The following is a 72,089-nucleotide window of genomic DNA, read 5'->3' as shown; positions in this document are numbered from 1 at the left end:
GCATGAATCGCGGGGCCACCACGACTCAACTCGCCGAGTCTCAAGAACAAATCGGCGAGTTCCAGCTTGACTCAGCCCCCTATTGAGTCTCCCTGACTCACTGGGTCATCCCCCAACCCGACGAGTCTACTCGCTGAATAATTTACGTGAAACCCCAACCCTACTCGCCGAGTCTCAAGAACAACTCGGTGATTTCATGCCATGCACAAACTCTATTGACCTTCTGAGGTCAGATCTGCTTCCCCAACCCATAGATCTGGCCTTCCCAAGCATGAATGTCACATAAAGTTCGAAACTTGATGCTTGTATAACCCCCACAAGGCATCAAAAGGAGATTTGGTCCCAAAAATGACAACCTAGGTCCAATAACTCCATAATAACCCAAAAAGTTCCAAGGGTTAGGGTCTCTGGACCTCTTTGAGTCCAGATCCAAGGCACAAACTCGAAGAGGGACCATTTGCTTCACATAATCACTCTCCAAAGGGGGTTAGAAAACCCTAACTCTAAAGATCAACCCTAAAACTGAAGGAGGTTCGAACTATTACCTCAAAATGAAGCCTCTGGACTCTGGATCTGCTGGAATCTCACCTCCTCCTTGCTCTTGCCACCTTCTTCTTGCTAAACAAGGAATACAAAGGCCCAAAAGTGACTTCCTATCTCTCAAAACGATTTTAGCTCTCTTAGGGTTCTCTCAAGGGAATGGTAGCCGCAATGGGAGGCTATAAGTGCCCTTAAATAGGCTCCAAACCTGGGGAATTAGGGTTTCATTAAACAACGTGGACTCGCCGAGTCCACTCTTGGACTCGCCGAGTCCAGACGCGAACCCGTGCCTATAGCCGCGATCATACTCGGCGAGTTTGGGCTCCAACTCGCCGAGTCTCCTCACAAATCACCAAAAATATAAGAATGAATAATACCTGGGAATTCGGGCTGTTACAAAGAAGGTAATATGAGAGAGGGTGAGAGATGCTAAAATCGGCCCTAGGGTTCTCTTGGAATCAAGTGTAGCCGATTTTCATAGCCTAGGGGTCTTATTTATACTACAGGCTGCTAGGGTTTCAGTCTAAACCCTAATGGACAACTTAATCACCAAGCAGCCTAAGGAACCTTCTAGATTAAGGCCTTGGACGAAAATATGATGGATCCCCATCATAATTTCATTCCTCCCTTAGTCCATTAGGTTTCCCAACCGAAAACTCAACTATCATACATTTGACAGTTTATGCCCCTTTATTCAATTAATCTCTTTTAGTCACCAAATTAATTCCTAATTAATTTATGACTAATACTAATCAAATAAATATGATTTCTCCTTTAATATATTATTCTTATAATATATTAATAAACCATAATATTCTCTCTCTCTCTCCTTAAATTACCTTGTCCAATTGCTTTGGTGAAGGCAACCCAAAAGGACTATGCACAACCGGGTCAAGTACATACCAAATATATTTACGGGCTAAGACACTAATCCAACAAATACAACCTAAAAATTTCGTTTTTAAACATTAATAAAACCATCAACCATCCAAAATCACAAGTAAAATCATAATCATGTATCATAAAGCATCATAGTATCTGTCTCAAATCAAAATCTCATATCAAATCATCAGAGTGAACTCCCAGGCTGTGACTGTGGTGTGTGTCATGCGATCAACCCGAGCCCTTCTCTTTGCTAGTAGAAGTACCTGTAACAAAAACTGAAAACTGTAAGCACAAAGCTTAGTGAGTTCCCCCAAACTACCACATACCACACAATAACACAAATAACACATATTAGGCCTTGCCCATTGCATCGGGCCCCGTCGGGCATTTGTGACAATCATCAAATTCTGGTCAATTCAAAGTCAAATAAAGTCAATCATCAAATTCTCTCCAAGAATGTCAAATCTCTCCCAAATCTCTCTAAGTATGTGAAATCTCTCCCAAATATCTCTTTGTATGTGAAATCTCTCCAAGAATGTCAAATCTCTCCCAAATCTCTCTAAGTATGTGAAATCTCTCCCAAATATCTCTTTGTATGTGAAATCTCTCCCAAATATCTCTTTGTATGTGAAATCTCTCCCAAATCTCTCTCAAAAGTTTCCGTAACTTTTTGAAGTCATTCGGGTTATTCCGACCCTTAACCGGGTCAAAAACGGCCTAAAACGGGGCAAAAACGGACAAAATAGGCTTAAGGACCCGAAACCCCTCTTAAGGACCCGAAACCCCTCTTAAGGACCCGAAACCCCTCTTAGGGCCAAAAGTCCTCTTAGGGATCGAACCCTCCTGAGCCGAACCCGAACCTGCTGAGAACCGAACCCGAAGGGTCCTCTCGGGCCCGAACCTCGCACAAGACCCGAACCCGAAGCCTCGGTCCATTTTGCTCCATGATGCCTTCGGTCTAGTTCGCTTCTGACTGCTTCAGACCGAGCCTACTCTTCATGCTGTACCGCTTCGCTTCGCCTCGCACCCAGCCTCAGAAGGACCGAACCTCCGACCCCTTTCCGAGAAGCCTCGCTGGAAGTTCTTTTCTTCCCGGTTTTCGACTACGACTTCATTTTAGCTTCGTTTTTAATTGTTTTAATGCGGGATTTTCACCCAAAACTTTATTTTAACATATAAGGACCCATAATTATTAAATTATCACGTTTTTAAGGATAAAAACTTATCCAAAAGAGTGGGTGAAGTACAAGAGGTGGAGTGTTGACTTTCCTTTATTTTATGACACAAGCAACCACCATACCTACTCCATGACTAACCCACACTCCTCCCCACCATACCTTGTCACTTCCTTGTCCTTTTTACCTCACTCACAAGCCATCCCCACGTTTTTGAGAGCTGGACACTCAACCTCTCTCCTCATTTCTTTCACTTGCTCTCATTTCACCAAAAATCAAACACAACTTTTCTCTCAAACTTTTTCTCTCTATTTCAAGACTCTAAGGATGATTTTCAAGCTTTATTCCTCTCTTGGTAAGTATAATTCATCCTCCTTGTGATTATTACACCTCATTCTACTCAAATCATTGATTTCTTACACAAACATCATCACATTCTTGTTAGATCTTCGAACCGTCAAGTGATTCTTCAAGTGTTCTTGAGTTGAACACTTCTTCTCTCCATCATCCATCTTCTGAAATCACTCAAGGTGAGTTCATACCCCTACATTTTCATGTTTTCTCAAGTTCTTAGGGGGGTGGGGGGGAATACAAGTTAAAACACCAAGAACATAACTAAACTTTTCTAACCGCCTTCATCAGAAAAGTTCAACTCCATTCACGGACTGTTTTGGACAACTTAAACATTTTAGTTTTCAAAAATGTTTTAGGTTCAAGTAGTTACACTTCTTAGCTTTAAAATGACCACTTGCACATCTCCACACGATTTTTCTACAATTTAAGGTGATTTTTACAAAACAGTCTGTCTTTTCAAACACAAGTCCGGACCAGTCTGTGAATATGAGCATTTTAATACAAGTTAAAGGCTTCCAAAAATCATGATAAAAATTATGAGTAAACTAGACACAATTTAGGAACTCTCGGAATTACTGATCTAGTTTTCGACTTCGTATGATTTATCTATGATTTTTCTAAAACAGTGCAGAAAGGTTAAGAGTTAGTTAACAGCTTCTAACTTTCAAAACACTTTGTAACATGTTGAGCAAAGTGTTAAATCTTTGATGACTTCATATATTACATGTATTTCTTGTAATGATATATTTATATAATAGGAAAATTACTTACTGAATTTATAAGAATCCTCCATCATAACCATTAGTACAAAACAAAGCAAGATAAACATAGCTATATTGTACTATACATTTGACTTACATAGAAAGGGTTCAAATACACCACAAATAAACATACTAAACTATAATAAGTATAGTTAGGTTGCATGTACATTTCAAACATTTTGATAAACTATAATAGGTATAGTTTATGATCATTACATTACAAAAGGTTTTCACACGAATGGGGTACATTCCAGAGTACCGGGTTTTCACATAAATGAGGTACATTCCAAAGTACAAGGTTTTTTATACAAAAGGGGTACAAATACAAAGTACCAGGTTTTTAATTACAAAAAGGGGTACAGATACAAAGTACCGGGTTTTATACAAAAAGGGGTACAGATACAAAGTATCGGGTTTTATACAAAAAAAGGGGTACAGATACAAAGTACCGGGTTTTCATATAAATGGGGTACATTCCAAAGTACCGGGTTTTATACAAAAAGGGGTACAGATACAAAGTACCGGGTTTTTAACTACAAATGGGGTACATTCCAAAGTACCAGGTTCACATAAAATAGTTGTTATGATATTAAAACTATATTTCATCTAGAATTGTTAGACTTTAACTATAATCGTTGAGCGTATATGCTTGAGTCATATAAGAATTTGGTCTTGATTGGCTTAGAATTGGTGGTGCCTGCCTCATCTCCTGTTCCTCGTTAGGTTGTGGACCTAGGGCCGACCCACTATATTCAACGTTTTATCTAACTTAAATCTTATATAACTTATATACGCTGGACGATTATAGGGGAAATCTACGGGTCATTCTAGGGTTCATTAATGCATCATATAGGAATAGTCTGTTCACACTTAACTAAGAAAATATTGGATTTTCTAGAAATCAAACTCTATCGATTTTACAAGGAAAATGGTTTCTACTTCAAACAAAACTCTTATGAACTCACCAACTTAATTGTTGACACTTTTTCAAAACTACTTGTATTCTCAGGAAATCAGTGAAACAGGAAAACTTCAGCGCTTTGAGGATGGGACGTTAAACCGTCAACAATTTATTTTTGTCATCATAATGTAATTGATTTTGGAACATGTAAACATATACTTTGGTGTAACTTTTTCAATTATATTTATGATGGTTGTATTTACTTTGAGCACTATTATACACGTTGTTGTGATACTGTACATGAAGTCCTCCACCCCCGGACGTTTCCGCCATCCTTGGTTTGGGGGTGTGACAGCATTAGACCGAAGTCCGACATAAACTGGGCATCACCCACTGCATCGGCCCCTGCCCGGCATCGGATCGGAGTCCAGAATAACTTGGGCCCCGCCCAAAATCAGACCGTAGTATGGAATAAACTAAACATAACATAACATGAACAAATAGCATAATCACATACTGCATCGGACAGAAGTCCGGATCATATAACACATATCCCAACATGCATGAATCACGAAGACACCAAGCATACATACTACTGCATCGGGCCCTGCTTGGCATCAGACCGAAGTCTAGAACTACTATCATCTAAACGGGCCGGCATTGTGGTCGTAAACCCGTTCCTACTGGAGGGAAACTCATCTCGTAAGACTAACGACTGAAAAGCTGATCGGGAACTGTCTGACTGCTGCTCTGGTAACTCCCCGACTACAATTCCCATAAAGACACTTAATCAAACACTAATAACTAATCTTAGGGTAAAATGACCCTTTTACCCCTGGTCAAAGTCAACTTCCCGTTTACCTGACTCGCCGAGTTGGGCCGCCAACTCGTCGAGTCCCTATCTTCTCTTTTATCCTTTTATTTGACTTTACTCGTCGAGTTTGGCAAAGACTCGATGAGTTCCTCTTCTATAATGATATCTAGTCAACCTTTATCTGACTCACCGAGTTGTATGAACAACTCGTCGAGTCCTCCTTCATCATATGAACACGTCCAAACTATGACTGTAACTTTCGGATTCCCGGGTATGGTCATTTGATTATTTATTTTGAGATATGAGGAGTGACTCGACGAGTTGATGCCTTAACTCGTCGAGTAGGATCGCGAATGATGACTCGGATTAATGAGTGGACTCGACGAGTCAGTGAATGGACTCGACGAGTCCGTGTTGTTGGCAGAAACCCTAAATCCTTGGGCTTGTTCCTTATTAAAGGATCCTTATGTCCTTCATTTGCGGCCACCCTTCCAGAGAAAAGAACTCTAGCATATTTGAGCGTGTGAAGTGAGAGAGAGAAAGAGCCATCTTGAGCCATTTATTGTGATTTTGCTGAGGAGGAGAAGTGATCCAACAAGAAGGACCAAAGGAGGTTGTTGTTCTGAGACTTTCAAGCAAGGAGACTTCACTTTGAGGTAACAATTCGACCCTTTTCTTCTTTTGTGTAGGCTTATTGAATCAAGAGTTTCTTTACCCTTTCTTGAGTTGGAATAAGAACCATGAGAAGTCCCAATGTGAAATAGACCTCAGATCTGGACCTTGAGGGGTCTAGAGAGTCCCAATCATCCAGCTTTATGCAGTCCCTTTAGGTTTTTGGATCTTGGTTGTCATATTAAGAGCTAATTCATCAAATAGAGCCATATGAGTGTTGCATGAGCATAAAGATTGGACCTTTACGTGACTTTTGAGTGTTTAAAGGTCAGATCTATAAGTTAGAGAGACAGATCTGACCTCAGAAGGTCATTTGGGAGTTTCCATGGAGGAAACTCGTCGAGTTCATGAGAGAACTCGACGAGTCGAGTTGGGTTGCCCCGCGATTTGTGATCAGTGGTAACCCATTGAGTGAAAGGTTAACTTGACAAGTCGAGTGAGGCCTTAGAAGGATTCAGAGGATGCACATGAACTCGCCGAGTCCCACAAGTGCACTCGGTGAGTCTGGTCAAAATTGTATCGTTGACTGAGTTGACTGAGTTGACTTTTAGGGTTTGGTTAACAATTGGGCTTTTGGGTCTTGGAGGGTTAAAATGGTCTTTTACCCTTCTGAGGAATTATAAGGGGGATTAATCCAGCCTTTGAGATCCGTTGTTAATTAGATGAAGTTGTTTATGGGATTAGGCGGAGGCTAGATCAGTATTTGAGATACGAGATTATCCGAGTTACCCAAGGTGAGTCTTCTCACCATGCTTTACCTTGAATGGTAATTATGTGTGACCAGAAGGTCTTATGTGCTATGACGAGTATGTGATATATGTTTCCATGTGATATGTATATGTTATGTGTGTTATGAGTAGTATGGTATGGACCGGAAGGTCAGCAGTGGATGAACCAGAAGGTCGATATGGTATGGACCGGAAGGTCGACGAAGTAGGACCGAAATGTCTACTCAGATTGTGGGACAGAAAGGCCCCTGGAACACATTGACCGGAAGGTCTCATAGTGTTGTAGCCTTGAGTGGCTTACGTGTTGTATGTAGTATTTTGGGAAACTCACTAAGCATTTATGCTTACCATGTTATGTGATATGTGTTTCAAGTACTAGCGAGGATCGCGGGAAGGCGCGACCATGATTAGTACACACTGATAGAGGATTTTTGTAGTTGGGATTCTGTGATATGTTCTACCGTAATAACATTTAGTACACTTGTGTTTTGAAATGATTTTTATGAGATGTGTTATGGTTGAAAAATGAAAGAAAAATTGTTTTAAATTTTTACATTGTTACAAGTTGGTATCAGAGCCTTGGTTTGAGGGATTCGGATGCACCTTCGGGAGTATCTAAACTTAAACTGAGGATTTGAGAAAAAAATTCATAAAAGAAACATTTTTCTAATAAGAGTAAAATATTTTGAGAAAAAGCAAAAAGGAGCAGTGTGTATGATCAGCCAACGTCCGAACGGTGATTTCCCAAAATACACTTACATTATGTGTTATGAGATATTATGTGCTACGCATGCTAGAGTAGGATAGGTAAATCATATCTTAGGACTAGGGTGGCCTGATATGTGATGCCTTAGCCTAGGAGCTTATGCTGTGGTGAGTTGCTTTGGGTGCATGTATGTAGCAGTGAGTAGCTTGTGAGAAGTCTGATTGAGAGTAGGCTGAGTTTAGAGGGTATAGAGTACTTACGAATTGGGATCCTAGGAGGAGGACTTGGTGTGGATACGGATACGGTATGTAAGTTAGTATTGGACCCGCACTACTGAAGGCACCAGATCGATAAACATCCCAAGTAAAAAACTCCTTAGGGTGCCAAGGAACAAGTAGGAACGGTTGATCAAGTGTGAGTAATCTTGGTCGAGTCTCTAATTATTTTATGTCATATTTCAGAGGCATCATGGTGGGAACACGCAACAACCCAAGAGGTAGTGGTACCAGTGGAACTAGTGATGAGGAGATCTATAGGATGATTCACGAGGAGGTGGCAGCGGCCATTTGGGCTGAGATACCAGAGATGTTTGGGTCTATCAAGACCACGTTGATTGACACATTCGACGAGCGCTATGATGCTCTAACCGAGGTTGCTGCTACTGCAGTCACCGCAGTTGTTGCCGCTGCTAGGCCGCAGGGGGGTGATTTGTTGCTATATCGGGAGTTCAGCAACACGAAGCCACCAGAGTTTGATGGGACACATGATCCAATAGCCACGATGAGGTGGATCTATGACATTGAGGGTTGTTTCTACACCTGTTCCTGTCTGGAACATTTGAGAGTACGGTTCGCGCTGAACCAGCTTCGCTTGGGAGCGAAGGACTGGTGGAAGTTTGTGATGGCGGATTTTACTCCTGCGGAGCTTAACGCGGTGACCTGGGAGAGGTTCACCACTATGTCCATAGACGAGTATGTTCCCCTGGTGGAGAGGGAACGATTGGCCCAAGAGTTCTTGTCCCTCAAGCAGGGGACGGAGTCTATAATGGTGATCACGCGGATGTTTCATAAGAGGGCGTTGTTTTGCCCTGAGCACGTGTCTACCGAGCAGGCACGCATGAGTCGATACTTGAGCATACTGAGGAGATTGAGCTCATCATACCGAATATTTTCCGAGCTCCATGCAAATGCTCGGAAGAGGGAGATTGAGCTAGAGACTCAGGCCATGGAGGAGGCCGAGTCTCAGAGGAGGGACAGACGGCCGACATAGTCTCAGCCGGCAGCCAAGTGGGCAAAGCCCGCCGATACGAGATCTGGAGGCCAGAAGGGTCGCACTTGCGGGAAGTGTGGTAAGGGACATGATGGAGTTTGTCGAGCAGGTGCTTGCTAAAAATGTGGTAAGGAGGGGCATATAGCCAAGGATTTCCCCAAGGGGTTCATGGTTTGCTTTCATTGCAACCAGACTGGCCATAGGAAGGTCGAGTGCCCGCAGCTGATTTAGGGATCAGCGCAGGGATCTGTGCCTTCTACCACTCGAGCTACAGAGAGTCGGCCCGTGAAGGCCGAGGCGCCGAAGGCTCGCGGCAGAGCTTTCCAGTTGACCGCGTAGCACCTGATGTTGTGGCTGGTATGTGATCTTTTGCTTATTCTTTTGTCTATGTATATGGTGCTTATATGTGATATGTTAGGTACTTTTCTTGTGAATTATGTACCTGCTTTGGTGTTATTTGACTCGGGTGCGAGTCGATATTTCATGTCATTAGCGTTTAGTCAACACATTAGTACCCAACGAGAGGCGTTGAGTTGACCTCTGCGAGTTTCTATAGCTAACGAGCGAGCGGTTTTTGCTACTGATGAGATTCGAGGAGGTGTACTCGAGATCTTCGGTGTTGAGTTCCCGATATACCTGGTCCCGATTGCGATGAGGGACATTTGTGTCATCATGGGCATGGATTAGTTGAGCCGATATGGAGCTGTTACAGACTGAGAGCGTCAGATGGTGACAATACGAGACCCTAGTAGGGGAGTGCTGACGGTATATGGAGAGGGTACCTGATGTGGGTCAATATTTTGCTCGGCTGCCAGAGGGAGACAGAGTGTGTAGTGGGGTTATAGAGGGTTTGTAGCCTATGTGATGGATACGCGAGTTACCACAGAGAGGTCGGGTTCTGTCGGTAGGGTTCTAATAGTGAGAGATTTTCCGAATGTTTTCATCGGGAGGAGTTGTCGGGTGTGCCTCCCGAGAGGCAGGTGGAGTTTCGCATCGATTTGGTTCCGGGTGTAACATCCGGATATCCAGGTATGGGAATTTGGGTATTTTATATTGGGGAATGAGGAGACTCGGCGAGTTGACGCTTCAACTCGTCGAGTAGGATCCCATTTTGGGGACCAGTTTAATGAAGGGACTCGACGAGTCGGGTATTTGGACTCGCCGAGTCGGCGCTGTCAAGGAAAACCCTAATTGTCCGGGTTTGGGACCTATTTAAAGGCCCTTATGGCCTTCAGTGGCGGCCACCTACACCTTTGAGAGTCTCCTATCGAACCAGAGAGCTGAGAGAGTGAAGAAGAGCCATTTTGGAGCATTCTTGAGGTGGTTGTGCAATGGAGTAGTCATTTCAAGCAAAGGGAGGTCAAGGGGGTGTCGATTCAGAGCTTCTGAGCTTGCATCTTCACCATTGAGGCATCAAATCGTTCTCCCTTTTTTGTTTTGGGTAAGATTGGTGATTTTAGGGTTTTCTAGCTTCTTTTATGGCTTGATTTGTGGAGTATAGTGTCCCATTGAGTGTGAAGCCATAGATCTGGACCCAAAGAGGTCCAGAGAGTCCCTTCCATCCTGATTTATGCATTCTATTTGGAGTTTTGAGCTAGGGTTGTTATGTAACAGGAGGGTTTCACCCAAATGAGCTTGTAGAACCTTGCATGAGTGCCCAAGGTTCGACCTTTTCGTGGTTATTGGCTTTGAGGGAGTTAGATCTATGGTTTGGTGAAGTAGATCTGACCTCAGAAGGTCAGATGAGGGTTGTCATGGGAGCAACTCGCCGAGTCCATAGGCAAACTCGACGAGTCGAGTCGGGGTTGCCCCGCGTTTCGTTGCCGAGTAACTCGACGAGTGGAGAGGGAACTCATCGTGTCTAAGAGGTTTAAAAAGGATTTAGAGAACCCGCATGGACTCGCCGAGTCACTCTTGTGTACTCGCCGAGTCTGGTCAGTTTTGACTGTTGACTTGAGTTGTCTTATGTTGACTTTGGGAGTTTTGGTCAACAGAGGTAATAGAGGTCAGGGAGGGGTAAAATGGTCTTTTACCCATTACCTGACTAGAGAGGGAAAGAGTAATCGCTGGTTAATTAGAGTTGGGACTTCGAGTACTAATTAGAGATATTTGCCTTATGTGTTAGGCGGTGGAAGTCCGAGGTTCGCATGTGCAGATAATTGCTTTATGATTTCCAGGTGAGTCTTCTCACTATACTTTACCTTGAGTAGGTAACCAGAGTTATGTGACAGAGTATTTGTATGCTGTGTATGTTACGTGTTGTACTGCATTATTTCTATGTGATTTATGCTGTGCATGTTTATAGAGTTAGAACCGGAAGGTTCCCAGAGTTAGAACTGGAAGGTTCACAGAGTAGGGTCCACGGACCCACATAGTTATAGCCTTGAATGGCTAATATGTGTTATGTGTGGTATTTTGGGGAACTCACTAAGCTTCGTGCTTACAGTGTTTTGTGTTATGTGTTTCAGGTTTCTCTCAGGATCACAGGACGGCACCGGCTCGATTGTACACACCAGAGAAAGAGTCATGTTTTGAGGATCCTGGTTTATTATGCAAGTGAAAATGGAGTTATGGTTTGTAATTCGATTATGAATGAGATTTTAAGCAAAGTATTTTTAACAATTAAACGATTATTTTTAAATGAAAAATTGTTTTGAAATTTTCGGTGTTACAAGTTGGTATCAGAGCCTTGGTTTGAGGGATTCGGATGCGCCTTCGGGTAAATTTGGACTCAAACTGAGGAAGTAAGAAAAGTTTTCAACGAAATAATTTTCTAAAGCGAATAAGAGTTCAAAGAGAAAGCGAGAAAGAGCAGTGTGTACAATCAGCCAGAGCCCGAACGGTGATTTCCCAAAATACCCTTACTTTTGTGTTATGAGATATTTATGATGCACTTTATGAGATATTATTGCATGCTAGAGACAGGCTAGGTATTCCATATCTTAGGACTAGAGTGGCCTGATTTGTGATGCCTTAGCCTAGGAATTTCTGTTATATGCGATGTGCTTTTGAGTATGTGATGAGTGAGAATATTTAGTTGGAATCCTTTAGGGGATTTGAGTAGAGGAGTAATCTAGGGGAGATACCTAGATAAGTACCGTGGTACTTAGAGAAAGAATAGTTAGAACCCGCGAAGGGAAGAGTTGCAGAGTTCGGTGGTACTTTCGAGGATGAGCAGAGCAAGCGGAGTTATCACCCAGAGTGAGTCATATATATTCTTCGATGCTCGAATGTTGCTTGCTTCGTGCTTTGTGGAACTCTCGATGATGGGAGTCAGCTACCAAGCGAATATGACGATATTCAGGAGGTAGATGGCTGGCATCATTAGGAGCTCTTCAGCAGCTTATGGCAGAGAAGTGTGGGAATCTAGGAAGAGCCTAAGGAGTGACCTTAGCCAGATGAGTGCGCTGGCAGAGTAGAGAATTTCGCTGGGGAGCGACCGCGCGACGGAATTGGTGAACGAGAAGGTCGAGCAGCTACTTAGGAGCTCCGGGATAGTCCGTGTGGAAAGTATGGGTAGATGTGGCAGGTAGTATGGGCCCGTACTACTGAAAGTAGAGGACCCATACTTGATACAGGGAGTATTCTGAAGGTTCTAATGAGTGGATGGAGGAGTGATGTTATGGTTCGAGTACCATACATCGAAGCATATTGAGGAGTGATGTTATGGTTCGAGTACCATACATCGAAGCGTATTGAGGAGTGATGTTATGGTTCGAGTACCATACATCGGAGTAGATTGAGGAGTGATGTTATGGTTCGAGTACCATACATCGAAGCATATTGAGGAGTGATGTTATGGTTTGATTACCATACATCGGAGCAGATTGAGGAGTGATGTTATGGTTCGAGTACCATAAATCGGAGCGGATGAAGGAATGATGTTATGGTTCGAGTACCATACATCGGAGCAGATGGAGGAGTGATGCTATGGTTCGGGTACCATACACCGGAGCATATTAAGAAGAGATGTCATGGGATGAGTTCCATGGTTCGTAGTGAATGATGCTTGTGGTTCTCCGGTTATCCGGTCACGATTGATGAGGTAGAGATTTGACGCTATGGGTTTTAGGCATGTGGGGCATGATTGAGTTCGAAGAGGCGTCCCTTGAGAGGGAGGTCGAGAGCCTTTCAGAGTATTTTGGTATGGAGTCAGAGGGAGAGGAGAATTTCGGTCTGAGTTGAGCAATCAATCGATAGAGGAGATGTCACCTTCTATGACCTGGGTGGTGCTATTTATGTTCGTATGCGGAACATGAGAGGCATGATGTTTAAGTTTTGGGTTTGGGGGTAAACCCTGCAGGTTTTCATTGATGATGATTTTCCATCAGAGTATCAGGTAGCATGTGTGCCGCGAGGCAGTGATTTACCATGAGCAGATAGTTAGTTGGGACTGAGATAGTCGAGGACCACGTTACACCTATTTGAGTATAGTAGGGCGTATTGTAGAGGTATCAGTGGGGAGTCCAGTCGAGTTAATCAGTGCAGTGGTTTTTCTATCTATGTTGGGTATTGAATATGGGAGTGGGTCCCTGTTCTTAGGATGATCCATGTGTTGGAATGTCGGTTGATGAGTCGAGGTGGGGGAGTATGATGATTTCGTGGTCCAGTCTATGAGTCAGTGATGTTATTGGACAGTTGAGTTGTTTGGTATTGGATTGGTACGAGACTTGGAACGACTAGAGGCAGTCGTGACGAGAAGTTCTTGAGGATATTATCTGAGGTTCAGAGTTATGAGATCGATTGATTTCCTTAAAGGGGATTATCGGGCGTTGCGTAGCACTTTCCAGGGGCAGGTGCGTTATTGCTGGTGAAAATAGTTCGTGAGGTTGTTGATGTGTCAGATAGTGATGGTTCGAACCCTAAGTGGGGGAGAACCGAGTGGTTTATTGAAAGAACCATAGATTTGTGCAAGAGCGGTTAGGGGTTGGATACAGAAACCTGCGGCTTGAATTCATGAGATCAGGGTCATTGGTGATCAAGGAAAGGTGCAGGGCGAGATAATGCATGTGGTATATGTCTGAGAGAAGGATGGGTGTCCCCACGGCGGGTGGTCAATGGTCAGGAATCTGGTGGTGATCAGAGTCGTTTCAAGTGGAAGACTCGTAATGATGGTATGGGCAGTTGAGAACTTCTGGGTTGAAATATGGGTAGAAGATTGTCGAGTAGCCAACTCCCGGGTTGGGATGTGTATTCTTGCTTGGATTTTGAGCAGTAGTGGAAAGGGTTTCGGGGGATCATCAGTGTGTTCTGAAGGGTTAGTGCCTTCCTTGTATTCCAACTGAGTGTTTGGATGCACTGAAGTTGCGCATTGAGTGAAAGAGGAAATTATTATGGGATTCAGAGGAAATGTATTGTTGTATGTGTATGGTGCTGGGAGTAAGGGAATCAGTGGTAGAGGCAGGACATTGTGATGCTCTGTTAGGGTGTTCCGTGGTTTCCGTGTATAGCGTCCCGATTTCAGAGTTATTTAGAGTCTTGGGTTTAAGATGACTAGTGATGTATCATATATCCATGGTTCCAGTGGGAGCCCTTCGTGTATTGTCATCATGAGGGGTTATTTAAGGAAGTGGATCTCCGCAGAGGTAGGTTCTGTGTTATGGCGGTTGCCGCCAGAGTCTGTAATGCATATCGGGGCAAGTGTGTGTAACTATCTATGATAGTCTTCGGTGCATGAGTTAGTGAGCATAGTGTGGCGTTGTAATGAGAATGAGAGTATAGGGTGAAGCTACAGGGAGCCGTAGTATTCACCAGTCAGAGGGTGTTGTGATGCTACAGGGAGCCGTAGTACTCACAAGTCAGGGAGAGAGAGAGAGAGTCGTGATGCTACAGGGAGCTGTAGTATTCGCCAGTCAGAGGGTGTTGTGATGCTACGGGGAGCCGTAGTACTCACAAGTCAGAGAGAGAGAGAGTCGTGATGCTACAAAGAGCCGTAGTATTTGCCAGTCAGAGGGTGTTGTGATGCTACGGGGAGCCGTAGTACTCACAAGTCAGAGGGAGGGAGTCGTGGTACTACGGGGAGCCGTAGTACTCACTAGTTAGTTGGCGTTGTGATACTACGAGGAGCCGTAGTACTCACTAGTCAGAGGCTGTCGTAATGTTGTGGGAAGCCATAGTACCCACTAGACGGCAAGAGAGTGTGATGATGGAGTGTTCTCCGATAAGTGCATGATGCAGAAGAGTTTTAGGCTTGAGTAGCCCTAGTGTTGAGTTTTTGGAGCCTAGTGGTTAAACCGGGGCGAGACTGGGGTCTCCGTCTCTGTCGGGAGGGTCAGCGAGGCGCGCGGGAGAATATGCGCAGCAGACGCCAGAGGTTAGAGCTGAGTTGATCTTCGATTGGTTTGTATTTTTTTTATGAGGAAAAAAGAGAATTTCGTGACTTGCGTGTCACTGGGCCGTGATAGTGGTCACGGGTAGGAAGTTAGTGAGATGTTTTGGATCATGTTATGTGTGACCTTTGGGGGTTCAGCTGTGGGGCCAAAAGCTGACCCGGTGCTCGGTATCGAAGATAAATATGAGAAATGAGCTAGAGTTTACCATGGTGATGTCTGCGGACACTTCAGAGCGAGCGAACGATTCAGATGCTCGAGGATATGTTTCGGGCATGTGTATTAGATTTCGGGGGGAATTGTGGCCCGTATTTGCCCTTGGCAGAGTTTTCCTACAACAACAGTCATCATTAGTGCATCAGTATGCCACCCTTTGAGCTGTTGTAGGGAAGGGAGTATCGGACCCCATTTGCGGGGGAGAGGTAAAGCAACGTGTGATGGGAAGTACAAAGATCGTGCTTCAGACGTCAGAGAAGATACATCAGGTCAGGAAGAGGTTGTTGACCGCTCAGAGTCGCCAGAAGAGTTATGCGGACAGGCGCCGGTCCGAGCTCGAATTTTTGGTCGGTGACTTTGTACTCCTGAAGGTTTCTCCTTGGAAAGGAGTGATCCGATTCAGAAAGAGGGGCAAGCTGGGGCCCCGATATATCGGTCCTTTTCGGGTGATCGTGAGGGTAGGCAGGGTAGCCTACTGGTTGGAGCTACCTGCAGAGCTAGGTCAGATCCATGACACTTTCCATGTGTCGCAGTTGCAAAAGTGTATAGCTGAGGAGTCGGCAGTAGTGCCATTAGAGGATATTCAGGTGGATGTGGCCCTGAACTACCTTGAGAGACCGGTGGCTATTCGGGATCGAAAGATCAAAGTTCTGAGGAACAAAGAGGTGCCTCTGGTGCAGGTCCAGTGGCAACACCGGAAGGGGTCAGAGCTTACTTGGGAGCCGGAGGGCGAGATGCATGAGCAGCATCCAGAGTTGTTTCCAGAGTGAGACTTCGAGGGCGAAGTCTGATTCTAGCGGGGGAGAATTGTAACATCCGGATATCCAGGTATGGGAATTTGAGTATTTTATATTGGGGAATGAGGAGACTCGGCGAGTTGACGCCTCAACTCGTTGAGTAGGATCGCGTTTTGGGGACCAGTTTAATGAAGGGACTCGACGAGTCGGGTATTTGGACTCACCGAGTCGACGCTGTCAAGGAAAACCCTAATTGTCCGGGTTTGGGACCTATTTAAAGGCCCTTATGGCCTTCAGTGGCGGCCACCTACACCTTTGAGAGTCTCCTATCGAACCAGAGAGCTGAGAGAGTGAAGAAGAGCCATTTTGGAGCATTCTTGAGGTGGTTGTGCAATGGAGTAGTCATTTCCAGCAAAGGGAGGTCAAGGGGGTGTCGATTCAGAGCTTCTGAGCTTGCATCTTCACCATTGAGGTATCAAATCGTTCTCCCTTTTCTGTTTTGGGTAAGATTGGTGATTTTAGGGTTTTCTAGCTTCTTTTATGGCTTGATTTGTGGAGTATAGTGTCCCATTGAGTGTGAAGCCATAGATCTGGACCCAAAGAGGTCCAGAGAGTCCCTTCCATCCTGCTTTATGCATTCTATTTGGAGTTTTGAGCTAGGGTTGTTATGTAATGGAGGGTTTCACCCAAATGAGCTTGTAGAACCTTGCACGAGTGCCCATGGTTCGACCTTTTCATGGTTATTGGCTTTGAGTGAGTTAGATCTATGGTTTGGTGAAGCAGATCTGACCTCAGAAGGTCCGATGAGGGTTGTCATGGGAGCAACTTGCCGAGTCCATAGGCAAACTCGACGAGTCGAGTCGGGGTTGCCCCGCGTTTCGTTGCCGAGTAACTCGACGAGTGGAGAGGGAACTCGTCGTGTCTAAGAGGTTTAAAAAGGATTTAGAGAACCCGCATGGACTCGCCGAGTCACTCTTGTGTACTCGCCGAGTCTGGTCAGTTTTGACTGTTGACTTGAGTTGTCTTATGTTGACTTTGGGAGTTTTGGTCAACAGAGGTAATAGAGGTCAGGGAGGGGTAAAATGGTCTTTTACCAATTACCTGACTAGAGAGGGAAAGAGTAATCGCCGGTTAATTAGAGTTGGGACTTTGAGTACTAATTAGAGATATTTGCCTTATGTGTTAGGCGGTGGCAAGTCCTTGGTTCGCATGTGCAGATACTTGCTTTATGATTTCTAGGTGAGTCTTCTCACTATACTTTACCTTGAGTAGGTAACCAGAGTTATGTGACAGAGTATTTGTATGCTGTGTATGTTACGTGTTGTACTGCATTATTTCTATGTGATTTATGCTGTGCATGTTTACAGAGTTAGAACCGGAAGGTTCACAGAGTAGGGTCCACGGACCCACAGAGTTATAGCCTCGAGTGGCTAATATGTGTTATGTGTGGTATTTTGGGGAACTCACTAAGCTTCGTGCTTACAGTGTTTTGTGTTATGTGTTTCAGGTTTCTCTCAGGATCACGGGACGACACCGGCTCGATTGTACACACCAGAGAAAGAGTCATGTTTTGAGGATCCTGGTTTATTATGCAAGTAAAAATGGAGTTATGTTTTGTAATTAGATTATGAATGAGATTTTAAGAAAAGTGTTTTTAACAATTAAACGGTTATTTTTAAATGAAAAATTGTTTTGAAATTTTCGCTGTTACACCGGGGGCGGCGCCTATTGCCAAGGCACCGTGTCGACTTGCGCCACCAGAGATGCAGGAGTTATCCTCGCAGCTTCAGGAGCTGTTGGGTAAGGGATTCATCCGACCGAGTAGCTCTCCGTAGGGATCGCCAATCCTTTTTTTCAAGAAAAAAAGGATGGTTCACACCGGATGTGCATCGATTACCGGGAGTTGAACAAGTTGACGGTCAAGAACCGTTATCCGCTTCTGAGGATTGATGATCTGTTCGATCAATTGCAAGGAGCATCTTGGTTCTCCCAGATAGACTTGAGGTCTGGATATCACCAGATGAGAGTGAGGGATGAGGATATCCAGAAGATGACATTTAGGAATCGTTATGGGCATTACGAGTTCGTGGTGATCCCTTTTGGGCTCACCAATGCACCAGCAGCATTCATGGATCTCATGAACCGAGTATGCAGACCGATGTTGGATCGATTGGTGATTGTGTTCATCGACAATATTCTAGTGTATTCGAGATCCAGAGAGCAGCATGAGGGACATCTGAGGGAGATCCTTGGAGTGTTGAGATCGGAGAGGCTCTATGCCAAATTTTCCAAGTGTGATTTTTGGTTACAGGAGGTCTAGTTCTTGTGACACCTCGTTAATCATAATGAGATATCGATCGATCCGGCCAAGATTGAGGCGATTATGAGTTGAGAGGTGCCGGGATCCCCCACCGAGATCAGGAGTTTTCTAGGATTGGCCGTCTATTATCGGAGATTTATCAGGGATTTCTCCAAGATTGCCATTCCTCTCACCAGATTAACCCGGAAGGGCATTTCTTTTACTTGGGGTCCCGAGCAGTAGACCTCGTTTGGGAATCTTCGCTAGAGATTATGTAAAGCTCCGGTGTTAGCCCTTCCAGAGGGAATGGAGGATTTTGTGGTATACTGTGACGCGTCTATATCGGGGTTGGGAGCGGTGCTCATGCAGAGAGGGCATGTGATTGTTGGATTAGGTTTCTAAGCCCATAATAATTATTGGTATGTATTCGACCCGAGAGTAGCATGGTCCATTTGGGTTGCATATCATCAGAACAATTTGTTAGGATGGACTTTTGAGAGAAGGTTATTTATGGTTTATTAATATATTATAAGTAATAATATATTAATATGAAATCATATGTTTTAATTAGTATTGATCAAGAATTAATTTGGAATTAAATTAGTGATCAAAAGAGACTAATTAAATCTATGGGGACTGATTATGATAATTAGTTATATTTATATGTGGTGGGCTTATGATCCATGTTGGACCAAGTTTATGTATGGATACATAAAAAGTTGGGCCACATGAACCGTGGATCATAAAACCCATGGGTATGGATTATGGGTTATACCCATGACCCTTGGAATCCTACATATAAATAGGTTACTCCATAGCAAAAATCATGACTTCTTTTCTTAGAGAAATATGGAGGTGTTTTGGTGCATGGAATTCTCTCTCAAGAGCCACCTTTGTCCTAGGTGTGTTGTGATTCCATTTGAGGCATTTCATACTATTGGTGCTAAGCTCTTAAGGCCAAATACATCAAGACTTCAAGCCACATAAAAGGTATGTTTCCCTAACTAGTATATTATATGGTTTATGTCAAATGCATGCTAGTTATAGGTTTAATGCCTTGGAAACCATTTGCATGTATAATTAGTGAAAACATAGATCCAAGGTATTTAGGGTTGTATGTGCACCATAGGATGTTGTATTATATCAAAACCCAACAGTGGTATCAGAGCTAAGGGTTGTTTTATACTATATTTGATGCAAATGTATTTTTTTTCAAGTTGATGGAAAAAAAAGAAAATAAAACATGAAGTTTGTCAAATTTTATGATAATTACTTGATTTTATGAAAAACTAATTAGTTGTAAAATTTGAGTCACTTTACTACAATAGTTGAATTAGGTCAATTTATTAAAAGATAGAATGATATGATTATTTTATTTGTTTTGAAAGTTTGATCTAAGTGGTTTTAAGGAGTTACAAATTTTGTCATAAAATTTTGGAACTCAAAAGTTTTTTTAAAGTTATGATCTTAAGAGTTTTGAAACTTCCGTAAGTTATGGATATGAAATGTCTCATTTATTAACTCTTTAGGTTATGAAGTCCAAGAGTCTTCAAAGGATAATTGTCAAAGTTTCAAGATTTGTATTAGTTTATATGATTATCTAATCTCTTGAAAATTGTTGATGTGAATTATCTTTACTTATGAGTTTAATCTAGATCATAGAAAAATTATTTGATTATTGTGTTAATTGGAATATTTGATCTTAATGGTTTTTATGAACTCCATAACTTGTCCTCAAGTTATGGAAAGTGAAATTTTTTTCTTTTTAAAGTGTCATTAAGTCTCATATGTTATGAAAATAAAAGAGTCTCTATTTTTAATGTCATCATTAAATGATTTAATGTCTTCCATAACTTGTCCTCAAGTTATGGAACTTGATTTTTTTTTTCATTAAACCTTAATTAAACTCATAAGCTATGAAAAAGCCAAGAGTTTTGAAAGGTTTCAAAACTTGTCCTCAAGTTTTGGAATTTGTAAAGTTACCCCCCATGTATACTTTAATTCCAAACTAGACCTTTGAATTTTAAAAGTTAAAATTCAACCCTTATACTTTATAATATTATAAGTTAATAATAGTTATATATATATATATATATATATATATATATATATATATATATATATATATATATATATGTATGTATGTATGTATAAGAGTAAAGTCAGTCTTACCGTTAGTAGGCCTCATTCACGAAGCCGGTCTATAAGGGGGGTATAAGGTTACTGCCTATAAAATGGCAGTTTAATGGGTGTCCACTCTCACCCACCGCTTCCTTGACCGGTGGAGGGTCGTTAGCCGAACGGGTAGGACAAGGACTATAATTCTCCCTTCATTAAAAGTATTAATGATAAATACTAAGTAACTAAACCTTTTATAAATACCCAATCTTAGTTACTTAGGAAAATGTGAATAAGGTGCTAATCCATGAAATTACACTTTGCACTTTGTTTAAGTCGGTTAGTGGAGCGTGTGTGGTTAATCGGCACACTAACTCGTATTTAACAAGGTAGGCAAAGGGTAACTTAATGCTTATCCTAGTATCGATGGAGCGTGTGTGGTTAATCGGCACATCGATTGAGGGGTAAACACTTAAGGGTACCAAGTAATTTGCATGGTTACTTCACACCTTGTTTTGTGATCCTCGGCATCCCAGTCACAAAACCTGAAGGGCACACTCGAGATTGAAACATGCCATTGAAAAGTTCAATGAATCTCAAAAGATCTAGGAGTTTCAAATCCAATTAAAACCTAATAAATTATTTCGTTTTTCATGGTGGAAATTGGTGAATCGTCATTCACCTACCTTCAAATATTCTATAGCTTGGATTACGACATCCCTCTTCCAAGTTATAAAATAGTTTGTTGGGTCCTAGCCTTAATATTTCATATTGGGTGTTATATTAAGGACTTTAAATCAACTATCTTGAATATCTCCCAAAAGATGTCTAGTTCAGACATTTATGATCTTCCCAAATATCTTGGAACTTCACTTCCTCCACTTCCTCCAATTATTCTCCCTAACCCACAAGTTCAAGGTCACTCAAGCCCTATTGGCAAGGCAAGGTCTAGGTGTGATCACATATTGGAGATGAAGTCACATACTGACAAGCCGGGAGAGTTGGGTGTCAAAGTCTTAAGAAAGTTAGTGGTTTAATCACTTTCTAAGTCACATAGTGAGTTCCTTGGGACTCCTATGAAACAGACTATGACAAGACCCTTAATGATCTTATCTATTTGCTTGGTGCTGCTAAATCAGAAATGATTTAGTGTACTAGTAAAGCAAATTTGATTAGGAGATCAACTTCCCAAAACTTTATGGACATGGACAATAGTGACATAGGAAATCAAGTAAAGCATTCTCTTCCCAATGGTAAAGAGAAAGGCTAAGTCTGAGATAGTCCCATGTACTATTACCTAAGGGTCCATATGGTCCTATTTCCAAAAGGAAAGGGCATTGGTTGCGAAGCTGTCAATTTTACCAGAAAGATCATAAGGCTAGTAAAGTCAATAAGTTTGACTTTATTTCAGGTAAGTTCCACTATCTAACTTGGTTAAGTTTCTATTCTGAGATTCTTATTACAAGATGTGACTGGGTCACATGTTGATGTTTAAGAATCAAAGGAAAAGTGAAGGAAACTTAAAGAAAGAGTATGTTGAATTTGATCGCGAAGATGGATTTCTATCGCTTGATTGAAGATTGGATTATTGAGCTACTCTTAGGAGTTATGATAGATTGCTAGGAAACAAGTAATAACATAGTTTCATTTCAAGCTACATTGTAAGGAAAAAGTTTTTTCCGCATTTTAAAATAAATAAAAGATTGTTTTACTTTATTTTTTATCTCCTTACAATGGCATTCATGAAAACTTGATGTTTGTATGTTTATAGGAATATTGGAAATATGAATTTGATTCGTTTATTTGTAGTAGTGTCTAAATTTACCAAATAAGGAAGATTTTCATCACCCAAGTTTCAATTGGACCGAAACATGGAATCATGCAAGTTGTATAGTATGATGAATGAGAACTTTCGAGCATTGGAAAAATTAAGACTAACTACTTGTTCACATGGATGTGTGAGTCAAGAGAAGGACTAAGGGATCAAGTACACTTTCTTGTGCACTTTTCAAAGTCCACCACAAAAGATGGATAAGACTATTCGTCATGATTTACTAAGGTTTAGTAAATATGATTATACTTACAAGCTTAAGTATAATTCTGCAACATTGAAAAATTTTCAATGTATGACAGAACGAATAAGAAGAATCAAATTAGGCAGAAGGATAAAAGTTTCTCAAATCTGAAAAGATGGGAGAGTACTTTAGTATCATGTTTTAAGGTCATCTTAATGATTTTGAGACCTTATCACAATTCATCCTCTAAGTACATTCTGATAGTTAAGAAGAGGAGTTATGAATTGTTGAAGTGGTTAAATCAAAAAGATGATTCATACTTCATTCCAAAACAATTCATAGAGTTATACTCTAAGATTGTAACTTGAGTGACATGTCTTAAAGAAGGTTTAAAACACTTGTCAAATGTAAGAGTAAAAGTTTTCTACTCTTGTACATTTGAAATTGGTAAGTTGTGATGTTTTGGATAAAACAAAGACCAACTAAGGCTAATTGTGTTAAGTGTCTGTCTTGATTAGAATCCACACTATCTCTTGAATATTTGGCAAGAAAGTCGTATAGGTCAAGGAGACAGTGGGAGTCTAAAAGATCCTAAATAAGGTTTCAAGAAGTAATCAAGAATAAAACCTGTATTTCATCGCTAGCACACAAGTAGAGGTTTATAACCTATCGTGCTGACATTTCTGTGCCCATTCCAATTATGTTGGCTATACATTTAAGTTCTACATGTTCTCAATTGTTTGCATAACTACTTGGAAGCAATGGCAGGCCTTTGAGCTGCCAGGTGGCAAGAAGTTAAGATTACACAAGTTCAATCCATATGAGTTTGGATTTGTCATTATCCTTGTCTTGTGACTATGGTTTTGACAATTCACATGGATAAGAACACATACACCATTAAATCTAAGTGTCATAAGGTTTCTCTTCGATTAATGAAAATGATGGTAATGAAACTCTTTCACTAAGTAGATTTTGAGTAGATAGTAATTGTGGAATGACAAAAGGTCTAAACATTATGATTACGACATGCCTCTTCATAATTGTTTAGACACACATGTGAGCTACTAAGAGAGGTGTATGATATTGATAAAGTCTTATCAAGGCAATCTAGTATCAGAAATCTGAACTTTGGTAAGAAAGTCAATAAAGTATTGATTTCTACAAGTTCAGTTGATTTCTGGGTACATGTCAAAGCTAGTGGGAGCATAAGTGTTATGCTAATAATCATCATGTTAGTGGGAGCATGATAATTATGATAAGTATTGCAAGTTAGCAATGTTAATTATAGAAAACAAAAGTTTAAATTCGTGCGGTTGCAGGGGTTGAAAAAGTTGTTTCGCTATAATTAAGGGAGATGAAATTATACTTCATCTCAAATCTAAAAGCTTAGATTGAGGTCTTAATCGTATTTAGTCAAGAATATATATGAATTTCATGTTGGGATGGCTCAACATAAGGAAATTCTATATATGGGTTCATTATTTGCATTCTAAAATTCGATTATGATTACGGCATCCCTTTTCATAATCTGAATTATGAGAACTTGGCAAATTGAAATGGAAATATTATAGCAAAAGACTGGTTTAGTCTTTATGTGAGACATCATGAATCGTGTCCCATATGCTTCAGATATAGGATTGACTGCATGTGCTATATTCATCATTTCTAAAATTTTCCAAATGCCTGGGGCATTAAGAAGGGAAAAGGTCTAGAATTGGATATGACTAAAAGGATTAAACAACTGTCGAGGACAATCTAAGGTTTACCAAATATTGGTTGCTCAAGGACAGTTGGAAGTATAATGATAATTCTGGAAGGGCCATATTGACATAATCTGTAAGGAGGCAACTCTTGTTCAGAAGTGATAGTCAAAATGGAATATGGAAATGTTTCAAAGTTAGAAATTATTAAATTTGTGTAAGATTAGGAAACTTAATGCAAGAAGGATGTTTCCAAGGAGTTGATCTCCTTTGGAATGCTCTGTAATGTTTGTTGTCAAGTCTTTCTGACTTTGTGCATAATCATTACAAGAAGATCAATGCATATAAGTTTAGAATCTAACAGATTTCAGTAAATGGCATGAATTTGGAATTCTTGCATTTGTAGTAAGGATTTGGGACTATGAAGAAAAGGATCATTGGAGTTATGTTCAATTGATCTATTTCACAAAGTAAAGATCATAGACAAACATAGTATGCATACTTGGTGTATGACATGACTAGTGTTTAGAAAACATAGTGTACATGCTTGGAGCATAGGACAACTATTGTTTTAAATTCAAGAATAAAATTGATAGCTGAAACAGTATACAATGAATAATGTGTAATCATATGGTGATAAATAAAAGGTGTTTTATTTATGTTCATAGGTTTTGATACCATATTCGATTCAATTATTCTTGTGTTTCATTTTGCATGTTTTGACTTCCAGAATAAACTAGGTCATTGTTCTGGATGACTAAGTTATTCAAACCATCCACAGTCGGTCATATGTTGGAAGTAGATATGAGTTAAGACTATCATGGGTTGGCTTGTAGAGGTCTAAGATGTTGGACAAAGGGCTACAACACTCATTAGTGGTCATAAGTTCTGAGTATTGGATTCAACCCGCGCTCATTGGAATCACTTCATGGATTTTATCACGAGTGATCATGAGACGATAATATATTATATTCTTCAAACCTAGAGATATGAGTTGTTACTATGAGTTGGTTATACATTGATTGCACGAAAATGCATTGGTACTCGATGTTATAAAACATGCCTTTGTGTATGATTCAACAAGTAGTAGAACAAGCCATATGAGTCGAAGTTTATCCATTCCTTTTACCTTCGGGATAAAAGTGATATATGTGGGCCCCTCGATGATTTGGTGATGACAAACGTAAGTGCTCGGCCGGGCCTGGACTGATTTGATTTGTTCAATTACTCAGTCGTCATAAATCGGAAATTAGGAAACAACAAATGGACAGAGAGAATGATTATAATCCATGTCTCAGTCCATATGATATCTAGAATGGAGGAATATATGATCCCTTATCTAATGGACATGTCATTTGATTTGTTTAGAGTTTGACAACAGCTTTAAGAGCTACGATTGCTAGTCGGGATCTTGGAGTCATACTTGAATAATAGTTTTAGACTTATCCAAGTGGGAGACTGTTGGATTAGGTGTCTAAGCCCATAACTATTATTGGTATGTATTCGACCCGAGAGTAGCATGGTCCATTTGGGTTGCATATCATCAGGACAATTTGTTAGGATGGACTTTTGAGAGAAGGTTATTTATGGTTTATTAATATATTATAAGTAATAATATATTAATATGAAATCATATGTTTTAATTAGTATTGATCAAGAATTAATTTGGAATTAAATTAGTGATCAAAAGAGACTAATTAAATCTATGGGGACTAATTATGATAATTAGTTATATTTATATGTGTTGGGCTTATGATCCATGTTGGACCAAGTTTATGTATGGATACATAAAGAGTTGGGCCACATGAACCGTGGATCATAAAACCCATGGGTATGGATTATGGGTTATACCCATGACCCTTGGAATCCTACATATAAATAGGTTAATCCATAGCAAAAATCATGACTTCTTTTCTTAGAGAAATATGGAGGTGTTTTGGTGCATGGAATTCTCTCTCAAGAGCTACCTTTGTCCTAGGTGTGTTGTGATTCCATTTGAGGCATTTCATACTATTGGTGCTAAGCTCTTAAGGCCAAATACATCAAGACTTCAAGCCATATAAAAGGTATGTTTCCCTAACTAGTATATTATATGGTTTATGTCAAATGCATGCTAGTTATAGGTTTAATGCCTTGGAAACCATTTGCATGTATAATTAGTGAAAACCTAGATCCAAGGTATTTAGGGTTGTATATGCACCATAGGATGTTGTATTATATCAAAACCCAACAGTGATAGCATACACATCGAGGCAGCTGAAGCCTCAGGAGACGAGGTATCCCACCCATGATTTGGAGTTGCGGGTAGTAGTGTTCGCCCTCAAAATATGGCACCATTATTTGTATGGGGTTCGGTGTACCATATACACGGACCAAAAGAGTTTAAAGTATCTGATGGATCAGCCCAACCTGAACATGCGCCAGAGGAGATGGTTGGATGTGGTAAAGGATTATGATTGTGAGATCCTGTACTACTTGGGCAAGGCTAACGTGGTAGCCGATGCTTTGAGCCGCAGGGCAGAGAGTGCCCTGATTCGAGATATATGCATGAGGATGACGGTGATGACTTCGGTATTGGATATCATCCGAGAGGCCTAGGCAAAGGCGGTGAGACCGAAGAACCACAAGAGAGAACGGGTGATTGGGCAGGTATCCGAGTTTGTTACCGATAGCCGAGGGCTTATGACCTTTCATGGTTGGGTTTGGGTGACGTTTATGGGCGAGGCACGTAGCATACTAATGGAGGAGGAGCACAAGTCGAGATTCTCGATCCATCCCGAGGCCACTAAGATGTATTTGGACTTGAAAAGAGATTACTGGTGGCCATGTATGAAGAGGGATGTTGCGTGGGTAGTGGAGAGGTGCTTGACCTGTCGTCGGGTTAAGGCTGAGCACCAACATCCGCATGGCAAGTTGCAGCCACTGGAGGTTCCTTAGTGGAAGTGGGAACAAATTTCTATGGATTTCATCACCAAATTACCGAGGACCGCGAGAGGTGTTGATATAATTCGGGTGATTGTGGACCGGTTGACGAAGAGCGCTCACTTCCTTGCTATCAGTGAAAGCTCTTATGCAGAGAGGCTGGCAGAGATACATGTGAGAGAGGTGGTGTCGCTGCACGGAGTGCCGATTTCGATTGTGTCAGACCGCAATGTACGTTTCACTTCCAGGTTTTGTAAGAAGTTTCATGAGGAGCTGGGTACGAGGTTGCACTTCAGTACCGCTTATCACCCACAGACGGATAGGTAGAGTGAGCGGACGATACAGACACTTGAGGACATGCTTCGAGCATGTGTCATGGACTTCGGTGGAAGTTGGGATTCATACCTACCTTTAACCGAGTTTTCTTACAACAACAACCACCATTTGAGTATTGGTATGCCTCCCTTTGAGTTGTTGTATGGGAGGAGGGGTAGGACCCCTATCTGTTGGGGCGAGGTGGGGCAGCGAGTGATGGGTAGCACTGAGATAGTGCTTAAGACGACTGAACAGATACAACAGTTAGGCAAAGATTGCTGACAGCCCAGAGCCGCCAGAAGAGTTACGCAGATAGGCGACGATCCGAGCTCGAGTTCCAGGTTGGAGATTTCGTACTCCTTAAGGTATCTCCTTGGAAAGGAGTGATCCGATTCAGGAAAAGGGGAAAGCTGGGGCCCCGATACATTGGTCCTTTCAGAGTGATTGCCAGGTGGGCAAGGTAGCATACCGTTTAGAGCTACCCGAGGAGTTGGGTCAGATTCATGATACCTTCCACGTATCCTAGTTGAGGAAGTGTATAGCCGATGAGACTGCAGTAGTGCCACTAGAGGACATTCAGGTGGATGCAAGCCTGAAATACATTGAGAGGTTGATCGCAATCTTGAATCGGAAGATCAAGGTTCTGAGGAACAAAGAGGTGCCCCTGGTCCAGGTCCAATGGCAGCATCGGAGAGGGTCCGAGCTGACCTGGGAGCCGGAAGCGGAGATGCGGGAGCAGCATCCAGATTTGTTTGAGTAAGACTTCGAGGGTGAAGTCTGATTCTAGTGGGGGAGTATTGTAACATCCGGATTCCCAGGTATGGTCATTTGATTATTTATTTTGAGATATGAGGAGTGACTCGACGAGTTGATGCCCTAACTCGTCGAGTAGGATCGCGAATGATGACTCGAATTAATGAGTGGACTCAATGAGTCGGTGAATAGACTCGATGAGTCCGTGCTGTTAGCAGAAACCCTAAATCCTTGGGCCTGTGCCCTATTTAAGGGTCCTTATGGCCTTCATTTGCGGCCACCCATCCAGAGAAAAGAACCCTAGCATATTTGAGCGTGTGAAGTGAGAGAAGGAGACATCTTGAGCCATTTGCTGTGATTTTGCTAAGGAGGAGAAGTGATCCATCAAGAAGGACCAAAGTAGGTTGTTATTCTGAGACTTTCAAGCAAGGAGACTTCACTTTGAGGTAGCAATTCGACCCTTTTCTTCTTTTGTGTAGGCTTATTGAATCAAGTGTTTCTTTACCATTTCTTGAGTTGGAATAAGAACCATGAGAAGTCCCAATGTGAAATAGAGCTTAGATATGGACCTTAAAGGGTCCAGAGAGTCCCAATCATCTAGCTTTATGCAGTCCCTTTGGGGTTTTTGATCTTGGTTGTCATATTAAGAGCTAATTCATCAAATAGATCCATATGAGTGTTGCATGAGCATAAAGACTGGACCTTTACGTGACTTTTGAGTGTTTAAAGGTCATATCCATATTTGGGGGTTGCCATGGAGGAAACTTGCCGAGTCCATGAGAGAACTCGACGAGTCGAGTCGGGTTGCCCCGCGATTAGTGATCAGTGGTAACCCGTCGAGTGAAAGGTTAATTCGACGAGTCGAGTGAGGCCTTAGAAGGATTCATAGGATGCACATGAACTCACCGAGTCCCACGAGTGCACTCGACGAGTCTTGTCAAAGTTGAACCATTGACTTTTGTTGACTTTTAGGGTTTGGTCAACAATTGGGCTTTTGGGTCTTGGAGGGGTAAAATGGTCTTTTACCCTTCTGAGGAATTATAAGGGGGATTAATCGAGCCTTTGAGAGTCGTTGTTAATTAGATGAAAATTGTTTATGCGATTAGGCGGAGGCTAGATCAGTATTCGAGATACGAGATTATCCGAGTTACCCAAGGTGCGTCTTCTCACTATGCTTTACCTTGAACGGTAATTATGTGTGACCAGAAGGTCTTATGTGCTATGAAGAGTATGTAATATATGTTTCCATGTGATATGTATATGTTATGTGTGTTATGAGTAGTATGGTATGGACCGGAAGGTCAGCACTGGATGGACCGGAAGGTCGACGAAGTAGGACCGGAAGGTCTACTCAGATTGTGGGACCGGAAGGCCCCTGAAACACATTGACCGGAAGGTCTCATAGAGCTGTAGCCTTGACTGGCTTATGTATTGTATGTAGTATTTTGGGAAACTCACTAAGCATTTATGCTTACCATGTTATGTGATATGTATTTCAGGTACTAGCGAGGATCGCGGGAAGGCACCGGCATGATTAGTACACATTGATAAAGGATTTTTTGTAGTTGAGATTATGGGATATGTTCTACCGTAATAACATTCAATACACTTGTGTTTTGAAAAGATTTTTATTAGATGTGTTATGGTTGAAAAATGAAAGAAAAATTGTTTTAAATTTTTACGTTGTTATAATGACTCGCCGAGTTGTATGAACAGCTCGTCGAGTCTGTTCTTGTGGCAAGGAGATTGCCTTGGACTCGCCGAGTGTGTTATACCACTCGTCGAGTCCCATGGTTTCCAGATCACGGCTATGTATTAAAACATCGAATCACTACTCTGGACTTGTCTAAATCCTTGTTATCACTCAACTGGGTTCCTTTGAACTACAACAGATTGGGGACTGAAACCTCGGACTCGTCGAGTTCCAAGAACAACTCGTCGAGTCGCCTATTGTCCAAGTCAATAACTCGATTTCTGACGTACAACCCTCAATCAGAATGTAGATATGGGCTTCTAAGATCGTTCTAGCACATAAAGTTATGAACTTTACGTGCATGCATGGAAATATAAGTTTTAAGGACACAAAATGAGGTCTAAAGGGGGTGCATGGGCTAATATGGCCATAAATCTTGCATATTTATGCCATGAACTCGGTTCTAGAGTTTAGATCTGAAGATGAATCGAATTGGGACGTCCAAGTCTTAAGGATCAAGCTTATTGACCCCCAAAACTCCATAAAGGGGCAAAGGAGAAAATCTATAAAACCACAAGTCAAATAGAAAACTTGATTACCAGAAAATGAGGAGAAATTGTTGTTGTTCTTGGATCTACAAACTTCTCTTGAAGTCCTCATTCTTCCTCTTCTTCACACTAGCTTCAAACCACACAAGTTTACTAAAAAATGGCACTCAAACACTCACAAGGCTCAAGGTGGCGAGTTAGGGTTTTCTCGACGTTGAGGGAGTGATAAGGAAGGTTATAGAGGCATTATGCTCTTTAGATAGGGGGACAAACCCTTGAAATTAGGGTTTTCATCAGACAGTGCCTACTCGCCGAGTCGGTCTTCTGACTCGTCGAGTAGACTTACTTAGTTCTTGCCCCGAATCCGATCTTACTCGACGAGTTGGGCCTTCAACACGTCGAGTTCAAGGGTAAAATTATAAAATTAACTTGATTAAATGCGTACCTGAAACCGGGTGTTACACGAAGTCTACAACTTTCATGATGTCTTCCCCGAAGATCTTCCCATAATTTCTCCCGAGCGCCAAGTCGAGTTCCGAAACGACTTGAGCCCTGGAGCTACCCCCGTAGCTAAATCCCCTTACTGTCTAGCGCCAACAGAAATGCAAGAGTTATCCAGCCAGCTCAACGAACTAATCAACAAGGGATTCATCGGACCAAGTTCCTCACCTTGGGGAGCCCCGATATTATTTGTGAAAAAGAAGGATGGGTCCTTTTGGATGTGCATATATTATCACGAATTGAACAAACTTACCATAAAAAACCATTACCCTCTTCCCCGAATTGATGACCTCTTCAATCAACTTCAAGGAGCTAGCTACTTCTCAAAGATAGACCTGAGATCAGGGTACCATCAATTGCGAGTCCAATAGGGGGATATTCCTAAGACAACATTTAGGACTCGGTATGGTCACTATGAGTTTGTAGTGATGCCCTTTGGTCTAACCAAGGCACCGACGATATTCATGGATCTGATGAATCGGGTGTGCCGCCCGTTCCTAGACAAGTTCGTGATAGTATTCATAGATGATATACTTGTCTATTCTCGGAGTGAGGAAGATCATAGACAGCATTTGAGGCAAGTGTTGGAAACTCTAAGGTCGGAGAATCTATATGCAAAATTCTCTAAGTGCGAATTCTGGATCAAAAAATTAACTTTCCCCGGTCACGTGGTTAGTGAAGAAGGCATACACGTCGACCCCTCCAAAATTAAGGCGATCAAGAATTGGTCAGCACCGAAGACGCCCACAAAAATCCATCAATTCTTGGGTATTGCTGGCTACTATCGCAGGTTTATCCAGAACTTCTCCAGGATTGTTAAGCCTCTAACCATCCTAACTCATAAAGGTGTAGCCTTTTGTTTGGGAGAAAAGCAAGACATTGCATTCCACACATTGAAATAGGCCTTATGCAGCGCACCTATCTTGTCTCTGCCGGAAGGGACAGGGGACTTCATTGTCTACTGCAATGCATCCAATTAGGGCCTAGGTTGTGTGCTCATGCAGCGAGGAAAGGTTATTGCCTATGCCTCGAGACAGTTGAAGGCACACAAAGTCAATTTACAACTCACAACCTAGAGTTGGGAGCAGTGGTCTTCGCACTAAAAATTTGGAGACATTATCTCTACGGAACCAAGTGAACTGTCTTCACCGACCATAAGAGCCTACAACACATTTTCAATCAGAAAGAGTTGAACATGAGGCAACGACGATGGGTAGAGCTACTCAATGATTATGAGTGTGAAATACGCTATCATCCGGCAAGGCCAATGTGGTAGCAGATGCCCTCAACCACAAAGAGTATCCAGGTCGCAGAGTGAAGGCACTTACAATGACCATCCATTCCCATCTGTCCACACAAATCAGAGAGGCTCAGCTGGAAGCCTTGAAACCAGAGAACATGTTGGATGAAGCTTTGAGGGGATGGAAAATAATTTAGAGATTAATCGAGATGGAGTATACTATTTCATGAACCAAATCTGGACCCCAAAGTTCGGCGGTTACAGGGAAGTTGTCATGAACGAAGCTCACAAGACTAGATACTCCGTTCACCCAGGTTCAGATAAGATGTATCTGGATCTCAAAAAGCTCTATTGGTGGCCAAACATGAAAGCAGAGATTGCTACCTTCGTAGGTAAGTGCCTGACTTGCGACAAGGTGAAGGTGGAATATCAAAAGCCCTCAGGTTTACTTCAATAGCTAGAAATACCTGAGTGGAAGTAGGAAGGAATTGCGATGGATTTCATCAATAAATTGCCCAAGAATCTGATTGGTTATGACACTATCTGGGTAATCGTCTACATATTGACTAAATCCGCCCACTTCCTGCCAATCAAAGAAACATTCAAGATGGAGAGACTGACCTAAATCTACATCCAAGAGATAGTCTGTCTGCATGGTGTGCTTGTGTCTATTATCTCCGATCGGGATAGCAGATTCACCTTGAGGTTTTGGCAATCACTGCATAAGGCTATTGGACCTAAGCTGGATATGAGCACGGCTTACCATCCACAAACCGATGGGCAGAGTGAGAAAAACATTCAAACCCTAGAAGATATGTTGAGAGCATGCGTTATTGACTTTGGTAAGGCGTGGGATACCCATTTGCCATTGGTCGAGCTCTCTTACAACAACAACTATCATATCAGTATCAAGGTTGCGCCGCTTGAATCCCTCTATGACCGTAAGTGCGGATCCCATATGTGATGGGATGAGGTGGGTGACACGTAGCTAACTAGAGGTCAAGTCCCTGATAACTCTCTCACCGGCCCATAAATAATCCGAGAAACCATAGAAAAGATCGTACAAATTCGGGAACGGCTAAAGGCTTCAAGAAATAGACAAAAGAGTTATGCTGACAAAAGATGAAAACCTTTGGAATTCCAGGTTGGTGACCGCGTTCTATTGAAGGTCTCACCCTGGAAAGGCATGATATGTTTTTGAAAATGTGGAAAACTGAATCCGAGATACATAGGACCATTCGAGATCCTCACTAAGATCAGTCATGTAGCCTACAAACTTCGTTTACCCCAAGAGCTTAGCAACATTCACACCATCTTCCACGTGTCGAACCTTAAAAAGTGTCTATCCGAAGAAACCCTTGTGATCCCTCTCGATGAAATCGAGATCAACGAGAACCATAATTTCATGGAAGAACTAGTCGAAATCATGGATCGGGAAGTCTAAAGAACGAAACAAAGTCGCATACCGATAGTGAAGGTCCACTGGAATGCCAAGCGGGGACCTGAATTCACTTAGGAGCGAGAAGATCAAATGCAAAAGAAGTACCCGCATCTTTTTCCGAGTCCATGATTGTACTCTATGTTAGAATTTCAGGACGAAATTCCCTCTATCGGGGGGATGATGTGTCGACCCGAACCTTTTTCAGTTAACTCCCGTTAAATAAAAACTTCGAATTTTATTTATTTTATCAAATTTTTTCAAACTCGTAAGGATTGAGAAGAACTTATATTATATAAATTAAATTTATATAAATGTCGGGACTAAAATCGTGCGAAAAGTCAAGTTTTTCAACGAAAATCAGCCAAGTCTTGTGCACACCGGTGTTTACGGCCGCGAATTGTTCACGACCGTAAACCGTTCACAGCTGGGGGGATCCCACCACCGACCATGAACCCAGCCTATATATACGTGTTCCTACCCTTATTTTTACTTTTCGCCGAAAACACCACTTTCTGTCTCTAAAACCACCAACCAAAAACTCAATCTATCCTCCGAAAATCACCCAAATCCACCTTGGAACTCATTTTGGAGCATCAAACATTCATATTTTCATCAAATCAAGCATTCTTTGTTCTTGAGTTCACGGCCGTAAACCCTTCAAATCTTCAAATCTTCAAGGGTCGAAATCAGTTCACGGTCGTAAACCATTCAAAGACGTAAACCCTTAAAGGCAGAAAACTGTTCACGACCGAGAACAATTCCTGGAAGAGAACAGTTCACGGCCGAAAACCCTTCATGGCCGCAATCAGCCCCAATCGGAATCTTGGCTGAAAACCTACTTTTACTCTTCGATCGAGTCTCGGTAACATTCCTTAACCAAAAGTAAGTGTTTTTCTAACACTTTAACTAATGGATTCACTAATTTAAATACAAATATGTGTTTAATTATTATTAGGATTTCGTTAACTTTGCGTACAACAACTCGAGGGTCCTCATTTCCAGTCTCGTTGTCCGACACATACACGCATTCAATTGTGAGTTCATACCGCTACGCTTTACTATTTTTAACGTTTTTCAGGGGGGGATACAAGCCAAACACAAATAGTTTTTGTGAACTTTACACACATAAGTTCAACAGGATTAAAACTTAGGCAATTGATGTTGGATTAGTGTCTAAGTCCATAACTATAATTGGTATGTACTTGACCCGATTTGGCATGGTCCATTTGGGTTGCATGGAATCGGAACAATTGGATAGACAAAATGAGAAAAAAGATACTTATGATTTATATTAATATATTATAAGTTCTAATATATTAATATGGAATCATATTATGTAATAAGTATTGATCAAGAATTAATTTAGTGATCAAAATGAACTAATTAAGTACAGACTCTGTTATATATATATATATATATATATATATATATATATATATATAGAGAGAGAGAGAGAGAGAGAGAGAGAGAGGATAGGCCAAGTTCATTTAGGTTGGGCTAAGCTTTCATGGATAGTCCTTGGAGTGTTTAACCCATGGATCCTATGAAAATGAAAGGTCATGGGTATTAGGGTTTACATGAATGTAACCCTAATCCTCCACACTATATAAAAAGGTCTATAGTTCATGAAATGGGAACTAGTGTGTGTGCACAAGATGGGAAAATCAATTTTGGTGCAAGAATCCTTATTCTCAAGTTATTCCAAGGGTTTTTGGTGCTGTGTGAACCATTTGAGGTGCAACACTTGGGACATAAAGCTCTTAAAGGTTCAAGACTTCAAGCTCCATCAAAAGCTATGTCATTCAACTAGATTCTTGTATTGCATAAGCCAAAAACCGCTCGAACTAAAATTCGAGTTTCGGGCCGGGCACTGCTATGCCAAATCTTAGAAAATCATAACTTCCTCATACGAAGTCAGATTTGGGCGTTCTTTTTATGGATGTTCTCCGTTTAACGTATACTACAACTTTGGTTTATATTACTAAGGCCAAAAATTCTTCTATTGTAAATTCACTATTTACGTCTCACGTTGTCGGGCCGGTTTTGCCGAAAAACTTCGACGGGCCATAACTTCTTCGTTATAACTCGGATTTCGGCGTTCTTTATATGTACGGAACCCTTGAGACATATTCTACAACTTGGTTAAGATTATTTACTCTAAATAATATTTTGTAAAAAAGTCGTTTTCGACCCCTATTATCTCTAAATTGACTAGCCCGGATCTACGGGCGTTACAGAGAAAGGCACAATGTCGATAGCGAAATACAATTTACTTCTCTGAGAAACTACAGTTAGGTAAAAGTTACTGCCCCACCCATGTAAAACAGGTGGAACATTATGCCGAGGGGTTACCACTAGAGTATCGAGCTATTGTGAGGCAACGCAACACTTTGGCGGCTGCCATGGATGAGGCTATTCGAATCGAGGTTGATTTAGCCACACCCGGGCACACTGTGATCAAGGGTGGGGAGAAGAAGAAACAGGATGGTTCGTCTGAATCCTCGAGGAAGAAAAAGAATGCTCACCAGGATACGAGGGGTGACAAGTCGGATTACTGTACGAAACGTCGCTCCTCACACAAGGGATCATACAGTAGCGACACCATGAGATGCAAACAATGTGGAAAATTAGGCCACAAGCAAGAAGAGTGCAAGAATGAGCCACGCTGTTATAATTGTAGGCAGACGGGTCATATGAGTGGTCAGTGTCCAAATCCAAAGGTTCAGGCTCGTGGCAGTGTTAAGAAGAATGATGCACCAAAAGTGCAAGCGCGAGCATTTCAGATGATTGCTGAGGAGATCAGACGCGATAATGAGGTATTCTCAGAACTTTTTTTTATCTAAGTGTTTTGTTGCTATTTATAACTGTGTTGATGTTAGTGTGGGTAGACAATTTGTATTTGTTGAATCACGTGTTTGTTATATGTTAATAAAGAGTATTTCTGAATTTTTGTGTGTTAGACATGGTAAAAGCGGTAGGGAATCCTATTTTCATTTTTTGCGAAATGTACGAGGGTGTTGTAATATGACGATTGGACAAATTTTTCCCTTTTAACTTGGATTCCAATCGGGATCAGGTTGTGCGATGTTGTCATGGATAGGTTTTTACTGTCTTCCAGTCAGACTAAGATTCTCTATGCTAGAAACATGAGCGAGTTTCGCGTTTCATTTGAGTGTATGTCTATTTCATGAGGAGAGAACTTTAGGGTTCATTTAAATCCTTTGTGCTTTGTGAATAGAAAGCATTAGGTTCCTTTGGCTCATGCGGTGGAGGGTTCAAGGAAGTCAATGGGTACCTTCTTGTTGAGGTGGTCAAGCAATGATAATAATACGTCAAGGACAGCTAAGTGGTGAGTCTCCTGTTGCTAGAAAGGTTACAAGTCGATGAGTTGATGCACGAGTAAGGAGAGTCGGTGAATATCTTGGTGAGAGAAAGATCAAGTAGCGATGTATGAAACGATCCAAGCTCATTAAGTTCCGATAGGAGGGCATGTACAGGTCAGAAGTGACTTAGGTGGTCGAAGATATGAAGGTTCGTATCGGTATCTGATTCCAAGGACGAGATCATTTTAAGGAGGGGGAAATTGTAACGACCCGAAACTTCTTTTGTTAACGATGTTAGTTTTTCCGTTAGTCGAATATTTAGTTTTGTAAAGATTATTTCGATTCTAGATTATAAATTGAAATAAATTAAATAAATAGGTGGTAATTGTTATTATTAAAAAATGATGTTAATTAATACCAAAAAGAATTAACTAAAAGTAAAAAAAATGTGTAATTTAATTAAACTGATTCATGAAGTTATTAGGTTAAAATGTAACTAGTTTTATTAGGGTAAATGGTGTTGAGGGGCCAATGTGTCATAAATGGAAACTAAAAATGTTATGTTGTTATGGTTAGAGGTGTTTGAAATCTAATCATGGAAGTTTAGGGACTTAATATGAAAATGGCATTAAAAATCCCATGTATTACATTGGACGTGATTAAGGGGCTTTATGAGGATCAGCCGTTTTGATGTCTTGGGGCCATATTAATCGATCAAAATAAATTTCCCCAATTGTTTATGTTGTGTGTCAAGTAGCAAGGAAAAAAAACGATCAATCATATTTGGGCGTGAAGTAGTCATCGACGATTGCTAGGAAAGAAAAAGAAGAAAACCAAACGTGAAGGAGAGGGGAAAAAGGGTTGCGAGTTTTGTGAGTCAATTTGGGGCTAGGAATCGTCCTTGGTATGTCTTTGATTCTTCTCTTTTGAAATTCATTCATCAATTGATGAGAATTGATTAATAGCAATGTCAATTCCTTTCTTTTTGGTGTTATTGATCATATCATCTTCTTCCTTACAATATTTGAATGTTCATATGTTTAATTCTAGTTCTATTGGGTGTAATTTTGATGGTTTATTGCTGTCAAAATTGCTTATGAACACCTTCATTAAGTTTACTGCTCAAGTTTATGTTTTGATCAAAGTTTTGGAGTCACAATTCTTGTTGATTTCTAAAACTTATGATAAATTCCACCATGAATCAAATGGATATGTTTCTGTGATTAAATCATGCTATTCCGGTTAAGAAGTTAATTTTTACCCTTATAGGTGTTTTTAGTGATGGCTTAATGTGTTAAGTGGTCAAAAAGCCCTTGAAACCCAAAGCTGGAAAATTCAGCAAGAATTACCAATCTGTCCCTATGTTGGAAAAATTATAGAAAAATAAACAAGAATCGAATTAATGATCTGTAAACTCTCAAAGTTTCCATTTTGAGTCTAGTTTATCCATGAATTTTTCCAGAACCTTTTGTTGCTTCTAACTTAGGTGAAAAACGCCTTTTTCACCAGCTGTTCAGAATTTAGCTGTATTGATAGGCAGATTTGTAAAAATCATATAAAATTGTAGAAAAATTGTTTGGACCTTCAAAAGTACATTCTAAAAAGCTAAAAGTCCTAACTTCTGTAATATGAAATAAAAACGAAAGCTATACAGGTTCTAAGTTTGTTAAAACAGCTCTAACAGGTGGTTGTTTTGGGTTCAAAACTGGGAATTTTACTTGCTAGTTGATTTATGTGTTTGGCTTATAAACTTGTCATCTTTGGCATTGTAGAACTCCAATAACCTTGTTATTTGAAATGTAATAGGGGCAAGGGTGATACTTCAACCAATACAATATTTGAAGTGTGAGTTGATCACATTTTTGGCAAAGGTGAGTGAACTTGTGGTTTTAAAAGTACATTGTTAGGAGTATCACATATCTTAGATGGATTGGGATGAACCTAGTTATCTAGGATGCATGTGCCCTTTTGATGACTGATTGTTATGCCGTTATTATTGAAAAGTTTTATGTGTAATGATATCTAGGGTGTTGCACGCTAGACTCTTCCTTGTTTATTGTGAGATGTGAGTTAGGGTCATGCTAGATTGAGTTAAGTGTATGAAAATTATGTGATGTGAGCATATTAATTCTGTTTGAAAATATTTGTTTAAAATGTTTTAGAACAAGCATGTTAGTGTTGTATCAACTTCATTGATGTGTTGTGTATGGAAGTAGTGTGTGATGTAAAATGTGATAACTTCATGAAATTACATGTTTGCATGAAAATAACCCTTAAAGAGGTAATATGTTAATAAAAGAAAATTCATAATATTTACATGATTACTTGAAAGGGTAAATGTGCAACTTCTTATTTAATTAATTATTATTAAATTAAAAAGGGGAACACACTAGCGGGCGAAGGGTAGTAACCTAGACATAGGTATATACCCAATCCGGATATTATGATGACCTAGTGGGTTGAAAGATACCTATAGGATAAAGAGCTTAAGGCAACTGTGACGCCGATTGGTTTTTTTAGACAACCACTCGAGACATGGTCTTCATACTGTTGGATAAGGTGTCTAAGTCCATAACTTATTTGGTATATACTTGACCCGACCTGACATGGTCCATTTGGGTTGCACTTCACCCGAACTATTTATATGGATAATATTTACGAGAATAGTATGTTTATGATTTATTAATATATTATAAGTTATAATATATTAATATGAAATCATATTATTTAATTAGTATTGATCTTAAAATAATTATGAATTAATTTAGTGATCAAAAGGTGACTAATTAAACATGGGCTATTATATTTATATAGTGTGGGCTAACACTCATTATGAAATGAGCTAAGCTTAAATGGGAGTCCATGGATGGTCCATGGAGCTTTTAACCCATTGATCCTTGGAAGAGGAAAAGACATGGGTCATTAGGGTTTGCATAAGAGGCTTTTGATGCTTGAAATGACACTAAGTGGGTGTGCATAAGAGTGGCCGATTTCTAGAAGCTAGACATACTCTCTCATAAAGTTTTCCAAGTTTGTGGTGTTTTGTGATTTCCATTTGAGGCATTCACATTATTGGTGTTTGGCTCTCAAACTCCAAAGGAATCAACTAACAATCAAAGGTATGTAACTCTTCTTGTTCTTTTATGTTTAAAAGTACCCCATGCCATGCTAGATAGGTTATGAACCTTGGAAAAATGATTTTGCATGTATTATAGTCAAACATAGATCCAAGGTTTCTAGGGTTGCATGAACACCTTAGGAGCGTTAGTTTGCTCAAAACCCAGTTATCGGGACTGGAGTGATGTTGTTCAAGCGGTGGGACCAGCGCAAACATCATGTGGGATTTGGGAGGTGTATCGGTTGGAATTGGCACCGCTCGTACCAGTCCTTAACGACAACACATGTACATGTATGTGCACAGTCGGAGTAGCGAATGTAGCGCACCGGGAGCAATGATTACGGGTGAGAGTTGCGCCTCACTTAGTGCATTGGGTCGTGCCGGTCACGTTAGTAGCGAACGGGGTCTTGCTTTGGGGGATTTTGCGGTGAATAAATAGACCCTAAATAAGAGGTAATACTTTAATAATTATAACGATGAGCGGTGAGTAATTATTAATGTAAAGCAGAGAAACAAAATATTATATAATAATATTCAATTGGTGAATCGATAAGATTAGTTACAACGGTGTGAAGGAGAGTAACTAATAAAATAAGCTCTAACTGAAGAAATAAAATAAATTGAGCTAAACATGTGTTTGTTATGTGGTGTGATTTGTATGTCTTGCTAGTGAGTCTTTGACTGGGTGTGGATACTTTGTGTGAATCCAACTATGATATGTGTGTTCTATTAACACTGTACTATCTTGACTCACTTAGCTTATGCTAACACTTGTTCTTTGTTTGTTGGTTTTCTTTGTTTGTTGGAACAGGTAGCTTGACATGATGCCTTGGTGAGGATGGGAGCTTTTGGGTAGTCTTAGTTAGTATCTTTAGTTATGATACCATTTAAACATGTTGGGTTTTCATCATTACGTTTTTGTGAACTTTAAATTTAGATGGGTTTGTTTTTACATGAAAGTAACATTGGTGATGTTTTTGAAATAAACATAATAAGTATTCCGCAACGTATTCTGTTAAATAATGTTTTACAAATAAAAAAAATTGGGTGAAAAATCACGTTGTTACACTTTATGACTACTATATGACAAACCATGACTTGACCCTTAATGATCTCACCTATTTACTTGATGCCGCTGAATCACAATGATTTGGAGCACTAGTAAAGCAAATTTGATTGGAAGATCAACTTCCCAAACTTCGATGGACATTGACAATGGATACATTGGAAATCTAGAAAAGCTTTCTCTTCCCAATGGAAAGGGATCGACCATAGTCAACTCGGTTGACAAATGGTAAAGAGAAAGGCTAAGTTTGAGATAGTCTCGTGTACCATTCCCAAAGAGTCCATATGTTTCTTTGTCAAAAGAAGGGGCATTGGTTGCGAAGCTGCCCTATTTATTTGATAGATCATAAGGATGGTCAAGTCAAAAAGTTTGACTCTGCTTCAGGTAAGTCCACTATCTAACTCTATTAAGTTTCTAACTGTTGATTCTTAATACATGATGTGACTAGATTACATTTTGATGTATGGAAAGATCAAGCAAAGGGAAGGAAACTTAAAGGAAAAGTATGTTGAATCTGATCGCGAAGATGGATTTCTATCGCATAATTTGAAGATCGGATTTTTGAGCTGCTGCTTAGGGGTTAGGATAGATTACTAGGAAATATGTAACAACATAGTTTTCATCTAGCGCCACTACTTGTACGTGGTTCAATGTACCATTTACACGGACCACAAGAGCCTGAAGTATCTCATGGATCAGCCCAACCTAAATATGCACCAGAGGAGGTGGTTAGATGTGGTGAAAGACTATGACTATGAGATTCTGTATCATCCGAGCAAGGCTAACATGGTAGCCGACGCCCAGAGCCGCAGAACAGAGTGCGCCCCGATCCGTGATGTGTATATGAGGATGACCGTGATGACGCCGGTCTTGGATACCAAACGAGAGGCCCAGGTGGAGGCTGTGAGACCGGAGAACCGCAAGAGGGAGCAGGTGATTGGGCAGGTGTCTGAGTTTACGACGGATAGCCGAGGACTTATGACTTTCTGAGGGCGAATTTGGGTGCCCTATTCAGGCGGAGCTTGGCGTATACTGATGAAGGAGGCGCATAGATTGAGGTTCTCGATCCACCCCGGGGCCACTAAGATGTATTTGGACCTGAAGAGAGATTACTGGTGGCCCTGTATGAAGAGGGATGTTGCCTGGATAGTTGAGAGATGCTTGACCTGCCATCGGGTCAAGGCGAAAAACCAACGTCCGCATGGTCGGATAGGCGGTAGGTCAGAGATTTCGTACGAGAGGCCCAGATAGGCGGCGATCCGACCTACAGTTTCAGGTCAGAGATTTCGTACTCGTGAATGTATCCCCATGGAAAGGGGTGATCGGGTTCCAGAAGCGGGGCAAGCCGGGGCCCCGATATATCGGCCCTTTTAGAGTGACTGCCAGAGTGGGTAGGGTAGCATACCAGTTGGAGCTACCTGCAGAGTTAATTCAGATTCATAACACCTTCTACGTGTCCCAACTGAGGAAGTGTGTGGCCGACGAGACGACAGTAGTACCGCTGGAGGACATTCAAGTGGATGCGAGCTTGAATTACATTGAGAGGCTGATTGTGATTCTAGATCGAAAGGTGAAGGCTCTAAGAAACAAAGAAGTTCCCCTGGTTCAGGTCCAGTGGCAGCATCGGAGGGGATCCGATTTGACTTGGGAGCCGGAGTCAGAGATGCGGGAGTAGTATCCTGAGCTATTTGAGAGTCAGGACTTCAAGGACGAAGTATGATTCTAGTGGGGGAGAATTGTAACATCCGGATTTCCAGGTATAATATTTAATGTATTTTATTTTGAGACATGTGGAGTGACTCGACGAGCTGGTGCCTCAACTCGTCGAGTAGAGTCGCGACTGGTGACGTGGATTAATGAATGGACTTGACAAGTCCATGAGTCGACTCGCCAAGTCAGCGGTGCTGAAGGAAACCCTAATTTCTCGGACTTATGGCCTATTTAAAGGCCCTTATGGCCTGCCTTTGCGGCCACCTTCCCCAAAGAGAAACCTTAACCTGCCTTTTCGTTGTGTAGAGAGACAGAGAGTCCATTTTGAGCATTCTTGTGCATTTTGGAGGACAGATTGGAAGAGCTTGGTAGATCTAATCAAGAGAAGGATGTGGATCTTGTATTCTTCTGTCATTAGCTTCTCTTCTGAGGTAAAAAGCACTTACCTTGGCCACATTTTTGTTAGATCTCATTTTGGGGAGTTTCTAGGGTTTTCTCCCAAATCATCTTGTGCCTTTGAGTTATTTGAGCATGGTTGAGGTTAGAACCTCAAATCTGGACTAGAGAAGGTCTTAGGAGTCCAAAGATTTTAGCTTTATTGAGCTGGAGGCAAGCTCATATGCATTTAACCTTTCTTGGGGCTTGTAATGGGTATATGGAGCATATATGCCATGCATGAATGTAAAGATCAAAGCTTTACGTGACATTCAAGACTAGGGAGTCTAGATCTAGTGTTTGGAGCGATAGATCTGCCCAAAAACATCTGAATGGGAGTATGGACTGGATGGACTCGTCGAGTCCATGCGCAGACTCGACGAGTCGATTAGGGTTTACTCGATAAAGTCTGGTACGCTGTAACTCGACGAGTAGACGGGTCTACTCGACGAGTAGAGATGGTTTTAATAAGACCTCTAAGGGATCGAGGGGACACGAGGAGTCCTCCTGGTGCACTCAACGAGTTGAGTCAACATGGACTGTTGACTCAAGTTGACTTCTGTTGACTTTTGGAGTTTATACCAACTATGAGTAATGGAGACCCTGGAGGGGTAGGATAGTCTTTTACCCTTACCAAGAGTTAGAGAGGGGTTAGTAGGAGCTTATTAGAATAATTGGTCTAATTAGAGATAATCACCATATGTATTAGGCGGAGGTTGTTTCAGTGATTCATGTACGAGGTGTACTAGCTTGCTTACTTCGAGGTGAGTCTTCTCACTATACTTTACCTAAAGTGGTAGCTATGTGTGACTAGAGGGTCTTATGTGCTTGCTTGAGTTATGCATGTTTGTGTGATATTTATTGTATGCTACATTATTTGTTGCTTAGACCGGATCGGAGGGTCCAACGAACTATGAGGCCGGAGGGTTCTCAATCAGACCGGACCAGAGGGTCTAACGAGCTATGGGACTGGAGGGTCCCACTGAGACACATTGACCAAGAGGGTCTTCCAGAGCTATAGTCTTGAGTGGCTAATTATTTATACGTGGTATTTTGGGGAACTCACTAAGCATTCGTGCTTACCGTGTTATGTGTTTATGTGTTTCAGGTACTTCCGAGGATCGCAGGAAGGCACCGACTTGATTCTACACACACCCACCCAGCCGGAGTTATATGTTTTATGGATCCTGGATTGTGATAAATACTTTTGAAAACTATATTGTCAATGGATAATTGGTGTTTTGAGAAATGTGATACATGTTTTTATTATAATTAAAAAGGAAGATTTTGTTTGAAAATTTACGTTTTTATAATTAAGTTCTTTAATTATATATATTTCACATCAAATATTTTACCCGATTACCCATTCCCGTTATTCTCACATATTGATCCTAAAATATTGATCTTAAGGGACCTATCATAAGGATCATCATCGTCAACGGGTAGACAATATTGCTTGGGGGACTCCTTTAGAAACATGTATCCATATGGCAACCATTTAGGGATAGAGTACATCAATGAACTTATAGTTCACTAACACTTACATGTGAGTCTACCAACGTTCCACTAGACTGTCTAGTATACTCTGTTAGACAATTGGTTCATCAAAAGTTAATTCCTCTCATCACCATCTCATCATTTTCATCACCCATTACAACCCAATATTATTTATTTAAATATATAAGAAAATATGTATATGATCAACCAAATAAAATCATATAATTTATCTAACACATATATAAAGTAATTCATATAACATGCACACCTATCATTTAATCATTTAGATACTTTATATCTATGTCTAAGCATAAAGTAACTATGCACTCACTTGTTAAAGTGGATGACTGGAATGTTGGACAGTGCTTCGCTTCAGCACTTGTCTTTTCCTTTGATGTGACATAGGTTTAATTATCACTAAGTATTAGTTTATTATATCTTATGACTAATTAATAGTCTAGATTCCTCAACAATCCCAATGCCTACTGATCTACAGTTGATAAGAAACAACCATGTAGGATCATATCGAAGGTACAATCCATTTGGTATACAGAGTACTGTTTGAAAATTCCACTTTAAACACCTCATGAAATCCACATCCCTGTAAGTAGATCAATCAATAATATGACGTTGGAACCACTGACAAATCTTATTTATAAATTTGTAACAACGACTATGAATTTAAATATAAATTACACTAAAATAAAAATAGAGTGTAATTTAACTTACATAGATTCCCTTAACAAATGTCTGGAAATTGAATTGGCAGAACCTCGGTCTGCTAACTATCGGCCTCCTAGGATTCGCGGGGCTTCGCCGGTATACTAGAAACTATGGTAAAATGACTATAAGTCGAAGAATATCGAGAGAGAATGCGTGTGGGTCAGATACGAAATGCTTATATAGAGGCAAGCATATATAGCCCGAAAAAGCAATGTGCGCCATGCATTATGTCGGAGGTGGTGACATGGCATTTATCTAGCGATGACACGTGTCTCAATCTCGTGGGTTGTCGCTGCACCCCAAGCATCTTGTTTGTGCGTACGACTGCACATGAATTTTTTATAAAATCTTAGAAAACTCATATCTTCTTCATACGCGCTCCAGTTTGACGGGTTTTATATCCATGCGTAGCAATCGACGAGATCTAAAACTTTTATTTAGAATCCATCGGCTAAGTTTGACTTTATTTTTAAATTTATATTTTTAATAAGCTTAGTCTGTTAAAGTCCGTTAAAAATTCATAACTTTCTTGTCCAATGTCCGTTCTCGACTGTCTTTATATCAACGGACTCCTATTAACGAGATCTTCGATTCTTGCTTAGATTGTTTCAGCTAAAAATCAACTGATCTAAAATCTGATTTTTGTGCTAACACACTTACACTGAAATATTAGAAAAATCATAACTTCCTCTCATTAAGTCAGATTTAGACGTTCTCTATATGCACGTTGTTGGTTTTATGGTTACTATAACTTTTGTTTATATCACTTAGGCTAATAAGCGATCTATCTCTGATTCACTATTTACGACACTCGATGTCGTATCGGGTCGAACGCGAAACTTCAAAGAATCGTATATTCTTCGTTATAAGTCGGATTGGAGCGTTCCTTATACCTCCAGAAACTTCATCACGACTACTTCTTCCTTCATCAAGGTTATTCGTCATAATTATTATTCTATTTAAGACACACATTTTATTTATTATTTTATTATATCGTTTTAAGCATGTATACTACATATAACTACATATAGAACACATAATACTTAATGATTCTCTTTATTTACATCATAAAAATGTTACAATTGTTGATCATTACAATTATATCATATTATTAATGCTTAACGAGAAAACGTGAGCATTACATTTACTAACTATAACTGAGTCCAATTCATTTATATTAACCTTCTACGTATTTACCAACTACTCTTATTGATGAGTTTTGAGCATAACAACATTCCTATGTGTTTAGTAAAATTGACAATTATGTTACCTGGTTAAGCTATATAGGTCCCAGATTCTTTGTAAATATATATGCTTCCCTTTTTATCTTAATCTTACATGTATGAAGAATAGTCTACATTCCATCTGATACACAACTGTGGAGTATTTTATACTATGAGAGGTGGATTGCTTCTTCAAGACATGGAACATAAAGCATTACCACTTTTGGAATTAGAGGCTTGTGTTGGAAAGAAAAAGGATCATATTAAGTATATCTACTTATATTTATATTCTAAAATAAACAAAGGACATGACTAGGCCCTTGTTTTCTTTCTCCATTTTATCTGTCACCATCTTCACTCTATAAGCAGTTGGTAAAATTCATATTTGTTCTGTGGTTTTTACCATTTTACCCTTGGGGACTGTTTTATCTTGTTTTTACCATTTTTCCCTTGGGGACTGTTTGATCTTCTTGGGTGCTACTGTGGGGTTTACATTTAATGATAAACACTCTTTTGTCATCAATTTCTTTGATGTTGAAAGCATGTTTACTATCAAGTGCTTCCCCTATCCAAAATATTTGTGTTGGTCTCTTTGTTACATGTTGCCTCTACTTCTTATTCCATCTTTTTCTTTTTATAAAGCTTCTCATTCTTTTTATTCTCCTTATAAAAATTTAATAATTTGTTATTTGAACTCAAAGTCAGGTACTATGGCCTTGAACTATGATAGTGGGAAAAAATGTGATTGGCCAAATAAGTCGGTCACGATTTTGTGTGATATTTTAAAAAATATATCATGAAGAATGGTTGTACCTCTCCAGTTAAATGGCAAGACCTTTAAACAATTTTTGAAAAAGATGCTAATACCAAGTTAAATAACTACAAAGTGTTAAAGAACAAGTATGTGTTGGATTAGTGTCTAAGTCCATAACTATTTTGGTATGTACTTGACCCGATGGTGCATGGTCCTTTTAGGTTGCCTTCACCAAAGCAACTTGATAGGATGAATTATGGAGAGAAAGGATTAAATATGATTTATTAATATATTATGAAAATAATATATTAAAGGAGAAATCATATTGTTTAATTAATATTAGTCAAGAATTAATTGGTAATTAAGTTTGTGACTAAAAGACATTAATTGAACTTAAGGGACTTGAACTGTCAATTGTATGATAGTTGAATATTGAGCTAATGGACTCCATATTAAAGGGGTGGACGAATTCTATGGGGAAACCCATTAGAAATCGTCCTAGGCCCTTAAGGAAAGGAGTCCATGGTTGCTTAGGGCTTAAGCATCCAAATTAGGGTTTCCTTGTTAGATAACCCTAATAACCTCACTATTTAAAGAACCCTTATGCCCCAAAAACGTGGTGAACTAGTTGTCTAGTGTTTCCACACGTTTTTGGACAGCCTCCTTCTCTTCTCTTCTTCATCGTCTTGCTCTTGGTGTTTGTGAGCCATTAGAGGAGTGATATTTGTGACTCTAAGCTTTCTAAAGTCATTACAAGGAGGATTTGAGATTGTTATTGCTACATAACAATCAAGGTATGATCTAAACCCTAATTCATATGTTATATTGATTATCATATACTAGATCTAGGGTTTATAGTCTTGGATGAATTGTATGTACAATAGAGAAACCTAGATCCAAGCATTAGGGTTTGTATGAGCACATAGGATGTTCTTATAGCTAAAACCCATCAGTGGTATCAGAGCCTTGATTGGTTTCTATTGTATTGATGCCTTGTGTGTTTGTTCAAGTTGCAAAATCGAGTTTTGAGCTCCCTGCCTGATGAACTCGGTGAGTACCACAGTGTACTCGGCAAGTAGGCCTCAACTCGGCGAGTCCAGTGTGGTACTCGGCGAGTTCGAGCGTCAGAATGAGGCATGTTCGGGATTTCTTGCTGTTTTGGTCATGGATACTTGCCTTAACTGTTATGGGTCATTAAAATTCGAATTTTAATCATATTTTGAATGTATCATTGATTAAACAGTAGATATTTACCAATTAATTAGATAATAACTTCCTTATATGATAAAGTTTAATTATTTGTATTAATTGGGTAACTTATTTTGCAAGAAATTGAAATTAGGTCAAATATAGATAATGATGAAATTAATTGTTTAATTTATATTATTTGTTATTTGATACTTATATTATGAAAAATTTCAAATTTTCCCTTTTAGGTTTTATAGTTTAAATTTGAACTCAAAAGTTTTGTCTTGAAATTTAAATAGTTGAAACCCTAATGTTTTGAAATGTTTCAAAACTTGACCTCAAGTTTTGGAATTTAAAGGTTGATTAAAAGTTTAATTTAGGAATGTTAAATTCTAAAACCCTAGTATTGTTTTGAAAAGTTCAAATCACACCCTTATGGTTTTATTAATTAATTAAAGTGTATAATTAAAAGAGATTTAGTAAATCCATAAAGTTTTGGTGTACAATTTAATTAAATTAAAAGTATAATTATTAAATTAGAACACCTAGTATTTTAAAAGTGTAAAATACACCCTATACTATATACAACATTAAAAGTCTAACATTATATATATATATATATATATATATATATATATATATATATATATATATATATATATATGAGTAAAAATCAGTCTTACCGTTAGTAGGCCTCATTCACGAAGCTGGTCTATAAGGGGTGTTTAAGGAAATTGCCTATAAAATGGCGATTGAATGGGTATCCACTCTTACCGACCAAACTCTTGATTAGTGGAGGGTCGTTAGCCGAACGGGTAGGATAGGACAGAAACCTTCCATTATAAGTATAATGAAGTATAAAAGTAACTAAATGCTTTTTCAAAATTCCCAATCTTAGTTACTTTAGGAAAAAGTGAATTGATGCAATTGTTGGATTAGGTGTCTAAGCCCATAACTATAATTGGTATGTACTTGAATTGATAGCAGCACAGTCCTTTTGGGTTGCCCTCAAACCTAGCAACCGGACAAGGAGATTATGAAAGGAGAGATATTAATTTATTATAAGATTAATAAACTAATATAAATGAATTTATTAATATGTTAAAAGGTTAATATATTAATAAGAAATCATTTTGTTGAATTAATTGTTAGCCAGAAATTAATTAGAATTAATTTTGGGGTTAAAAGAATTAATCATAAAGTGCAGGGACTAGTTTGCAATTATCTAATAGTTGAGTGGAAGGCTCCAGAACCTCCTTGGAAGGAGGTGGACGAAATCTATATGGGAAACCCTAAGGATTTCGTCCAAGGGGGCTTGGATAAGGCCTTTGGCTTTGCTTAGGCCCTAAGCAAGGAGCATTAGGGTTTTCCTAAACCCTAGATCCCTCAACTATATAAGGAGCCTCCTGGTTCACATTTTGGTCACTCTTTCTTTTGAAGAAACCCTAAGGGCCGAAATTTTGCATACTCCCTCTTCCCTCTCTCCTCTACTTTCCTTCTTGCTAGTTTGGGTGTGATTCCATTAGAGGCATTACACTTGTGGTGCTAAGCTTCCAAGAAGATCAAGGTCAAGATCAAGGGAATTATCAATTGTTTACTATAACAATTGAAAGGTATGTAATTACTAAACCCTAGTTTGTTAATTTCGAAATTAGCCTCTCTCCTATAGGGTTCTTGTTTTGCAATTCAAAGTTGTATGTTCAATAGTTAAAACATAGATCCAAAGTAGGTTGCATGTGAACTTAGGAATTGTTTTCTAGTTTATTTGTTTTACCTAAAACCCATCAGTGGTATCAGAGCCATTGTTGTTTTTAAATTGAATTGCTATAATAGTTGAATTGCAAATTAGGGTTTATAGCCATTAAACCATAAAGGCCAAATTTTTTGATTTTAGGGTTTTGGTGCAAAGGGCTTTCGAAAACCCTAGCCTCCATGAACCCTAGTCGAAATTAGGGTTAGGGTTTCCAAAACCCTAGCCTCATCCCCTTGTAATTTCGAAATATGCTCCCTCTTTTAGGGTTTCTTTGTTTTGGATAATAGTTGCCTTATTGGATTATTGAGATAAATAAGGAAATTATCCTATCCCCATATTTTCGAAATCTAGAAGGGATATGGATTAGGATTAAGTTAACTGTTTAATTTAATTAGATAATCCTTAAAAGATTTAATAAATTAATTACAAGTTAATTAATAGATAAATATTAAATCTAATTAATTGGTTTACTTAAATTTAAAATTTAATAGTTTAAATTTCGAAAATTTTATATAAACCCTTGGATTTTTAAAATGTTTTAAAACACACCTTGTATATATATTATAATTAAAAGTTAAATATTATATATGTATAAGAATATGGTCAGTCAAATCGCTAGTATGCCTCATTCACGAAGCTAATCTATAAGGGGGGGTATAAGGAAACTGCCTATAAAATGGTAGTTGAATGGGTGTCCACTCTCACCCACCGCTTTCTTGATTAGTGGAGGGTCGTTAGCAGAACGGATTTGATAGGACAACTACATCTCATTAAAAGTATAATGCTATTAAAGAAAGTACTAGAACATTATTTTATAAAATCCCAACTCTAGTTAATTTAGAAAAAAAATGTGAAAAGTATGCTAATCCATGAAATTGCACATAATGCTTTATTGGTCGTTAGTGGAGCGTGTGTGGTTAACCGGCACACTAAAAGGTACTAATAAAGAGTAGTAATGGGTATCTCATAATTATTATTTTGATGGAGCGTGTGTGGTTTACCGGCACATCAATAGTTAATGATAAAGACAATGAGGTTACCAAGCACATTTGCATGGTTATTCACATCTTGTTTGTGATCCTCGGCATCCCAGTCACAAATAGAAGAGCATAATCCGAGATTAAAACATGCCATTGAATAGTTTCAATGTATCTCAAAGAATCTAGGAGTTTCCAATACATTTAAAACTTAACCTTCTTTTTCGTTTTTCATGGTGGAAATTGGTAAATCGTCATTTACCTACCTTCAAATATTCTGCAAATTGGATTACGGCATCCCTCTTCCAATTTGTGGAATGTTGTGTTGGATCCTAGCCTCGATGTTTCTTTTGGGTGTTACATCAAGGATTCTTATCAACTAACTTGAATTTTTTCCCGTTTTTGTAGATGTCTGAATCTAACCATGGTCTTCCCGAATCTAAAGGAAAAAGTATTCCTGCTCAAAGTCTGTTCCACTATGAAGGTGAAAGATCAATCCCTACCATGTGGACTAACTTGATTCCACTTCCTCCACCTCCTCCCGTTGTTCTCCCAAACCTACAAGTTTGAAGGCTTGAAAAGTTCAAGCTCACTCAAGCCCTTTTGGCAAGTAAACACGAAGATGGGAAACCTGTGTGTGCACACGTCTTAGAGATGAAGTCACACATTGATAGGTTAAGCATGTTTGGTGTCGAGATTTCAAGTGAGTTGGTTGTTGACTGGGTTCTTCAGTCACTTCCTGAATCATACAGCGAGTTCGTTAGAGAGTACTATATGATGGATCACGACGTGACCCTCATTGATCTCACCTATTTGCTTATAGCTGCTAAATCAGCAATGATTTGGCGTGTTGATCAAGCAAATTTGTCTGGTGAATCAAACTCCCAAACTTCAATGGACATTGAAAATGATGACATTGGAGATCCAGAAAAGGTAAACTCTGAGATAGTTCCTTGTGTCATTCCAAAAGAGTCCATTTGCTTTTATTGCCAAGAGAAGGGGCATTGGAGACGAAGCTGCCCTATCTACCTGAGAGATCTAAGAGATGGAAGAGTCTAGTGTTATGACTCCTCATCGGGTATAAAATCCACTATCTAACTCCATCATGTTCCTATTCATTGATTCTTAATACATAATGTGATAAGATTACATTTGAATGTTTTGCAGGATCAGAGAAAAGAGAGGAAGCTTGATGGAAAATCAAGATGAGTCCGATCACGAAGAAATGGATCACCGTCGCATGGATTCGTAGATCTGATTTTGAGCTTAGAAAGTTATGATAAATTTGTTAGGAATAAATACATAGTTTTTCAGTTGATTTTGCATTGTAAGGACAAGTTTTCCGCTGCTTTTATGAATAAAAGAAATTTTGGTTTGAATAATTATATATATATATATATATATATATATAATTATATATATATATATATATATATATATATATATATATATATATATATCCTTGCAATGAAATCGTTATGAAAAAATGATGTTTGTGTATTATTAACAATAATGGATTTGATTCTTAATTATGTTATTTGTGGAAATGTCGAGAATTTACCAAATAGCGAGAGTTTCTCATCGCCCAAGTTTCAATTGGACAGAAACTTGGAATCATGCAACCTGGTTGCGTGATGAATGAAAAAAAATTTCATATTTGGAAACTAGACTAATTCTTTGACAAAGTGTCAAGTGAAGGACTAGGAGATCGAGTACACTAGGTTGTGTGTTGATCAAATCCACCACAAAATAGATAAGATATTCGTCATGATTTACTAAAGTTTGGTAAATTTGATTATACTTATAAGATTAAGTGTAACTCTGAGTTGATTGAAAAAGTTTCAATGAATAGCAGAACGAATAAAGAAGAATCAAGTAGGCAGAAAGATAAAAGTTTCTCTATTCTAAGAAGAAGGGAGAGTACCTTTTATGATTAGGAACCATATCTCAATTGATCCTCTAAGTAAGTCTTAGTGCATTTGCATGTCTAAGAAGAGGAATAGAGAATTGTGGAAATGGTTAAAATCAAGAAGTCAATCATACTTCGTTCCAACATCAAGTCTTAGAGTTATACTCCAAGATTGTGAATTGAGTGACAAGTCTCGAGAAGGTTTATAACACTCATCAAATGTGGAATTTTGAAAAGTTTTTTTATTCTTGCACATTTGAAATTGGTAAGTTGTGATGTCTTGGATAAGACAAAGACCAACTAGGACAAATTTTGTGAAGCGTTTTGTCTTGATAAGAACTACACTAACTCTTGAATATTTGTTTTGTCAAGGAAAGTTTCCTGACAAGAGAATCATATATGTCAAGAGGTCAGTGGGAGTTTTAATGATCTTGAAAAAGGTTTCAAGAACAAATCAAGAATAAAACTTATCAATCATCACTAGCACACGACTTGAGGTTTACAGCCTATCGTGGATGACATACTCCTTTTCTGTTCCATTCCAATTGAGTTAATTATGCATGTGAGTTCTATGAGTTCTCATGTGAATGCATAAAGACAAAGCACCTTGATCAATGGAAAGTACATTGATAGGAATGAGTTGCTAAACCACTTGGAAGATATGGTGGGCACTCGTGTTACCATAAGGCAAGAAATCAAGATTAAGAAAGTTCAGTCCATATGAGTTTGGATTTGTCACAAACTTTGGTTTTGACAAATTCACATGGATAGGAACTTATACACCACAAAAATCTAAGTGTCATAAGATTACCTCCTTCATGAAAATGACGGTGAGGAAATGCTTTCACTAAGAGAGATTTTAAGAAGATAGCGATTGTGGAAATTGTATTCTCAAGTTCGATTATGGTTACGGCATCCCTTTCCATAGTTCGAATTATGAGATTTGAAAATTAGTCTGAACATTTGGGACTTAGTGACATAAGTTCTGAATTTGTCTAGACACACATATGAGCTTTCTAAGGCAAAGGTGTATGATTTTAAGAAGCTTTGATAAAGGCTTATCAAAGCATTAGGTATTAGAAATATGAACTTAAGGAATTCAATAAGCATTGTTCTCTGGAAGTTCAATTGTTTTCTGAATACATGTCAAAGCTAGTGGGAGCATAAGTGTTATGCTGGTAAGAAAATAATCATCATGTTAGTGGGAGCATGATTATTATGGTAAAGTATTGCGAGTTAGCAATATTAATTATAGAAAACAAAGATTCACTTTGCAAAGTTGTAATGTTTGAAAAGTTGTTTTGCTATAATTAAGGGAGAGAATATTATACTTCGTTTCAAAATTCTAAAGCTTAGATCGAGAAACATTAATAAATTTAGTCAAGGATATATAGTGCATTCTCAAATTCGATTATGATCACGGCATCCCTCTTCATAGATCGAATTGTGGGAACTGGACACATAAAATATTATGGCAGAAGGATGATAAAGTATCACGTCTTTATGTGAGACATTATGCATTGTGTCCAATACGCTTCGGGTATAGGATTGATTGCATATGCTGTAATATTTGACCATTCTAAAATTTTCCAAATGCCTAGGGTATTAAGAGGGAAAAAGGATCTAGAATCGGTTCTGACTAAAAATAATTAAACAACTATCAAAGGAAAATCGGAGGTTCACTCAGGATTTGTCGCTTGTGAGTAGTTGGAAGTATAGTAATGAATGGGCCATGTCGACATTATTATGAATAGATAAGATTCTATTAAGAATAAGTCGTCATATGGCAAATATGGAAATGTCTCCATATTGGGAGTTGGATGTTGAGAGTCTGTGTCTAGATTAGAAACTTTTATGCAAGAAGGATGTTCAAAGGAATGTACTTTGAATGTGAGACTTCACGTCTATGGAATTATCTTGTAACAATTTCCGATAGAGTACTTTGTAATTTCATTTGCCAAGTCTTGGTGACTTTTGTGCTGTGACTTTGCGAAAGGATCGTTGCATAAAATGTTAGAATCTAGCATATTCTAGTAGTTGCAAGAACCTTGTGTTCTAACACTAATAATAGGGATTAGGAATTGTGAAATGAGCATCATTGGAAAGGTTTTTCAATTGATCTATTTCGCAAAGTATGGACCATAGGAAACCAAAGTGTGCATGCTTGGAGCATGGGACAATTGTGGTTATAATTCAAGTAATAAGTTGATTTTTCTGAAACTGTAAGCAATGAATAATGAGTAATCAATATGGTGTTTAAATAAAAGTGTTTTTATTTACGCTCAAAAGCTTTGGGGCCATATAGGATTAATATTATTATTGCGTTTCACTTTGCATGTTTTGACTTCCTGAATAATAAGATTATTCAAACTCCACAGTCGCTCGTACTTTTGGAAGTAAGTAGTGAATCAAGACTGTCATGAACTGGATTGTAGAATTGTCTAAGGATAGACATGGCAATAGATTTGCTGCAACGTTCATGAGTACTCAGAAATTGAGATTTGAGTATTGGATAAACCCACGCTCAGAGTATTACTTCATGGAATTCATCACGAGTAATACTAAGACGATAATATCTATGATCTTGAAACAGAGATATATGAGTTGTAATTTGCAAGTCGGCTATACATTGGTGATACGAAAACGCATCAGTAACTTGGTGTTATAAAACGTATTGTCATGTATGGTTTGATGAGCAAAAGATACAAGCATATGAGTCAATGTTTATTCTTTCCTTTTGCCCTAACCGGAAAAGCGATATATGTGGGCCCCTCGATGATTTGGTGTTGACTTATGTGTTGGGCCCAGCCAGGACTAAATTGATGTGTTCGATTAGAAGTCCTATATCATCACAAATCAGAAATTGGGAAACATAGATTCTGGACAAAGAGATTGATTGTATTCCATGTCTTATGTCTAGAGATATCTAGTAGAACGAAGGGTCATGTGATCTCTTATCTTAGGACTCGTAACTGATTGGGTCAGAGTTCGGCAACAGCTTTTTGGAAGCTACAATTTGTTGGTCAAATTTAGAAGGCATACTAGCAATTATAGTTATAGACTTATCCAAGTGGGAGACCGTTGGATTAGGTGTCTAAGCCCATAACTATAATTGGTATGTACTTGAATTGATAGCAGCACAGTCCTTTTGGGTTGCCCTCAAACCTAGCAACCGGACAAGGAGATTATGAAAGGAGAGATATTAATTTATTATAAGATTAATAAACTAATATAAATGAATTTATTAATATGTTAAAAGATTAATATATTAATAAGAAATCATTTTGTTGAATTAATTGTTAGCCAGAAATTAATTATAATTAATTTTGGGGTTAAAAGAATTAATCCTAAAGTGCAGGGATTAGTTTGCAATTATCTAATAGTTGAGTGGAAGGCTCCAGAACCTCCTTGGAAGGAGGTGGACGAAATCTATAGGGGAAACCCTAAGGATTTCGTCCAAGGGGGCTTGGATAAGGCCTTTGGCTTTGCTTAGGCCCTAAGCAAGGAGCATTAGGGTTTTCCTAAACCCTAGATCCCTCAACTATATAAGGAGCCTCCTGGTTCACATTTTGGTCACTCTTTCTTTTGAAGAAACCCTAAGGGCCGAAATTTTGCATACTCCCTCTTCCCTCTCTCCTCTACTTTCCTTCTTGCTAGTTTGGGTGTGATTCCATTAGAGGCATTACACTTGTGGTGCTAAGCTTCCAAGAAGATCAAGGTCAAGATCAAGGGAATTATCAATTGTTTACTATAACAATTGAAAGGTATGTAATTACTAAACCCTAGTTTGTTAATTTCGGAATTAGCCTCTCTCCTATAGGGTTCTTGTTTTGCAATTCAAAGTTGTATGTTCAATAGTTAAAACATAGATCCAAAGTAGGTTGCATGTGAACCTAGGAATTGTTTTCTAGTTTATTTGTTTTACCTAAAACCCATCAGCAATTCCATGAAATTACACTTTGTACCATTGCGAAGACGTTAGTGGAGCGTGTGTGGTTAACCGGCACACTAAATGGTTCTAAGCAAAGGTTGCAAAGGGTGACTCAATGTTTGTCATAGTTCGGTGGAGCGTGTGTGGTTTACCGGCACATCGAATAGGTGATTGTAACATGTGGGGGCACCATGTAGATTTGCATGGTTATTCACACCCGCTTTGTGATCCTCAGCATCCCAGTCACAAACTAGAGGGGCATATCGAGATTTAAACATGCCAATGAAAAGTTCAATGAATCTCATAGGATCTAGGAGTTTTCAATACATTTAAAACTTAATCTATTTTTCGTTTTTCGTTGGTGGAAATTAGTGAATCGTCATTCACTTACCTTCAAATGTTCTACAATTAGGGTTACGGCATCCCTCTCCCGAGTTGTGGAATATTGCGTTGGGTCCTAGCCTTAATATCTCATTTGGGTGATTTATTAAGGACTCAATCAATCAACTAACTTGAATTTGTTTTCTCCCGTTTTGTAGATATCAAAGTACGACAACTATGGTCTTCCCAAATCCTGTGGAACAAGCATTCCACATGAAGATGATATTCCACGATTCGATCGAGGAACAAGAAATCATGCTTCACTTCCTCCTCCTCCTCCCGTTGTTCTCCCTAACCCACAAGATCAAAGAATTGAAAGGTTCAATGTCACTAAAGCCCTATTGGAAATGAAACATGAAGATGGTAAACCCGTGTGTGCCCACGTTCTAGAAATGAAATCACACATCGATAGGTTGATAATGTTGGGTGCGTCATTCCCTGATGAGTTGGCTATAGGCTGGGTTCTACAGTCACTCCCTGAATCATACAATGAGTTCAAAAGAAAGTATTGTATGATGGATCATGACGCAAACCTCATTGACCTAACTTACATGCTCATTGCTGCTGACTCAGAAATGATTTGGCAAAGCAATGGAGCATATTTGTTGGGAAAGTCAACCAACCATGCTTCCGAGGACGTTCTAGGAGAACCGACCTGCATTTGCTGCCAAGAGAAAGGGCGTTGGATACAAGCCTGCCCTAAGAACCTGAAAATTCCAGAAGATGGGAGAGTCAAAGAGTATGACTGTGCTTCAGGTAAAAACCACTATCTAACTCCATTAAGTTCCCATTCATTGATTCTTGATACATAATGTGATAAGATTGCATTTAAATGTTTTTGTAGGATCAGTGAAAAGAGAGGAAGCTTGATGAAAGAGCAAAAGGAGTCTAATCACAAAGAAATGGATCTCGATCGCATGGATTCGAAGATTAGATTTTGAGCTTAGATAGTTATGATAGAGTTGTTAGGAATATTTATTACATAGTTTTCAATTGATTTTGCATTGTAAGGACAAAATGTTTTCCGCTGCTTTTATGAATAAAATAAATTTTGGTTTGACTCATTTATTTATTTATTTATTTCCTTACAATGAAATCGTTATAAAAAATTGATGTTTGCATATTTCTACAACGAATGGATGTGATTCTTAATTATGTTAATTGTGGAAATGTCAAGAATTTACCAAATAGGGAGAGTTTCTCATCATCCAAGTTTCAAGTGGACAGAAACTTGAAATCATGCAACAAGTATTGTATGATGAATGAAAAACTTTCACATTTGGGAAAATTAGACTAATTCGTTGACAAAGTGTCAAGTGAAGGACTAGGAGATCAAGTACACAAGGTTATGTGTTGATCAAGTCCACCACAAGAGTAATACAGATATTCGTCATGATTTACTAAGGTTGAGTAAATATGATTACACTTATGAGATTAATTGTAATTCTTAGTTGATTGAAAAAGGTTTATATCAATAGCAGAACGAATAAGAAGAATCAAGTAGGCAGAAAGATAAAAGTTTCTCTATTCTAAGAAGAATGGAGAGTACCTTTTATCATATGATAGGTCTTAATGATTAAGAACCATATCAAAATTGATCCTCTAAGTGAGTCTTAGTGCAATTGTATATCTAAGAAGAGGAATCAAGAATTGAAGAAATGGTTAAATCAAGAAGTCAATCATACTTCGTTCCAAAACAAGTCTTAAAGTTAAGATTGTGACATTGAGTGACAAGTCTTAAGAAGGTTTATAACACTCATCAAATGTAGAATATGGAAAAAGTTTTCTTATTATTGCACATTTGAAATTGGAAAGTTGTGATGTCTTTGATAAGACAAAGATCAACTAGGACTAATTTTGTGAAGTGTTTTGTCTTGATAAAAACTACACTAACTCTTGAATATTTGTTTGTCAAGAAATGTTTTATTGACAAGAGAATCTTATATGTCAAGGAGTCATTGGGAGTCTTAATGGTCTTGAAAGGTTTCAAGAACAAATCAAAATAAACCTTATCGAACATCACTAGCACACGACTTGAGGTTTACAACCTATCGTGTTGACATTATCTTGTTTCTGTGCCATTCCAATAAAGTTAATTATGCATGTGAGCCCTATGAGTTCTCATTTGAATGCATAAAAGGCAAGGACCTTAATCAATGAAAAGTACATTGATGGGAAAGGGTGAGCCGCTTAACTACTTGGAAGACATGGTGGGCAGTCGTGTTACCATAAGGCAAGAAATCAAGATTGAGAAAGATCGGTCCATATGATTTTGAATTTGTCGTAAACTTTGTTTTGACAAATTCACATGGATAGGAACATATACACCATTAAAATCTAAGTGTCATAAGATTTCCTCCTTCATGAAAATGAATGTGAGGAAATGCTTTCACTAAGAAAGATTTTAAGAAGATAACGATTGTAAAATTGTATTCTCAAATTTGATTATGGTTACGGTATCCCTTTCCATGATCCGAATTGTGAGATTTGACAATTAGTCTGAATTGTTTAAGACACACATATGAGCTATCTTGGATAAAGGTGTATGAGATTAAGAAGCTTAGATAAAAGATTATGAAAGCATTAATTATTAGAAATATGAACTTAAGAAATTCAATAGGTATTGTTTTTCTGTAAGTTAAGTTGTTTTCTAAATACATGTCAAAGCTAGTGGGAGCATAAGTGTTATGTTTACAATAATCATCATGATAGTGGGAGCATAAATGTTATGATTGTATGATTATTAAGGCAAGTATTGCAAGATTAGCAATATTAATTATAGAAAACAAGAGTCATACTTTGCAAAATAGTAAGGATGTAAAGTTGTTTTTCTATAATTAAGGGAGAGAATGTTATGCTTCATTTCAACTCTAAAGGCTTAGGTTGTGGAATGTTAATAACTTTAGTCAAGGATACATAGTGTGTTCTTAAATTCGATTATGATTACGGCATCCCTCTTCATAATTGGAATTATAAGAACGTAGCACATAAAATATTATGGCAGAAGATTGATAAAGTATTAAATCTCCATGTAAGACATTATGCATCGTGTCAAATACGCTTCGGGTATAGGATCGATTGCAAATGCTATAATATTTGACCATTCTAAAATTTTCCAAATGACTAACGCATTTAGAGGGAAAAAGGACTAGAATCGGTTTTGACTAAGATAATTAAACAACTATCAAAGGACGATCCAAAGCTCGCTGAGGATTGGTCGCTTGTGAGTAGTTGGAAGTATGATATTGGATGGAGCATATCGACATTATTATGAATAGATAAGATTCTATTAAGAATGAGTTGTGATATGGTAAGTATGGAAAGGTTTCCATATTGGGAGTTAGATATTGAGAATCTATGTCTAAGATTAGAAACTTTTATGCAAAAGGATGTTCAAAGGAATGTACTTTGAGTAAGAGACATCACATCTATGGAATTGTCTTGTAATAATTTCCGATAGAGAGTTTTGTAATTTCATTGGCAATAGTCCTTGTGACTTTAGTGCAATGATATTACGAAAGGATCATTGCATAAAATGTTAGAATCTAACATATACTATAAGTGACAAGAATTTGATATTCTTACACTTGTGATAGGAATTGTGAGTTGTGAAATGAGTGTGATTGGTAATGTGTTCATTTGATCTATTTCACAAAGTAAGAACCATAGGAAAACATTGTGTGCATGATAAGAGCATGGGACAAGTATAGTTATGATTCAAGTAAGAAGTTGATTACCCGAAACAACAAATAATGAGTAATTGATATGGTGATAAATAAAGGGTGTTTTATTTATACTCAAAGGTTTGAGACCATATGGGATTAGTATTATTCTTGTGTTTCACTTTGCATGTTTTGACTTCCCAAATAATTAAGTTGGTTCAGAACAATCAAATTATTCGAACGGACCACAGTCGTTCATATGTTGGAAGTAGGTATGAATGATGACTGTCGTGAGTTGGTGTGTGGATTGTCTAAAGTGTATTAGACATAAGAAATTGTTTGCTACAACGTTCATGAGTGCTTATGAATATGATTTGAGCATTGGATTAAACCCACCCTCACTTGGATCACTTCATGGATTTTATCACGAGTGATTGGTGAGACGATAACATCTTATATTATTGAAACCGAGATGTGTGAGTTGTATCTTGCGAGTCGGTTGCACATTGATAATATGTAAACGCACCAGTAACTTGTTGTTATAAAACATATTGTTGTGTGTGATTTGGTGAGTGAGTACAAGCGAGCATTGAGTCAAATTTTATCCGTTCCTTTCATCCAAAGTAGGATAAAAGCGATATCTGTGGGCCCATCGATGATTTAGTGATGACACCTAAGCACTTGGCCAAGCCAGGACTAAATTGATGTGTTCAATTGTAGTCTGTTGTCAGTCGTCATAAATCTGAATTCGGGAAATAGCACATAGACAGAGAGAATGATTTAGATCCATGTCTCGGTCTATATGATATCTAGAATGGAGGAATATATGATCCCTTATCTAAAGGACACGCATATCTGATAGGATCAGAGTTGACAGCGGCTTTAGAAAGCTACGGTTGCAGATCAGGATCTGAAGTCATATGCATAATAGTTATTAGACTTATCCAAGTGGGAGACTGTTGGATTAGTGTCTAAGTCCATAACTATTTTGGTATGTACTTGACCCGATGATGCATGGTCCTTTTGGGTTGCCTTCACCAAAGCAACTTGATAGGATGAATTATGGAGAGAAAGGATTAAATATGATTTATTAATATATTATGAAAATAATATATTAAAGGAGAAATCATATTGTTTAATTAATATTAGTCAAGAATTAATTGGTAATTAAGTTTGTGACTAAAAGACATTAATTGAACTTAAGGGACTTGAACTGTCAATTGTATGATAGTTGAATATTGAGCTAATGGACTCCATATTAAAGGGGTAGACGAATTGTATGGGGAAACCCATTAGAAATCGTCCTAGGCCCTTAAGGAAAGGAGTCCATGGGTTGCTTAGGGCTTAAGCATCCAAATTAGGGTTTCCTTGTTAGATAACCCTAATAGCCTCACTATTTAAAGAACCCTTATGCCCCAAAAACGTGGTGAACTAGTTGTCTAGGATTTCCACGCGTTTTTGGGCAGCCTCCTTCTCTTCTCTTCTTCATCCTCTTGCTCTTGGTGTTTGTGAGCCATTAGAGGAGTGACATTTGTGACTCTAAGCTTTCTAAAGTCATTACAAGGAGGATTTGAGATTGTTATTGCTACATAACAATCAAGGTATGATCTAAACCCTAATTCATATGTTATATTGATTATCATATACTAGATCTAGGGTTTATAGTCTTGGATGAATTGCATGTACAATAGAGAAACCTAGATCCAAGCATTAGGGTTTGTATGAGCACATAGGATGTTCTTATAGCTAAAATCCATCAGTATGATGGAATGCGAAAAGACTACAATATTTGGAAATCCTTAAAAATTAGGGAGACCGATCTTGGTTGGACTGAGAGTACATAACAACTAAATTGTCCATATGAATGGTGGGGCAAAAAAATTAAGGTAATAAATTTGAATATATTTTTTAACTAATGCAACTTTCTCGTTATCTTGAAAACTAACAGAAAAACATTATACTATATACGAAAACATGGATGTTAAGAGAATTCGGAAAAAACAACATTCTTTAGATCTACAAGAAGCATGTGATCAAATATTTTGGGATACGGTTGCGAGTGGTGCAGACTGCGTGGCACCATCCATGGATCCAAGTACTCTCAATGTTATGCCTCATGTTATTATTGATGATGTAGCAACTAATGATCATGCCCCAACTAGTGATGCCACTTTTTTTCTCTTCTCAAAACCTTTTGACACTCTTCTCACTTGGATAACTTAAAAGAAGAAAACATTGCTTTTTATTCAAATTTCATGAATTGGGTTGGCGGTGTCTTGTCACCGAACAATATTGGGGATCTACTCAACATCAAAAGAGTTCCAAAGAAAGTTCTAAAGTTAAACCTATACAGATGAAACGTAAGAATATAGAGTCAGCTGGATCTGTAATGTTTAAGGGATTTATGACTCAACAAAATGCCATTCAAAAACGTACTCTTAAACTATTAGAGTCAGATACATCTACTGTCAATCAAAGTCATGATTTTAGTATAAGTGTAGTCGTAGGTTTGATTAATCGATTGGTTGATGATGGGATAATGACAAATGGGAGTGAGTTGTGGTGCTTTGCAATGAGTTTGTTTGAAGTTCCAATAAAAAGAGAATTGTATTTAACTCTCCCAAACGATGCGGGTAGGATAACATGGCTGAATTATAAGAATAACATTGGCAACTAACTTTTTTTTAATAATTTCATCGATGATTTGTTATTGATAGGATTTTTTTTTTTTAATTTGAGTGGGTTATTTCATTTGGATATTGTTCTATTTCAATTTTTAATGCTACATACTGGATTTATGATGCCCTGTGTTATGATTAATTTAGAGATTATATATGATTTTTGCATATTTCATGTTTATAATAATCATCTTAAATAGGTGTTTGTGTTTGAATGGATATTGAAAGAAAGAAGAAGATAAGGAAACATTATTAGTCACAACGATTATCAGACTCATGCTCTACGAGTGTTCTAGCTGCTGCATACTTTTTCAAATACATGTATAAGGACCCTTGTATGACATCAACTCAAACAAGAGTGTATTCGATGAATGAAATTTTAAATGATCATCCTATTCAGTATGTGTTTTACATTTGGATCTGTTGGGTGGGAATGATCTGCACATGACACGCGTGTGTTCCTTCATGCTATTAACATACCATCAATGAACTTCCCCAAACCACCCGAAGGTAAATTATCATAATTATCTTCATTATTTTACTATTATTATATAAAAGATGTTACAATTTCTTATTTTTCACCATTTTAACAGGTATATTATTTGGTTGATAAATGTTATCCGTATAGAAATGGATATATGGTTCCATATTCCAAGACAAGCTACCATCAATCTCAATTTCAAATTGAGCATCTAACTAATATGCAAGAAGCTTTCAATCGTTCACATTCATTGCTGCGAAATTGTATTAAAAGATCATTTGGAATCTTGAAGAGTAGATGGAAGATACTTAATGGAATGCCAAATTTTAGTGTGCAAACTCAGATTGACATTATTATGGCCACATTGCTTTGCATAACTGTATTCGTCGTAGCGCAGAGGACGATATGTTTTTTAATTTTGTTGCAAAACATCCTGATTGTGTACCAACTGATGAACTTCATGATGTCCGTGGTAGTGACACGAGTAGTGAAGACTTTTACGAAGGATCTAATAATATGAAGTGTGTCCGTAATGATATTGCTACGTTCATATGGAATGCTCGGTGTCGATGATTTTATTACTAGATTTTTTATGTCGTCGTATGACTTTAGGTTTTGTAATAGTACCTAGTTATCGAATATTTTCTAGTTTTAAAAAAGAACAGTTTAGACAATTATTTTTTTCATCATTATGTTTCTATTTTATATTTTACAAGATGTCATTTTATGTAATTTTACATATTTTAAATGCTTCCAGCTATTTTTTCGAATACTTATATAACAAATAAAAGCTACAACTACCGGAACACATCCTTCGTGATTATTATATTATTAATATAATATTTTTATACTTTTGACTTTTATTCTAATGGTTTTGATTTGATATGGGTTTTAACATGGTGTATTTAGAATGCCCCTATGTTACCAGAGTTCGAAACTTGCATGACAACGCTTTCCTTTTTTATTACTCAGGCAGTCAACCTTTTGTTATTATATTTCATTTTTTATAAATTTTATAAATATCTTTCAAATCATTTTGTTATTATATTTCATTTTTTATAAATTTTATAAATATCTTTCAAATCAAGTGGTAGTTTACTTCGCTAGCAACCTACCAGTGGTTTTATTACTATTTCCTTCTAAACTGACCTAGGTACGATACACAATTTAATCATCTAACACTTATTTATTTTGTTTTCAATTTCTTATTATTTTTATCTGATTAATTACTTTTCTTTTTCTTTTATTTGGATTACTTTTAAAATAATTATCATCTTATCATAATATCAGTGAGCGTTAGTTATAAAAATAAAAATATATTTAGAAGGTCCATTTTTATTTTCGCATAGAGTCTTCAAAATCAACGGACCGGCCCTGTATAAATCTTCACGGACCGATCTCGAGCTCTATACCATAAGGCTTGTTCGAGCCCCAAAACTTTTAATCCGATTGTGACTTTATGTAAATTTTTGTTATTCTATTGATTAAAACTTGTGTTAAGTGGAGCACTAATCCAGAAGAAAAGGATTCATGTGATTCAAAGTGTGATGTGATGGAGGTATGATGAACAGTGCTCTTGAGTACACTTTGAAAGCTGGTGGTGGAAGATGTAAATTTGATAAAAACAAGATTGTAGCATCAGTGAGTAATTTAGTGTGGTGTCTCTTGATGAAGACCAATTGCGATTGCTTAGCTGTCGCTTTATATCGGTAAAAGTATTTACACAAGTGTGCGAAGAAATATTCATTATTATCGTGCTTATTTTGCTAACATCCAAAACAAGATATTCTTGTGCAAAGAAAAATTCGCTATTATTGTACTCATTTTGCTAAATTCCATTTATAACTGTTTTTGTCCATAGAAGTTTGTGACTTTGTGTTGACCATAATTCTACTATCATATCTCCATTCCACACAATCATATAGTATTACCACAAATAAACAAAACAACAGTATACATCTGCTCAAAATAAGACAATTTGAAGAAGTAAAAATCAAATACGGCAAGAAATGCTTGCATAAAGTTAGAATGTGACAAAAGACGCCATTTTAATCAAAGCTAAAAGACAACATCAGTTGAGCTACATTAATGGATTTTGACAAGGCTTGTTGTTGTCCACATAACTTTACGTGTCAAAATCAACAACACCTAGGAATACAAACACAACAATTATCTCGGGAACTTTGAGCCCTTTAATTGCAAATCTCCATTCTCTCACTCACTTTGTTGGATTTGAGCATCACTAATTTTTCCCTATCTGACTAACCTATCTATGAAATTGATTTAATCGGAAACGGTTCCTGCAATTGAATCTGTCTAAAACCAATTCTCTTACAACATGGAAAGAGAAAAATCCAAGATCGGGAATTGATAATACTGTCGGACCCATCAGATTCCGACAACACAGTCAAATCGCAATCGCTAATGACTCAAACACAAGCATCATAAGTGGTTCCGTCAACGGCATCGGAATCGGTGAATCCCACGTAATCGAATCCGGAAACGTAATTATCTCTAATCTCTATCAAGATCTAAAAAAACTTAGTGATAATGTATTTTAAAAGTAATTGTAGTGTTTTATAAACTATTTATATATTAAAATATAACGTATTTAAACTATGTATTTAAAAATATAGATACGTTCGCTTAAAAAAGACACTTTTTGGAAGGGCGATATAATTTTTTTAAAGTGTAGTTATGCGTATTTAAAAAGTGTTTGTACATTTAACCATAACGTATTTAAAAATATATATATACATGTATGTAATTAATAATTCTAATAATAACATATTTAAGAAATATTTATGCATGTATCTATTTATGTTTATAATAATAACTAGAATGCTTACCCACGCTACGCGGGGCCAGAAACTTTCAATGTTGTTTCCGAATCAATAAATATGACAGACGTAGAAAGTGCAATGATGAAAAGCCCGGGCTTTGTCCCGGACCGTTTTTTTCATGTTTTTATGAAAAAATGTAAAAGTTTTGGCTGCAAGGATCAGAAGTGTCAAAACGGATAAATAATTAAAGAGGTAGGAATTCACAAATTTTTAGAAAAGGGATCAAAGTTGTCAAACCATTAAAGTTTTGTGGCCAAACTTCAAATATTAAAAGGTTCCTAAAAAGTGTAAAAAATATTGATTGCAAGGACAAAAAAATGTCAAAATAGGTAAAGAATGAGGAGCAAAGTGCAGGGACCAATTCTGCCAAAAAAATGATAACTTTACTATTCATAACATTCATATCTTTAATATATATATATATATATATATATATATATATATATATATATATATATATATATATATATATATATATATAATATTAGTATTATACAATTTTTACATAAAAATCGTCCTAACTTAGTGCTATAGCTTAGTGGTAAGGAAAAGTTCATGGAGAGACCCATTGAGTCCGGTCAAAGTTCACGGATTTGAGACCATTGAGTCCGATCAAATCTGTAACATCCAGTTTTCAGGTATTGCTTTTCCTAAGTTAATTATTTTAATTAGTATTTGTGGAAATTTTTGGTAGGCCATGATGTGGTGACTAAGGCCCCATGGCATGCCAATTGTCTCTGATTAGGAATGCGGATCTGCTTGGTGCCACTGCGTGGCAGCCTATTTACCATGATGTGGCAGCCATTTTGGTACAAATCCTAGATTCTCGGGTTTGTATCATATTTAAGGGGACTAACTCCTAGGGCTGCTTCATTTAGCAACCTTTGACCTCTAAAATCAATCCACACCCCAAACCCTAGCCTAGTGTGTATGAAGTATTTTGTGAAGATTGAAGGAAGGAGAAACTCATCTCGTGTATTGTTAGCTTGGTTCCAGTTTAGATCCATCATCTTCATCTTATTTCAGACCTTGTGGAGGTATAAAGTCTCAACCTTGCTCATTGTTACTCTAGATCTCATTCTAAGTCTTTTATGATCTATTTTGTCTCAATCTTCTTGTCCTTGGAGTTTAAGTATACTCCAAAGCATTTGAGGGCATATTTTAGCCTCTAGACCATGGTGTTGGTTGGAAAATGGTCTTGCATGAAGCATTTTGGTGTTTATGTATTTGGTACTATCATTAAGAACTTTGGAGTAGAGATATTGACTTATTGACGTGTCTTAATTGATACTATGTTGTATGGATCTTGCCACGGCGTGGTAGGCGGTTTTAATCGGGCTCAAGTTGAATGACCACAACGTGGCCATTAGTTGGCCACGACATGGAAGGCATCTGGAGTTGACTTTGACTTTTGACCATTGACTTTTCGATATGGGCTGACTTTTAGTCAAATGGCTAGTTTTAGAAGGTAGACTAAGAGTTTACCTTGTATGATCCATTAGGAGGCGTGTAGCAACTAGTTTTCGACAGTGTGAGCCTGTTAGCTATTGGTTGCATTTGAGAGGCGAGTCTTCTCAATATACTATGTAGGATGTTAGTTGGCTTTGTGACTCTTTGATGTACGATGGGCGAGGACCGTTTATATGTTGGGTGGGGCCCGTTATGTGAATTGGTTAGATCTTGTTATGTACGATGAGCGGGGACCAATACGTGAGTCGGGCAGGGCCCATTGAATTGAATGGGCAAGCCCCTATATGTTGTGGTTCGGGCCAATATGGTTATCTTGTATTTTGGGGAACTCACTAAGCTTTGTGCTTACAATTTTGTAGTTTAAATTTTCAGGTACTTCTGGTTCCAATAGGAAGGGTCCGACATGATCACACAACATCCCATGGATTTTATTTTGTATTGTTTATTTGATTCACTCTGATGTTGAGAATATTTTATACTTTGGTTGGTTTTGGAACAAATGGTAGTATCGTTTTGGGTGTTTTGAAAATGAAAATTTTTACTAGTATTTTTGGGACGTTACAAAATCCTTCTTGGTGCCTGGTGCCTGGCTCCTTCTTCTTTTTAATACTGATGAACATGCTAACGTGGCTCAACTACATGTCAACAAAACAATCCCAGTCATCGCCATGTCATGGTGACTGGTTTTACCTACAAAATGCCACAAATGAAAACAATTTTGTAAGTTTGAGGCATTAGCGCACCTAAAATCCATAAGGTTGTACGGTATGCGTATGATGTCACACCCCAAACCAGAACGGCAGAAATGTCTGGGGGTGGATGGAGGTGAATTAATGTACAGTATCATAACAATTGAATAGTAATGAAACATAGCAACCCAAACATTCATACATTGATAATACAAGTTTACACCGTTGATAACTTTGTTTTGCTCAAAAGTTAAACATGAATAACAAAAGTAGAAAACATAATGCAGCGACGCCGGGCCTCAAGGGGTGATGAATACCTATCTACTGATTCCTTGAGAATACATGTGGTTTTGAAAAGTGTCAGCAATTAAGTTGGTGAGTTCATAAGCATTTTTATGTGAGAAGGATTTGTAACGTTTTCGAGAAAATGATTTTTAGTATACTTCTAGCAAATCCGATATTTTAAAAAAAAAAAAAAAACGAGTTAAAAGTCTTATACCCAAGACTAAAATGTATGTATTTTCCTTGTATCTTTTCCTTGTAAAATGATAATGTATGTTTCAAGAAAATCCAATATTTCCTTATGTATGAACTGAAGATGTATGTAATTCCTTTGTATACTTTCCTTGTAGAGTGATAGTATATGTTTTCAGAAAATCCAACATTTCCTTATGTATGAACTGTAGTCTTAAACCCCAAGACCAAAATGTATGAGTGTGGTTGTACTGAACAATAGTATGTAGTTATATGTTTTTAGAAAACTAATGAAGTGTAAGCTTCCCATAAACCGAGATAGTATCGTTAATCCCTATGTTAGTTATTATAACCATGCTTGATATGACTATTATGCATGAACGACGTTCTTCAGGCGTCGGAATCGGTAAGATATTTGTCACCCTAGATTTGTCGGTCTAACTGTAGCGAACAACTGAGGCGTGGGTTTGTCAATCCCATATAGATCTATACACAACGGTCTTGCTCTCCCTCCAGGAGACTCTGGTTATAATGCAAGACTTAAGGTGTACGCTAGGTAGGTACGGTGAAAAGAATGTCTTACAAGAGCATTAACTGATTTACGCGAACTATGAGTCTATGACTCATTTTTCTTGTAAAACAAAATAGATATATCTTTGTACAATTTTATGTATCTTCTAAAATATAGGTGTGGTTTGTAACTTCCAGACTATACCAATTATAGTTTATCTTGTTTGTTTGAAACTATTTATATAATCTTTTATATAAATATAAATGCGTAATTTGTCTAGTATCAAAATATGAAATCAAAACATAATATTTTTGGGTTAAAACCCACCAAGTTAGTAAATGGCTATGATGTAATCATTTTTGCTAGAAAATCTATCTTTTAGAAATGTTTCCAAAAATCATATAGTTTTACAATCATAAATTTTCTTATGGTTTTATATCATAGATTATGTTTATTTTTAACGATATGTATATCACAAATATTTATACCAAAAACTATAAACCACAAATTATGCAAATAATATTTTACCTTTAACATAAAGATGTAAACATGAAATTATTTGTGGGATAAATAAAGTTTTACTTGTATCCCCCCCCCCTCGAAAAAAAACATGAAAAAGCTTGAAAATGTGGGGGTATGAACTCACCTTGAGTGGTTTTGATGGGTGGATTTGAAGAGGTGTTGAGAAGACTCCAAGTCTAAACTCTTGCTTGAAATAGATGGACTTCCTTGGAGATGGCTTTATCCTAAGTGTTTTAACGCATTTAGAGTGTGTAATTGGAATGAACTAAACATAAAATTGAAATTGATGCCAAGGAGTCTCGAATTTTACTTACCAGAACATAGGAAAATGCTTGAAGAATTAAGCCTCTTTAAAGCTTGAAGCTTGAACTCATGAGAGCAAATGGGATTTTCACAGTGATTGGGAAAACAGTTTGTGATATGTGAGGGAGTGTTTTCGTTCAAAATAAATGAATGGAGGTGATAAGATGTGTGCTTGATTAACTGGAGGTTAAAGCATGGGTATTTGGTGGACAATGCGTGGGATACTGATATTTTATTGGAAATGGGGGAGAAATCAACTCATAAAGTCGACTTTTCTTGTCCTATTCACCTCCTAGACTGCAAACCTCCTTAAAACACTTTAGTATGACCGAAATCACAAGTGATTTCGGTGCTAGTCATGGCTTGAATAAGTGTTTTTGGTCCTAGGTCTCATTCCATGGTGATTTCAGCCTTAGTGGGTATTTAAAGTGTTTTTTCAGCCCTAGTGGGCTTGCTTGGGGTTGATTTCGGTTCTATTGTTTCCTAGACAAGGTGATTTCGGTTTTGGATAATATAGATCACAAAGATAATAGCCTTAAAACTCAAGAATTTAAGGTGCTTTCATAAATACATGTTGTTATGTTAAGACTATTTGATTCTTGTTTGATTTGCATGAACTTTTCAAGGCTTAATTCAACATGACGTTCCAAGTGTATATTATCTTTTAATCATATCAATGGTGCCCTCTTGGCTTTCAAATAACATTATAGCATCCAGTTACATAGATCTACATTGTGGATTCCCTTATACACAAGACCCCTTAGACTTGGTTTGACCCAAATTTTCTAGTTGTCACATATGAAACGTCGTGGAGGCGCCGATGTGGCACCTCTACG

At 38.4% G+C, this 72,089-nt stretch overlaps 1 long non-coding RNA gene across 1 annotated transcript; it reads left to right on the top strand.

Annotated features, from left to right (window-relative positions):
- The first annotated feature begins 37,560 nt into the window (after positions 1-37,560).
- On the top strand, positions 37,561-41,110 carry LOC111890074 (uncharacterized). Its single transcript, XR_002849731.3, has 3 exons — positions 37,561-37,859; positions 38,762-38,826; positions 40,885-41,110. It is a non-coding gene; the product is annotated as an uncharacterized LOC111890074 (long non-coding RNA).
- The last annotated feature ends 30,979 nt before the right edge of the window (positions 41,111-72,089 follow it).

This window comes from Lactuca sativa, chromosome 6 (assembly GCF_002870075.4).
Source record: "Lactuca sativa cultivar Salinas chromosome 6, Lsat_Salinas_v11, whole genome shotgun sequence".
NCBI lineage: Eukaryota > Viridiplantae > Streptophyta > Magnoliopsida > Asterales > Asteraceae > Lactuca > Lactuca sativa.
The sequence above is the reverse complement of the archived record's forward strand: the minus strand, read 5'-3'. Positions and strand labels throughout refer to the sequence as shown.